Raw genomic sequence first — 72089 nt, forward strand, 5'->3', positions numbered from 1 at the left:
TATGTCATTTTTGGTGGAAAGCGTGAATGTACCTGAAGTGGAGGTCAACCCTATAATGTAACCATTTGGAGGGAGCATCATTAAAGCCATTTACTATGACTTTCACTGCATTGCTTCTTCGGTAATGACAGAGGTCCTCCTATTGAGAGCAAGTGAAAAGAGTTGTGTGTATCCTTCTGGTGCACCTGTACTATACAGAACGTTACATTATGGGAAATCAAGAAAGGACAGATAGCTTTGCTGTTCTATGACACATCAGGGTATCCATTAGCAGCAGGGAGAGCACAAGAGAAAAAGACAGGGAGAATGGGAGAGTGAAATAGAGATCGGGCCTTCTGTTTTGACAGCCATGAACCAGAATATTGCTCCATTGTTTGTTTCTCAGAGCAGAGGAGTCATGGATGTGGTTTGAGTGACAGTGAGTCCGATGTACGCTGACATGCGGAGCTGCTTCACATTTCCTCTAATTGCTCCGCATTGCCCGAGCTTGGCACACATGTAGAGCATGGTAAGAGGCGCCTCTTTTTAGGTCGAAACAGAGGGTGCTGTGATTTGGCATACAAAGAGAAAAGGAGGCACGGGGGGATGAAGAAGAGCAGGAGGAGGAGGAGGAGGAGGAGGAGCAGGAGGGCTTGAAGAGGAGGCATTCTATTATTCTGATAGACTACTCTGAAGGACAGAGAGGTGATGGCCTTGCTTGTACAACTCTGTGGCATAATAATGTCCTGCATTAAATCTCTGGCCAGTTGAAGCATAGATGTAGTGCCACCACAGCAGATATACGACACCAGGTACATTCTGCCAGTCAGGTGTCAATGAAGCAAGCTATAGGTTTTTGTGGAAATGTAGAAACAAAGAAGTGGGATGTGAGGGGAACAATACATAGCGTCAGTTTTTGATTCATGGTGTGCTGAAAAGCACTGAGATTGGAGGAAATCCTTGCAAGGGGAGGGGAAAAAAGCCTCTATCCTTGCTGATGCTATTTTAATTAAATAGTTGCTAGGTTACATCGTGCAGAACGACAGGGGTGGGTGGTGTGGCACAAGCGCCCGGGTGAGGGGAATGGCGTGTGTGTGTGTGAGAGGACATGTCCCCGAACAATGAAAGCACATCCCTTTTTTTTTCCACACCCCAATCTATAATAAGGATTTCAAATGTGAGACATATTGACATGAAATACAGTGAGAGCGATTTTACACTCTCTAAAACTCTCTCCCCCCCCCTCGCTCTCTCTCCTCATATTTGTCTGTCTTTTTCATTTTTCTCTCACAGATCAGAGTGAGGGGGGAAGCCCCCTTTCATCTCGGTGACAGTGCTTTTCACCTCCGCTGGTGACTTACTGAGGACTAGTGCTCCCGTTGCACCCTGGGATGCCAGGCGGTGGAGAATGCCACGGGCCTGTGTGCCCTGGCAACCACTCCTGTTTCAAACCCCCCCACTCCTACACACACACACACACACACACACACACCTCCTCCAGTCTCCTTCAGCTCTCCACTCCCAGCCTCCATCCAGGACTCTGACCACACAGAATCCCAGACAGGGCACTGATGGATGGGGTTGGAGACAGCAAAGACTCCCTTGATGTTGGAAATAAATCTGACAGGCCCTACTGGATAAGGCCGAGCATAATCTTTCTCATTGACTTCAGGCTGAAGGGTGTGTGTGTGTGTGTGTGTGTGTGTGTGTGTGTGTATGGGTTTGTCCTTTTTTTCCACACCCTTTTCTTTATTTTCAACACCCTCCCTCGTCTCCACCTCGACCCTTCTTCCCACCTCCTCTCCTTCTCCTCTTATGCCAGCAGAGATAATGCCATAATTTACAGCTATGCATTGTCGAAGGTGAATGATAGTTGCTTTTCTTGCCTAATATGCATTCGCCACTACCAGATAATAGTCTTTTTGTAGGGAGAATAAAAGAAATACCTTCAAAAGGAATTGAGCATTTTCATGTTATACTCTCCCCATAATGTGCTAAAAGTGAAATACAATTCTCAGTCTTTCATTAGAAACAAAATTGATAATGATGAAAGTGTGCTACATTTTTCTATAGCTGCTCCTTTTTTATATTCTTGAGTGAAATATTGGAGGGTGAAAAAAAGTTTTCAGTTTTCCCCTCCATAGTCTCCTGAGTATATATGGAGCTGGCTTAAAAAAAAAGGTGGGAAAACACACACACATATGCAGACACACATATCATTTTGTGCACGTCTTTTGCAAAAACATCCACTCTTGATGCATATACAGCATAAATATGTATTCCATGTCTCAGTCACAAACAGCTATTTCTTTTTTTGTACCCCCACTTCTATGTCTCCCCAGGCAGACAGAGACTGGAGCAACAGTATGGTTGTGTTTCTGCACCAAGAGAAGCTGGGGGCCCTGTAGTGTCCAGGGGCCGGTTTCCCCTCGGGACTCCTCTAAATGACTCCAGTGACCTGTTGCCTTCCTTGGTGGTTGGCAGCAGGTCACGGCGAGAGGTGAAGGGGTCGTTTGAAGCAATGTGGTGTCAATATGTGACCTTCAGACAAACAGGATCAAACGGTAAATTAACTCTCTGAACGAGGTCACGTTTTGAATCTGGGTTGAAGGATTGACAAGATTACTGATTTTATAGAAAGTACAATTATTCATAGATATTTAGTTTTTTTAATTTGGCTTCCTAGCAGTTGCATGTTTTGGTTTTCGTCTTATATCTCATATAATATACAAATTTCTGCTAAATTTAGTTTTGAAGGTATATATACTTCCAAGAAAATACAATTTTGAATAAATACTAGAGCTGTCAAAGTTAACGCGATAATTATTGTTTTACCGCCACTAATTTCTTTAACGCATTAACACAACTTGCAATTCTTTACCTCATAGCGGGCTCAGTTTTAAAGATAGAGTGAAGATACTGGCATCATATGAAACTAGAAAACCTAAGAAACCCATTGGTGCCAACCATGTCATACTAGCTTGATGCTCCAAACTTACACTAAATTTTGGCGAAGAAAAACTGGCATGGCCATTTTCAAAGGTGTTCCTTGACCTCTGACCTCAAGATATGTGAATGAAAATGGGTTCTATGGGTAACCACGAGTCTCTCCTTTACAGACATGCCCACTTTATGATAATCACGTGCAGTTTGGGGCAAGTCATAGTCAAGTCAGCACACTGACACACTGACAGCTGTTGTTGTCTGTTTGGTTTGAGGTTGCCATGTTATGATTTGAGCATATTGTTTTATGCTAAATGCAGTACCTGTGAGGGTTTCTGGACAATATCTGTCATTGTTTTGTGTTGTTAATTGATTTCCAATAATAAATATATACATACATTTGCATAAAGCAAGCATATTTATCCACTCCCATGTTGATAAGATTATTAAATACTTGACAAATCTCCCTTTAAGGTACATTTTGAACAGATAAAAAATGTAATAATTAATTTACAATTAACTGTGGACTATAACTATCATTTGATTAATTGCGTTTAAATATTTTAATCGATTAACAGCCCTGGTATATACATAGTATGATGAAGGCCTTTTTCTCTTTACCAAGTCAATTCCAGTGGACTGAGGATCACAGTGTAAACAATTTATGTGAACAAACAAACCCAATATATGGTCAGATAGGATATTATTGTTGGAATGTCCCTTTAATATCATATAATAGAGTCTCAAAATATTTTAAACACGTATATTTTTTCTTCTGTCTTCCAAAAGAAGTATCACTACATATCAATATCATCACAACCTATCTGTAAGGAAAGTATTCACAATCAGGCAGACACCAATCGTGGTATTTAAGGTACAAGCGCTGGTGCATGTTAAATGACATAAATTGCTCCCTTTATCCAGGGTAATGTTACAAATTTGCCGCCTTCATTCCAATCAGTTTTACATTTCCTGTAAACAACGCAGTTACATTGTCTTAATTAGGAGCATATACAGCAATGTGGGGCTGAAGTGCTCCGTGAATGCAATGTGCATCATCAGTCTAATAAAATATAATACGGAAAATTAAGTCCGTTGGACTCGAGGCACGCAGAACAACAGGATCCCTGAAGCAAAAAACTGATGCACGTTTCAGTTGCGAGAGTGTGTGTGTGTGTGTTTATATAGGTGCATTTGCTCGAGCGTAGAACCACAAAAGAAGCAATTATAGAAAGATGTTTCTTACTATATTAATTCTTTCTTTTGGAATAGAAATGACAAAAGCCCCGCAAAGAAATACGAGATGTAGGCTGCAGCTCCTTTGTCCCCCAGTTCGAGCACCACATTCACCAAAGTGCATCAAAGTGTCAGCAATTCAAACATGAAAAATGGATGAGCACAATGGTGCATTTCTCACAATTTTTTTCTAATAAACTGTCAATCAGAGCTGCTCCATGAATGACACTAATATCACATGATGCAGCATTCCATATCAAAGATCTCATCGATGCTCGTTCCCCCTTTGGCTCAATCTGAGGCCTGTCCTCACCTCTTATTATCACCATCATCATTCGGACATGAAAGGAAAGAAACAAGTGCTGCACCATTGCCAAGGAGAAACCTTGATCTTTGGAGCATTTGCATTCGCCACCTAGTTCCACGGGATGTATGAACGCGTTACCAAGGTGCTCTCTGATTGGATGGCACTGAAAAAGCTGGCATTCTGCTAATGCTCAAAGCAAAAGCAGGCTGTCCCCCCCCCCCCCCCCCCCCCCCCCCCCCCCCCCCCCCCCCCCCCCCCCCATCCCCCTCCATACACTGTCACACTAAGCTGGTGGCACTAGGGGGCAGTCCACTCTGTTGGTTGTTATTGTGAAGGAGGCATCTACAGTAGGATTTTCATCAAGAGAAATAGGACACGGCAAGAGTTTAAAAATATATAAATATATAATTAATTTATTCATTCATGTTGATTCCTTGAAGAAATCTATTAGGCTTCTGTGAGCTTAATGTCCTGCTTTTTTTTTTTTTTTTACCATGAAAGACATTAAGCTTGTGGTACTGCTTTGGCTAATTAATTTGGAACGTACCATTAATTTGCTGAACAGTTAAGCACAGTTTTTCTAGTAAATCACGGATTACGTATAAAAAGACACAGAACATGAAATTCACTTGTCTTGGCGGGTGAATATTCCTCTCTAGAGGAGAGTATAAAGCTAAAGTTAAACACATATTAATGATACAATACGAGGCAAATTGCTACTAACGTATCTAGTAGCTCCCTATATATAAAAAAAAAAAAGGCTGATCCAAAACTGTTAGTGGAAAGGCCAGTGTTTCTGGATGCACCTTTTTATTACTGTATGATAAGCTGCATCAAAATACATTTCACTTTAATTCACAATAATATTAAAAAAAGGGGCCAAGATGTATTAGGAATAATAAAACTCAATATAATATATATTAAATATAAAACAAGGGAGGAAATGTCACTGTTGGTTTACATTAAGCGTCAAAATAGAAGCAATTCATTTTAGTGCTTAAATACACACACACACTTACTTTAGAAGTGTGTATAGTATATCAGAGGGCTGCTGATGAAGCATGGAAACCCCCAAAGGAACAATGTTCATCTGGAGATGAATTAATGTAAGAGCAGTGGTGATTACCACGAGGGCAGTCAGCCATTTCATATTTCTAGCACGAGGCAGTGGACCTCAAATTTTAACCATTTAAATGTACTTTACTTGGCGAGAATCTCTGTTTCTTTTCCCCCTGCTTTGCACTGATAACTGGCGCACGTTTAACTCAATTAGGTCGTAATACACAGACAGCTTTATAGATGAACAATATTTCCCATATGTGTGGATGTGAATGATGAATGAGTCAGAAGCAGTGTGCATGTGTCAGTGGGATAACAAAGTAAAAAAATAAAATTGGTCCTCCACAATGCTACGTCATCTTAAATGTCGCCTGGGTTTCTGTGTATTTTGTTGCATGGATGATACACTTGACCCTGTGTCTAATGTGATTCAAATAAAATCCCAACTTGTATTTTCTACAGTATAATTCTGTATTGTTCATTACTAAATAAAACCTTCTCACTGCCATGTCTCAATACAATTTCAAACACAGCTTGAAAACATTGTGAATTGTTCCTGTATGCAATTTTCAAAATAAAATGTTTTTTAAATTTTTAAATGTGTCATCGCATCTCTCTCCTTTTTAAATGTTTTATGCAGCTTTGTGCAAAATAAACTTTATAATTATGATTTTTTTTCCCCCAGAAATGTCAGTTTTCCAAAATCCCACTTGCTTATTAAAGATGTTTGAATGTTTTGTGCTAACTTCTCAGCTGTTGTCATGGTAATGAAAAGATGATAATTGCATGTATTACATTTAAAGTGATTGCTAAATGCTAATCTCAGTCGACCAATCTGTAAATCGGCACTCAATACAGCAGGGGACTTTCTGTTTTTCTTAATCTTTGTCATAATTTGGAGGTATCATTGTAAAGAAAGTAAAAAAAACAAAACATGTGAGAGGAGTTCAAGCAATGTAAAGTGTTCTCTTTTAGGCCATTCACGATACAAGGTCAGGTCAGTCATGAAGTATGGCTGCAGTTTCTCACAATCGACGTGAGGGTGGGATCACCTCTGTGTCACACAGAAAGCACACTATTATAGCGTCACCCCTCCAGAAGTTTCTCAGTTCTTCTGGCTGTGTTTGGGATGGTGGAAGGGTGGGGGTCTGTGCTCCCTTGCCTGAAGCGGAGCTCCAACGCCACTCTATGGAGAAGGGACCTTGGTGAATGGGCCCCACTCAAGAGGAATAAAGGAACCTCTCCACTGGTTTGTTTTGGAAGCTGTCTTATTGATCTGTCTACCTATGAATGAATGCATTGGCCCAGTTTTCCCGCTCGCGTGGACAATGGCACTCGAGGCCTGTGTTAACTTGCCCGACGTTATTCCCAGAGAATGGCGTGCATTAGGAGGAGTTTGGGAGCGTTTGTCGTTTCATCCCTCTATCTACTCTAACCTTTCCCACAAGAATAGAGAAGCCAAACTAAGGAAAAGCAAATCTATGGCCACTGAATGCCTAAATCAATGCCAGTTTGCACAAGGACATATTTCATAAATAGACTGATGCCCAAACACAATTATTGGGAACCATTATTCAAACACTATTAACAAAGACACAATTTTTTAAAATCTTGCCCGAGACCTTGAAAAACCCCCAAAAAACGAGCCACTGTAAATGCAGAGAGGACCTTATGTGCTCGTAGACTCCCGAGTACAGAATAAAGCACTAACATGCCAGTTTGAGAATGGCATATCATTTCCTTCATGCACATTCAAGCATGAATTCAAGGCCATACCACAAAAAGCAGCTCTGCAGTAAAAGCCCAAACAGATATATAAAACCACACCACTTTATTCAAGTTATTGAACAGCTCTCTACATTCTGACTGTTAAAAAAAAGAAAGAAAGAAAAATCACATTTTCTTCATTCCCGATTATTTGCCGTCTTTTTTTTTTTTAAATCACAGGAGCTAGAACAAGTGAACATTTGCAAAACACATGCCAAATAATTATGTTCTCAACCACCTTTTAAGGACTTCTACTCCTGTTGGCATGATTTATAGGAAATGAGAGAATGAGAGAGACAACAAGAGAGAAACTACTTTACAACGAGTCTTTGGTGAAGCATCATTTCTGAAGTTGTTAGTAATTCTCTTGAATCGGCCAGAGGATCATCAAACTTCAATGCGAATACTGACTTGCTGTCATTTTGGTAATTTATACAATTCATCAAAGTGAATATGGATATATTAAATATCCAAACCGGGTTTCTCTGCAGCATTTAATGACTGACCGATAAAATCATCCGAGATTTCTACTTCTTAGGACTGTAAGCTGACCCAATTATGAGCTGCTCTTTCTACGAAAAAAAAAACGCTTATACTGTACATCCTTGCTTTGAATTTACCAGTATTTCACAACTATTACAAATACAGCTTTGTAAATGAACCAATCTCCGCGTTGTGATCCTGCTAAGGCCATCTATGAAGCCAGTAGAGCATAAAGATAAAATAAAAAAAAAAAGGACATAGTGAAGAACATAATTTATTTAAAACAAAATCTAAAGCAGAAATAAATACATGAAAGAACAATGTGTGTAATTTACTTTGTGAACTCAACAATGATGAATAATAAACACTTTCAGTGGTAACAAACAGAAGAAACACTGCCTCATCAGGCCACTGAATTCTGAAAGTATCCCTGCTACGGACCAGACCAGACCGTTAAAAAAAAATGGTTAATCTGTAACTGATTTGTCAAACACGTTTTCAAAACTGATTTAAGCCATCATGCACTCCCAATAACAAAATAAAATGTTTGCTGTTAAAATTAGAAATGTTTTACAGGCCTCGGCATGTGTAATAAATACAAAAACAAAGATAAATCAATCAACAAAAATAGTCATTAGGACAAATTAGATTTAGTTTGAAAGGTAGATTTAACAGTTTGTAGTAGACAATTAAAGAGTTCAGGAAGTGCAGGAGGGTGGGGGGGGTGGTGGGGAATAAATCAACTCACCATACAAATCATCTTCATGAAAACAATCTAGAAATTAGGCAGGATTGATACATTCATTATGTGCATATTCCCCATCATTTAAAACAGACAAAACGGAAGCTAAGACTTTCGACATCAGGAGCTAAAATGTGATATGGTGCTGCTGGATTTTGTAAAATTCTGTACAAAACTCATAGAGCTGCAATTCATAAATTACACCTCTATGATGAAATCATGACAAAATGAAAACACCAGAGAACCACAAGACTGTGTAATCTGTGATTAATCTGGCGTCACGTACCCTACATTCCTGAATGGACTGGACAATCATATTGGCCTTTTTTGACTGCTTGTGCGCACATTTACCCACCGAAGAATTACAGTAGGCAAACACTGTAAATACCGTTACGTCTTGTTGTGAACCAGGGCTTGCGATTTCCCTCTTTATTAAGATGGATCTACAGAAAACACAGAAGGCCGCAGAGTTGTAGTCCAGTTATAGTTTCAAAACACTAGCAGACACCAAAATCTATAGCCATTGGGGACAGGGGGACACACTCACTTGGCACCATTTTTAAAAATCAAAACTTTTACAAATTCACACTTTGATCCATTAGAAAAAGAACAAAAACAAATAAACGATTGTTCTCAAATAAGTTTAAAAGCAAATGGAGGGGTTCAAAGTAAAAAAAAAAAAAAAAAGGAAAGCAGAACATGAAGGCGGTAGCTTATCAACAGTAGTTGACATCACTCTCCTCTTGATCACAATGCCCTTTCAGCTGACCTACAGCAGAGATCCTAGACATGCAGACAGACACAGAGACACATATCTCGACTGAGCCCCTCAGTGCTGTCCTCCCTTTAAATCATCTCTGCTGCTCCAAAAAAGAGCTTACAATTCTCTCCTAGCTTCTAAAATGGCTCAGTTAAAACCAGGGAGGTTACGACTCAGATTAAACATTTAAATACATCAGCTTCAAGTCAATGAGATGTCTCCCCACGAGTTTAACATCTCCTCTTCCCCTCCTCTGCAGGTACAGCTCTTCATCGGTTGTCCACTCTCTGACCCTGTTTAGCTGACAGCCATTCTGGGAATATCACACAGGCTGCCCCTCCCTCCTCCTCTTCCTCCTCCTCCTCCTCCTCCTCCTCCTCCTCTTGGTCCTTGCTGCAATATTTTAAGACTATTTCAGACACTTTTGTGGTCCGTGGCAACGGAATTTAGACATTTGAGTAAAACAGACTATTTTGTTTCAACACACATATTTTTAAACTTTTGATCAAAAGACAAAACACGGGACACAAGTATGGCAGTTATCAATCTCCCCAAAACTTACAAAAATATAAAAAAATATGGTGATTTTAGGCTAATATGAAGTCACACATTAGCCTCCATGAACATCTCCAGATTCAATGATATTCTGTGACCTAAATGTAGCTTATTTACAATGTCTCACTGTGGGAAATCAGCCCCTTCGTGGGCTGTGATTCACACTGGAATATACATGGTTGCATGACTTAATGTTACAGTAAGTACCAACCAATACAACTTTAACCTAACAGCATGTACCCAGTCATGCCGAGTAACTCCAGAGGTGTTTCCTGAATAAGTCTGTGATGTAATGTATTGCCAATACTAGTTGAAAGAAGCCTTAGTGACCACTGGATAAAGAAGGGATTCCAATATAACAGTCTGAAATCGGACTCCTGCTGACACGCGTGAAGCTGTAAGAGGCTGCATTTAGAGTAAAAGACATCATGATTCTGAAGATGTTGATGAATTAAACTCATTACATGAGATCAATTGAAAATTATAACAACATGAATAAAACTCTGGAGCTGAAGAGAACTGCCACACCACATTTCAACACGTAAAATTAATTAGAATCAGCATCTGAGATACATTATTTTACCTCATATTATTAAAATTTCACACAGCAAACTGGACCGATTTATCATTACTATGCCAATACACCACTGACACATATTAATATTCTTCTAACTCACACTTTTAGTCTGTCTGTTATTAAGGTTAAAAAATCTTGCTCTCCAAATAATAATAAAAAACAAAAAGGTAGTGGTCGTTGAAGTAAAAACAATGACAAGAGTTCACAGAGTCATCTGTGGAGGAAGCACTGGAAGTTTGAACCAGGAGCTCTGATGATATGGTCAGTCATTGTTGTGAGGTGGTCAGAGAGGAGGGAGGAGTTGTGGAGCAGAGTCATCAACAGGCCTCTGTTGCCTCAACTCGGTCCTTTCTGATCGGGCCCGACACACGGGAGCCCTGTGGGGGGGGGTCTGGCTGCCACTGCTGGGTTGGGGATGCTATGCTGCCATGAGATACTGGTGGTAGAAGAGGCCAAAGAGGGAGGTGGAGAAGAGGCAGGCAGCAATCCACCAAGTAAAGAAGGAGAAGAGGCCCCGGAAGAGCAAGGGGCTGAAGACAGTCCGCAGGCCTCCCAGGGCCACCGACAGCTGGGCTACTGATGCCCGGGCTCCCGTTTCTACCACTGAAGCTGGTGTTGGGGCTGCTATAGGTGCCGCCCCCATCACAGAGTCAGAGTTCATTTCATAGATGCAAGGCAGGTCTTCTTCAGGATAAACCCACCAGGAGTGTCCACCTGTAATAAATAAGACAAAGGATGAAAAAGCGCTTGAATTTATGGGAAGGCAAAGAGTTATTTGTAAACTGGAAAATCCTCGAGCATGTGCATGACTCACCTAAGGTTTTTAGCAGCAAAGTTGTATGCAGCAGCATCACCAGTGGTGCCACATACTGTAGTGCGATTACACACAAGTAGTAAAAAACACGTGCAACCTGGAAGAGGAAGAAGAAGAATTCTATTATGATGGGATTTTACATAAACTGTGCATCGTGCAAGACTTGAGAGGTTTAACACCGAACACATAGCTGCTTTTTGTTTCTCCTCAAACATCATCTAAGGCCAATATCAGTTTGAATAATGTTGTATCTTAAGGCATTTTTAAAATGACAGAAACTTTTCCAGGCATTTGCTTTCACAATCAGTCTGTTATAGACCATAACTCTTTCACTAAATCTAGAAATTAAATTCAACTAAAAACAGACTCCTGACAGCCTACCTGTATTTTCAACGCCATATATTCTAATTTGGACATTAAGTAAGGGATAATGCTCGATGACGTCCATTATCAGAAATCAATGGATGAAGTGGAGGCCAGAACTGTCCTCTGTGCAAAAAGTCCATTAATTCCTGATTATGGACACTTTGAAGGGCATTATCCCGCTTATACCATGGTCACTTTTTGGTCACTAATTAATTTATATTTTCATGCATTTTGTGAAAAACTCTAGATTTTGATCGCAATCTACTCACTCCATTTCCCTGATAACCCTGAGGGTTTGCAAATACCTGGAAAAAATCCCTACCATCCCATAAGGTTCTTATGCAATGGAAACATTCACTGCTCAAGTAAATAGGACGGAGCTTAGTTACGACTTGGCAACAGGAGATATTTCTAGTCCGCTCAGCTCATAGAAGCCTTTGGCTCAGCTGTGAGCCAGAAAGCTAACGTTACGCTAGCGAGATTCAACGTCAATAACATTACGTACGGTTGATTAACAGTAAATATAAATTGACAGTATGTTTAACAACGAGACAAGCTAGCTATCCAGCCATGTCATTGTCCAAAAATCAATAAAGAGTTTCACGAACACCTGATCTATGTGTACTGTCAGAATCGAATATTCACCCAGACCATGGTATAAATGTGATAATATCTGACTCTGTGCACATAATGATCAAGAATATGAGTTGTAAGATAGGATAGGTTGGTCTGCACCAGACTAAACTGTCAGTACTTTGTTTTGGGGAGGGCTTTTAAAGGAAATGATAGGAGGAGCCGATGTGTTTGGCCACAACACACTCACTGATACTGTATCCAAAATTTCCAAATGCACCACAGGTGGGCTGCATGCCTCCTGCATAATGCATGTCCTGTGGACGGACGACTGAGTTTTGTGCTCTGTTCCTTAATTCACAAGACAAGGCACCTAAATGCGTCTATATTTGCTTTTAATAAAGGGAAATTGGCTTACTCCTAAATTTCTCCACCTCTGCAAAACCAGCAAGGTGGCTTCCATCTAAGCGGTTACTATGGATCATAACACTGCTCTGCTTCTTAATCCCTTCCAACAGTATGTCATGTGTTAAATGGGATATCATTTTGTATTTCTAAATTGATGCAGGATTGCAGAGGGGCATAATAAAGGACTATTATATCTATTATCTTATTCACCATCTTCTGCAGGTCAACGGTACTTATCCGTCCCGCCTCCTTCTTCATCTGGTCCACACCCTTCTGGGCCAGGTTGAGGTAGGCTTGCAAATGATGTCTCATCATAGCCAGCCGGAGCATACACATCAGTATGATGGCCCATAACCGCAATGTATCATACGTATCCTCAGTCATCCTGGTATTAATAGAAAGACAAGAGAAGACACATGATGAAGGGATGACAGCTTTTTTTTGCCCTGCAAACTCAACACATCATGTATCTGCTCCATCATATGGATGTTAGGCAGAGACAATGAGAAGGAAAGATGGTAAAAGCAAAAGGACTCGTAAACAACTCAGAGGAGAAAGTAAAAGGAGGGTGAAATTGAGAGTTGAAAAGGTGAAAAGGGGGGTATATTGTAACATGAAATCGGCCTTTATCACATTTGACCTTGATGTTATCAACATTAGCAGCAGAAAAAAAAAGTTGACACATGACAGAATTCAAACTCGCAACAAATGAAAGAGGTTATCTTAGAATGACTAGCCAGCTAACAAATGACAGCAGCTAGAGATACAATAAAGAGTTTTCCCCGAGGTACGACTACATTTGTTTACAGTCTAATTTGAACCCAAGTAGACAATGTGTGTATTGTCACTTCATCTACAAGCTGAATACATCCCTTATCTCATTGAACCGTTGTAAATTCCATTTTCGTAACCGCTGTTGCATTGTTTACATCCATTTTCCAGCACAAAAGCCACCAATTACTTTTATTTTCACAGCTCACCAATGTTGTCCCATCCCTCTTGTTTGAATGGCAGGTAATTAGCTTGCTAGATATCAAGGGAGTCCAACTGGCTTGCCTACCAAGTACAGATCAATCAACAGGCACACCTTCAGCAAGTGTGCAAGAAATGTTTAGGCAATCTCATACATGAGCTACAAAGCATTTTAACCACTGAGCTCATTATCCATGCTCAATTATTACAACTATAACTAAATAATATGATTGTAAACTTTGGAATACAAGTTTACAAATACAGTGGAAACCACTTATAGTGATCACGTCTGTCCGGGTCAAATTGATCCCTATAAGTGGATGATTATTATAACAAAATCTTTGTTGTGCATAATTTCTTATGCAGATTACAATCTAATTACCATTTGAATATTTATTACATGAAAGTGATGATTGGACCGCGTCACTATTTACTGGCTCGCTGCCAATTCTTCTGCCTTTTCCCTCATCGGGGCTCCTCGTTCTCTCACCCGGTATAGCGGCATGGAGGGAAATGGGCACCGTTGTGCATGTGTGCAGCAGAGCCGGTTGAGGATCGGCAAAGTTTCACTATGGGGGCATTATGTGACCAGGCATTATCAATCCACTTGATGAGGGCAGCTTTAACCACAGGTGTTTCTCTGTGCACATTCGTTTTTTATTCAGAGAAAATGACTTTCCCATTATGATATCAATGTGCACGCAGCACAGGTTTCCAGCCGGAAAGCAGATGATCCAAGAGGTAAAGTATCACGGGAATAAAGTAAAAACAAAAATTCAATTAACATTAGTCTAACATATTTTAAAATGTTTTTTCATTTGTTGTCATGTATGAAAAGACCCAAAATGAACACTGTAAGCGGATTATCTGATAACTATAAGCTTATTATTTACACTTCGTTTGTATAGGAATGATTCTTTCCCAAGCTTTTTGATCCATATAAGCAGTTAATCACTATAACCATGATCACTATAAGCGGTTTCCACTGTAGTTAGTTACAAATAACTCAACAACAAAAAGGTTTAATCTCTTCTTAATAAATTATTTTGCTTTTGAGCTCACCGACTTTAGCTACGTGTATACACAAGAATTTGTCTAGTCATATTATATTCATAAGTAGGAGAAAACAATTGTTGTGAGTACAAGTGACGTGCCAGAACGGCGACAGAACTTGCAGTGTCGTGTACATCCGGATCAGACATTTAAAAGGATTGTTGAAACCAGATTAATTACTTACAAAGGCACACTCTCCTTTTCCAGAGTGGGGTTCATTATGTAGTCCTTGGTAAGGGGCTTCACCCACAGCAGGACCATGATAAGAGGGGACAGGAAGTTGATATGCAGCAGAGTCCTATAGAAAAGGGGAGGTGAAGGAGAAGATGCCCAGGTAAACCAATAATAATGCTACAAGCTGAAATACATCCGACAACTTGTCTTCCATTACAGCAAGCATCCCAGAAGACCTCTGATAATTACACTTGCTGAGAATCATCATCAATGACTCCCATGTATTTGAGGAAAAACATAACTAGCTAACTGAAATCTTCGCTTTCTAATCTCAATTTGAAGTTGTCATAATGAGAAATGAAGTCCATGATATCAACGCAACTTTCCATGAGAAGGGGTGAGAAGATAACCAAGGCACAGATTTTGAAGGGCTTGGAGATAATCCTTGCTAGTGACAGCGTCTGAGGATGTAAGCTTGTGACAGTTAAGAGGGAGGAATGGAAGAGGAGAACATTTTGGAGAGTCTGCTATGCCAAAGTGGATTATCTAGATGCAACATGCTCCCTGCTCCTGCACCCCCTATATCATGGTCATAGACATGCCACCCAGTGAGTTCTGAAATAGAAATCTGCCCCAACGGAGGAAGTCTTCATCTGACTCGCAGGGTGCTCTCTCGTATCTGACACACTCCGAATAGTAGGAGACAAGTGCAACTGCACTATATTTGGTACTCCGAGATAGGACAGTTTGGTGCTTGAGCACAGTTTGTGGCCAATTTGAGCACATTGTGTATTGATTAAATTTAGAAACCAAAGACACAGCAGGCTATCCTAAAGCTTTTTCTATTATGATCAGAGACGTGTGTTTTCCAATGAACAATTCATTCATTTACATGAGAAATGAAAGTTATATGCTTTCACCTAGAAGACCACTGGAAATGAGTGAAGATAAACATTTGGACCGCACACTGAAGGCTGAGTCTTGAAATAGGGCGACTAAAGTAAACAATAAAGCACATTACAAATTTTTCCTGATCAGGTAGTTCTTAAAAGGTGCTCTATACGACATCAAGAGCATTAATATAGCATCAAACAGCTATTTGCAATATAAAGATATACTGTAGTAATGTCTACCTGAGCAGAGATGAAGTCGCTCTCCCTCTGTGTGTGTTGTAATTCAAGCTTCTCCGTGCTTTGTTGACAGCCAGACCGGCCGCGCATGCCTTTTAGTGCATGCAAGCGTGCCCCACTGGCTAGCTCACGGCCACCGCTCTGCACTGCGCTCATGTGGCGGTTACGGCTGATAACGCCGTCCCGATCAACAGCGCCGTTGTGCAAGAGTAGCGCAAGATTAACACTGATAGCTCTGTCAGCACTGTAGCTGTTGTTAGCGCTGTTAACATCATTAGCTACAGGCCACTGGTTCAGACGTCACCATGTTGAGAGCCATGCGGAGGCAATAGAAATGCTCCCAATCTCACATTTAGCACCTTTAAAAAGGTCACATTTCAACAAAGATTCTGCCGTTTACATCCTTATTATTAAGGATAAGGAAGACATCAAATGTATTCAATGAAAAAAATACATGAGTGAAGACAATTACTGTAGTGGACTCACTGTGTAAATTTGCCTGTGGTCAGATTGAGTGCATCTAGGTGCATCTGGGCCAATCGTAGACCAGGGAAAGTTAGAAATGCTCCAATCAGGGAGCAAAGCAGGGCCAGGATCAGCTTGAAGGTGAGTTTAGATATGGGACCCCTGTAAAAGAGAAAACATAGGTGAGATACCACTGTAGTTTCATGAGTCATAAAGAATTCATGAAGGCAAAAATGATACTATGAGAATACTGATTTTGTACTTACTGGGAGTCTAAGCCCTGATGCTCCAGAAACTGTAGAGCACTGTCAGAGAAGTTTGCAAAACCTAAAAAAAAAAATGAAGAAATGTTTGAGAGAGACTCGCTCACTGGGTGCCAAAAGCAACAACATTTGGATGTTACCAGCAGGGTATTTTGTGAGAAAAAGCATAGTGGAGCACCCACCTGTCTCCAGACCAAACTCCAGGTAGTTTTCAGTGACAATGAGAATGGCCATGGCTTTGACAAAAAAGAAGAAAGCAAAAGTGATGCAGAGTGAACGCTCCCCTCCTTCCTCCAGCTTGAAGTAGTGGGCCGTTAGAGAGAAAAGGGTCTTACTGTGTGGACAGAGTCAAGGAAAAACATCTCCAGATGCCCACTGGCATACAAAGCAAATCCCATGCAGATAGATTTTCAATACCTTTTTACAGGTTCAAGGGGAAACAGAAATATGTCTCCGCAATCAACCAATACAAAACATTTAGAACACAGTAGCACTCAGCTACTCACCGCACAAAATGTGTTTCATCTTTACACAAACACACAGTTTGTGCATTCTTACGGGCCCTGTGCAAACTGTCAACCCCGTAATGCCACACAAACCCTGCTCCCCGGCAGGTGTGGGTACAGAATGTGAGGGTACTTTGGCACCAATGCGCGCCACTGAGGATGTAATAGTATTTTTCTCTGCCCCCGTCAACCTTGATCAGAAAGCTGTAAGGACAAAGCACGTTTCTAAAGCAAACTCTAGATTGCCACGGAGATGAAAGTCTCAGTTTCTGCAACATTTCAGGTGACAGGATGCCAATTTTTCACTCCTTTTTATTCCATCTTAAGAATGGTATTCAATCTAGTGGAGTCTTATTTTTCTCCCCCCCTTCCCCTTCTTTTCAGTACAGTGAAGAGAAGACAGCTGTATAAACACTCACAAGACAAGTTCAAGCCAGCATGAGGTTGAAAAGAGGTGTTTGAGCCATCGTGTGGTGGGCTACAATTAATATACCACAGAGCCTGTCAACATTGGCCAAAGGTGAGTATACCGAGTCACATTTATACATTTCGAGGAAACAAGGTACCATTAGATGCAGATAGGTGAGGAGAGTGCTGCTCCAGGGTTACCAGTGAAGGTTAAGGCGGTAGAGATGACAAGAGTCTTAAACATATCATCAGAGCTGAAACAGGAAAAACTGAAATCAAGTGTCCCCCCATTAACACTTATATTGAGCCAACATATTCCCTCATCTTCATAGTGCCATTTCATCTGTTCCCCAGTCTGTCCTTTTCCTCCCCCCACCCAAGCATATCAGTCTGTTGGGCTGTGAAAATTGGGCCTCCAATCTCCGACGTAGGCAGGAAATGACACACCATCTGACCGCGGTGAGCCGGGCCCGACCGGGAGCACTGGAAAGATTGATCCCTGTGGTTGGTGGCAAGGCTAATGCATATCATTTAACCATCATTCAGCGTAGCAAAATAGCAGGTAGCTGCGGAGGATAAAGGTGATTGCAGTCAAGCCAGTAGGAGCTCGAGCAGTCACTTTATAGTCTCCTTCTGCCACTGCTGCATCCACGCAATCAAGCCGGAATGATTTGCTCTCTTATAGACAAAGAGATGTTAACCTATGACATATATATATATATACATAGGACGGTGGTGAAGAGTGCAAAGTGAAAATAATGATAATGTGAGAGTGCAGAGGAGAGTCCATAGAAAAATATATTTGTTCTGCTGAAACCTCAAATGTGGCCAAACCAAGCTACATAATGTACAGCAGAAACATGTTACCAATTTAAAGAAGAGTTTACACCAAAACTGTGATGAGATTTAACAACAACTTTATCAGTCGTTGTTAAATCTCATCACATCAAAAAAAGGCTAACCAAGATGTAAAGAGTAACTGATGAAAGGATACAGAACAAATGCGAGTACTAGCAGGCTCCAGACCACGCTGATGTTCATCTCTCCCGAGGGCTGAGCCACACTGTAGTAGAGTTCTGTTATCAGATAGACCACAGTTGCCGCTACTGTGAAATCCACCAGCCACTGGAACTCTGGGAAGTAGTGCAATGCTGTGGGGGGCACAGAGAGTATCATTTAATCTAAATATTCAATAACAAAATATACAAAATATGCAAACATTAAGAGTGTATGTGATTGAAAAGTTACAACCAAAATGTGTTTGTTAGACATTTGTCCTCAGATTTGTACCTAATGTGTCGACTTCTGCGATGTATTTTGTCTCCAGCTGTAAATCTATGTCCTTGGGAACCGTTAGCGGCTTATTGTCTATGTGACCGTTGTACTTCCTAGGGCAAAGAGGAAAGAAGCAAAACAACAACTAGGGTCAGGAGAACACAAACAAGCAATTCCAAAATGCAAGAATTTGATCAATTTCAATGTTATTTTATCCTATAAAGAAATACAAACTGTAAAATACATAATGATGCTGAAAAAATATTCTTTTATTGGGGTGTGTTCTAGTAGATGTTTTTGTTTAGGTTTTTATCTCATCCTACTTTTCATACAATTGAAAAGAGGGAGCCGTTCCACATATTTCTGTACTCAATGCAGCTCTGGCATCCAATGTTAATAGTTGGCAGAGGTTACTTTTATTACTATTAATACTACTGGACTCTTCCATGATCAAGGGGGGCAATACATAGGCAGCAGCGCTAAATCGCTAACAGCAGGCGAATGGAGAGCTGTTCTTTAGGCTTGAAGAGCTGTCTGGTGGGCCTCCTCAGTTCTGGTCTTTTGTTTGTTCAGCCCTGTGTGTGCGCTGAATTCACAGGACAATACCACTGTAAGACTCTAGGGCCAAACATGCCCCGGACAGATTTCATCTGTGAGGCACCTGACAGGAAAAAAAAGGGGCTCAGCTTCACCCCTGACTGAGGGAGTCAGGCGGTTAACAAAGGGAACGGAGCTGCATGGCACGAGCTGGCAAAAGGACAGTGGTCCATCTTTTTCTTCCAAGGGATTACTGAACATGTGGTGCTAGAGAGCCTTGACCTGCCTCACACAGGGTCAGAGAAAGGACTGCGCTACCAAACCGCCTTAAGTTAGAAGCTGGACACTGCGAGGAACAGCGAGGATTAACTTTCAGTGGCGACTGCAATTTAAAATTCACATTTAAAAAAGGAGGGTACAAAGGAAATGGCACTTAATTCACGTGTTCAACATATGGTTCAACTTCCACCTGCAGCCCTAAAAAAAAAATCTAATAGTTTTTTTTTGGAATTGCAAAGTAGTCTTGATGGAAACTCATCTTCCAGAATCAAAGCTTGACATCTGACCACTTTGAAGACATAATACTCTTTGGAAAACTTTGATTTCAGAGAAGATGCAATCCCTTTAAAGTGTCATCCCCTAAAATAGCCTAATAGTAATGGCTCCAAAAAACAGAACCAACTTTTCCCTCACATCCACTAGACAGGGCCACTTCTAAGCCCAGCTGCTCTGAGCCTCAATGCAGAGGCATAAAGGAACAAAACAACAAAAACAGACTTCTGTCTCCTTACTTCAAACAGGCCTTAAATGAGCCACATAAACACATCAGCTTCATCTGTTTGCCGACATGCCTGTGGTCTCCATCCATCTCCAATGTCTGCTTCTCATCTTTTCTTTTCCTCTCTGATGAAAGGGGTGCCTTTCGTACCTCCTCTTGCCACTGCATTTCTCCAACCCCCCAAACAATAGCCCTTCTTCATGCCGCCCCCCCCCCTTCCTACCTACCTGTCTTTCTTCTTCTGTCCTTTTTGTTTCCCAGCTAAGCTCCTCAACTCATCTTCCGTAGGGTGCTGATACCACCGCAGACTGTGAACAAAGAAAAAGGAGAGAGATGTGGAATCAGGCTCAGACATGGACAGAGAAGGAAAGCGTGAAAAGAGGACACAATAAAGCAGATATTTAGGAGGAAAAAAAAATAGTTAAGCTAGATTTGTCCTACTATGCAATTATTAGAACATACAATGTACAATGTCTGAAGTAAGGAAATAGTAGATACAAGTGATTTCAACTTAAACAAGAGACATATTATATAATCACTTGGGGAATTCACTTACTTAAATTGCCTTTACATCACACGTTAAAGCAATAATATAAAAAACGTCACTGAAAAATGCCTTTGAAAGCAGTGATATTAAGTCTTTATTCTATGAACATGACCCAAAGACTAAATTTGTAACAGCTTTATGATTAACTCCAACAACACACACACACACAGAGACATTTCTCAGAGCTTTACTTTATATCAGCGACTCTAATACACATCTCAACAGCACTTGTGAGAAGCTTTACAACAGCAAGGTTATGTGGCTTGAAATAGAAGCTAATTTAACAGCATCCATTTGAACATTTCAGGCACAGAGACTTCCTTAACTTTGTTTAGAAACCCTCTTGTCAGAGCATATTGAGAGGCACTCTGCATGGTAGAGGGGGATAGAAGGAGCACAGCTTGTTTTTTCCCCTTGTACATTTATTTATTATGGAAAATTAATTACAAAATATTCTGGAGGGACACTCTGGGCCGTCTGCTTAGGGCAAAAGTTTTTCAAAAAAATATATTTCAACAGTGCCCTGAAAAAGAAAAAGTTAATTAATTATTAAACGTGTTCCCAGAAGTTGTTTACTGAAAAGCATATGTGGCACTAATTAGAGGAAACGAGGCGGGCACTTTTATTTTTATGCACCATCCTCTCGGGGTCATCCCAAATATTTTGATGCCCTTTGGTCTTTCCAGTGTGATTTAATGATTCTTTTTCTTCTTCTATCCAAACCCCCTTTTTCAAACTCTGCCATCTGAGTAATTTTGATCCCCATTGTTCTGGATTCTTTCTGAAATAAACTTCTCACACGGCAAGGAAACTGAAGAAATGAAACTGTAGCATTTAGAGAAACTATGGGAAACAGCATGTACAGGATTTTGCCTTACCTGCCACTGCACAGTAGCCATCTTGCGAAGGAATAATGAGGTATGATTTTCTGAATTACACTGGCCATTACCATGGTAACCACCAGTTGCACACCGATCACACCCTGTGGAAATAGGATGGGGGTTTAAAATCCCATTTAAATAGTAATTATACATGCCATAAAGCAGTTACACATATGAAGTACAGTTTTATATAGACATAAAGGCTGAGGCATATATTCCATCTGTACCTCATAAAGTGTCTCAAATGCGATTTGAAGTCTATAGCAATCTCAGATCGAAAGACATCTCTGATATACAATCTAGCAACATAAACAAACTGTACATATATTTGTGATATTATAAAACAAGCTTCCCTCTAGTGTTTCTGAGGACAATTTGTTGGCAGTACAATGAGTGAATTTGACCTTAATTGTAGATTAACTTGGTTATACTGGTGGTGTTTTCACCATGAAATTTGGCATTTGATTTTCCCCAGAAAAAGGATATTGTAATACTTTCAGTGACCATAACCCCCTAATCTTTCCTATAGCTTGATCAGCCTAAAATTTCCCATTGTAAACCAAATCGATTTATGCATTGCCATGAAATGTGCTAAGCGTGTTCATAATCCCAAGATGATAAATGCTTTTGACTGGCAAGACTGCAATCCTCAATGTGTGGTGTTTGATTAAGAACGCAGCCGATAACAAAGCATAAGCTACATGGTCAACCCTTCTACATGAAACACCTTTGTAAATAATGGAGGAGGGAAAGTTGTTGAAAGATTTGGCTCCACAACCTTGATCGAGATCCAGAGCTCAAAACACAGAATGACCTTCATTTCACTATAAACAGAAAGGGAGTGCACTCTGTAGAAGCCAGGAGTTACACACATATTCAGTCAAACCAAAAACATGAATTCAACCATGCTAGTTTCCACAAAGCACTTCTTCTTTTCCTATTTTACTTGAAGCCATTGTGTGTAATATGGCAATTTCCATCTTAAAAGGGAATTGTAGAACCAAAACAGACACTGTGGCAATCTTTTAGGCTACCAACATACGATGGCTATATCACCATCCTGACATCCATACATAAGTGCCTTAACATGATTCACACCTTGATTCATGGGAATCATGTGATTGACTGACTACCAAATGTCCCTTACAACTCTCATGTGACATCACGGTATGTCCAAGTGCCTGGAACTCCACACCAATTTGCAGAACTGAAGACATATCTTGCATGATTAGTCAAACAAGTCTTTGCAGCTAGGGTTTGATGTGATGACCTAGTATTGGTTGACATGACGATCTACACCTTGAGGTGATTGAGATTTGGCAACCAGAACAAAACATTTTTATACCGTTTTATCTCAAAGCAGTTGTCCCTTTAATATCCATGGTTGTATTAGGACATTGCGGGCAATGTCAACGATTAAGACTGTTTCATGGCACTACTGGATTTACAGTATTTTGCCAGGTATTTAATTTAGGCTCCTGGATTAGCCAAACAATAACATTTGTTTTTTTTATCTATGAAGTGTTCCACTACATGCCATAATAGGTATTATTAAAATAATTTTACTTCTAGAGTGATATAGATTCAATATATGGCCGCATTTACCTTGATACAAACGTATTTCTTTATTATAAAGGAATTTAATTCTAACTAACCAACTACTGTAATTTGAGTAAATGTAGTGGTATAAATACAATGTTCACTAAATTACACTCTGTCTGCGACATCTGTCACACAATGTCAGCTTTCAATGTGCCCAGGAGAATGAACAGCCAGCACTCCTGTGGTAGGTACCCAAAGATTTAGCAACATGAGGGGCTCAATATCAACCCAGCATACTTAGATCAATATTCACTTAGGCTTAAGAGGCCAGAATAATTCCATCATGCTACGCTTTTATCCTTTCACTCTAGGTAAGGGCTGCAACGGGTTGGCCTATTTTTTTTTTGGTAATCAGTAGGAATCATTGATATCTGTGCCTGCACACACGCAAAGAGAACCAATTAGCTAACTAATCCCCCAATCAAATATTATCCAACAACAGTCTTATATCTGTACTGGTACCTAAGAATGTACCAGTGAATCCAAACATGCAAACGCATCATATAAATATAAAGCAATAAATCTTGTAGCCTTCTTTGTTTTCAACATGATGTTTACACGTCAACAGCAGGCTAAACACAACTCCCTGCCCTAACTCAAGTCTACACAACAGAGCCTACATTCACCCTAAAAGGGCAATTCAGAGTTATAATTTCACTTTGCTTAATGTGCGCTTTGGTGGCAATTTGAGAAATAATTGGTCCATTAAGAAATAAGTTTTTCATAGAATGAGTTTTCCAATCTTTTAAAAAAGTAAAATACAGACTGCTGACATACAGATTCTGCAAATACGTCCTCTGGGTCAGACAGTCATCTAGCGGGTGCTTGGCCTATCCTTGATAGCATGAACCCTTTTCCTTTTAGTTATTGGTAGTGTTTATAGTGTCTATTTTTTTTTTTTACTGAGCCACACAATATTCTCTCCTTCCAGCAAGGAACACTGATTAAAACAATGCCCCAGCTCACAATTCTCTGGTTTTTGCTAATCTTTCACTTTAATTGATTTTTGCACTGTCGAGTTCCCTTTTTTTTTGTTAGTAGAGCCTTCAGCATCTTTACTTAAGCTTTCAGCTCATTCTTATAATTGCCTAATCCAAAAACGGACTAAACATGTAGTCTGAATTTCTACAATAACACTCCCTTTATTTGAATATTTTAGAATAAATTGGGTTTTGGGCTTCACTGCAATTAACATGCTAACCTAACCTCACACACATCCTGCTTCTAGCGTAAGGCTGGACAATCATTATAATGAGCGACTCTGCGCATTAATACTAGTAAATGTATTTCTGAGTGATGGTTAAACCTATGGTCAGACTGCTGTAGGTGTAGGAGGAGGAATTGAATGAAACCAAGACAGGACAAGTGATGAGGGGCCAGACCTGTACACTACTAGACCTAGATTTTGGATTGGTCATGGGATCCCCAGTGTCACCCAGCATGGGGTAAGCTCCAAATGCGAAAAGTCAATACTTCTTCTAGAGTCACAGAGTGGAGAGTGGGTGCCAATAATTTGACAATTACACTGGCTAAGATGTGATGCGTGACCATACACAACCTCTCTGACACAAGACATTCACCATGTGAGTAATGGTCATGATATATAGGTCAAAAGCAAACAGCCTTAGTTTGGTGGATGCTGACCATTCTCTGTGGGGGCCCTGTAAGGAACTCAGGCCTGGGGGAAATTGAGCCAGCATGGACTCTCTTATCTTTCCCAGTCCGCTTGACCCCCTCCACACAACGACCAAATGAAATCTGTTGGGGGTAGAGAGTGGGGGCTGCAGTGATAAGAGCTCAAACTACATCACTACTATTTTGCCCATGAAACTAACTTTGAAGCAGTGAAACCCCTCATTGACCAATGTTTCCCCAATGTCATTCATCTCGACTACTCTTGGGTGTGTTTAATCCTTCTCTGTAAATTGTTCAACTATTGAGTGTTGGAAATCTAGAACTACACTTTCTAATGGCACGTTTCCACCAAGCAGTCCAGTTCAGTTTGTTACACATTAGAACGGTTATTTTTTGCATTTCCATTAACAAAAGTTGTGGATGGTAGCAACAGCACCACTCCATTTTTGGTACCTCCTCGGTCAAGGTTCCAAGTGAGCTGAGCTGATACTACAAGGTGGAGTTAAACAATGCAGACCACTGATTGGTCAAAGAGAATCGTCACTAGCGCGACATCCTGCACAAACCCGTGATTTTTAAATAGCCAAGCAACCAGCAATAGCGACGGCAATTTTTAATTTACTCTACCCAGATTTTTTTAAAATGGCAGCTCACACAACTACACTGTACACTACGCTGTACAATTGACAAAGTGCAGACATTCCACGGTTTGGTTGCTGTTGAAATGATTCAGCCAGTGTCCTGTTTCAAACTATGTCACAGCAGTTTCGCGCGCCGTCGCTAAGCTGATCAGCTAAGAATCCTGCCTACATTGAGTGAGCACTATCTGCAGTGGAAACACAGCTAGAGAAAAGGACCTGGTACCAAAAGTGAGTCGAACCGAGCCGTACCAAACAGTGGAAATGTGGCTTTACAGAAATATTGCCACTGTGGTTAGATATAAGACACACTGTATTTCGGAATGGGTCTAATTAATATTGTAGTAAAAGAATAATGACATCCTGGATGTTTGTCATTTCTATGATGTACTGTAACTTCAGTTTTTTTTCGTCCCCCCCCCTCCACTAGTATTACAGTATACCCTGGTGGTGCTATAATAAACTGGAAATGTTCAGACCTTATCTGATTGTTCTACCTGCATGATTTGAAGAATGAATGACTCTACCTGCCTGACAACTATTGTCCTGTGACTGTCCAAGCTGATGTAAAAGAGGTTAGCATTCAGCAGATTGTGGACATTCTGATTTGATTCTATGATATGAATAATAATACAAATCAACACACCTAAATAGTCATGACACAATTCCAAACAACATAAAAAAAATGCATCTATGACGATTGTGTTGGAGCTCCCCCAAATTGTTAAGTTGCACCCCGTCCCATCTTACTGTTGATTTTGTCAGATTTAGAGCTGGTTGTGTTGAGATTCAAGACACCAACTGTGTTTTTGAGGGACATTTGGGGATTATTGGGTGCTATAACAAATGCACACCATCATGAATGCATTCATAACTGCCAATTCTTTGACTAGTATTGTAATTACAAAGATAAGGACAAACGTGCATCCATCAGTTCCCCTCAGTGAGTTCACGATGCAAACATTTCCCTGACAGGTATTATAAAAACCTTTGACATGAAATTAAAAAATCTCTTCTGGTAGCCAAATCTCAATCACCTCAAGGTGTAGATCGTCATGTCAGCCAATACTAGGTCATCACATCAAACCGTAGCTGCAAAGACTTGTTTGACTAATCATGCAAGATGTGTCTTCAGCTCTGCAAATTGGTGTGGAGTTCCAGGCACTTGGACATACCATGATGTCACATGAGAGTTGTAAGGGACATTTGGTAGTCAGTCAATCACATGATTCCCATGAATCAAGGTGTGAATCATGTTAAGTCACTTAGGAATGGATGTCAGGATGGTGATATAGCCATAGTATGTTGGTAGCCTAAAAGATTTCCACAGTGTCTGTTTTGGTTCTACAACTCCCTTTAAGTTGGAAATTGCCATATTACACATAATGGCTTCAAGTAAAACAGGAGAAGAAGAAGTGCTTTGAGGAAACTAGCATGGTTGAATTCATGTTTTTGGTTTGACTGAAGGTGTGTGTAACTCCTGGCTTCTACAGAGTGCACTCCCTTTCTGTTTATAGTGAAATGAAGGTCATTCTGTGTTTGAGCTCTGGATCTCGATCAAGGTTGTGGAGCCAAATCTTTCAACAACTTTCCCTCCTCCATTATTTACAAAGGTGTTTCATGTAGAAGGGTTGACCATCTAGCTTATGCTTTGTTATCGGCTGTGTTCTTAATCAAACACCACACATAAAACGATTGCAGTCTTGCCAATCAAAAGCATTTATCATCTTGGAACTATGAACACGCGTAGCACATTTCATGGCACTGCATAAATCGATTTGGTTTACAATGGGAACATTTTAGGCTGATGGTTGAGCTATAGGAAAAGTCAGGGGCCATGGTCACTGAAAGTTTTACCATGATGCCATTTACATGATTCACGTGAATCAAGGTGTTAATCATGTTAAGGCACTTAGGAATGGATCACCAGACAGTCAGCAGTCAGCGGGTCGATTTAAGCTAAATCAATTCCCCTCAGTGAGTTCACGATGCAAACATTTCCCTGACAGGTATTATAAAAACCCTTGACATGAAATAAGATTAAACTATCAGAGCGCGCCTGTGTGAAATTACAAATAAGTTACACCAAAATGAGCTTCACACTACCTCTGAGGGCATCCTGAGGTCAAACTGTGCAGGTGAGTTAGGTGAACACACCTTCTTGACTCCTCCCAAAGGTACCCTGCTATACCAGCTGAATGCTAACACCATGCTAACACCATGCTTGTTGGTTATGATTCATACCTTCAACTAATCTAACGTTACCATGGCAACTCTAGCTAATGTCAGTAATCCCAAACACTGTATCTTTAATTCAGATCTCAATTAGCTGTGGCTGAAGCCCAGCTATTCTACCTGGAGTCCACTTAAAATCACTTTGAACTGTTTTAGGCTACATTTCAGTACACAATCACATTACAATCTTTACCAACAATGACCAAATAGTAATACTAATCACAGAGTATAGAGGTTACACCATAGCATATTAAGTCAAAATACAAAAACAGAACAAGCAACAACTTCTTTCACCCATGTATCCAACATTAAACCTTTTATGATTTGATGTTGGAGATGTTTTTTTCAATAATATGTGGGTGAACATCACTTAAAACAGTAATCATGATGTAGTATTAACATCACCAGACAGTCAGAGGTGTATTTAAGCTAACACTAGCTTCAGAGCTACACAGACTAGCCGGCTACAAGCACCTGCTCTGGGCTAACAAGCTAAGCCACCATCGTTACACTACATTGGCTGCAAACTAGCATCGGTCAGAACTAGATGTGAAACCGATGCAACTACTCATCTATCAATGCAGTGCAACACAATCAGGCTGCTGTGTGTCTGTCATACTCACCATGGTGATGCAGTGCAGCTGCAGAAACACACTCTACTCCGACGACAACACTGAGCACCCAGAGTCGGAAATCAAGCGGCGAGGAGCACATAAGCCCTTCTTAGCGATGGTTATGCACAAACTGGAGGTGTGTTTCTCATTCAGATTGTCAGAGATCCTTTGCAGAGATGGGTTACATCGTCAAAAACAACAATCAATGAATTCAACCTCCCAAAAGCGCCAGCAAGTATTTTTGCAACTGCAGTAGAGGTCACGCTAAAACTCTGGGTAAAGAAGCTGTCTTCACATGTGCCTGTGCACAAAGAGTAAAATACGAGGATTTACATAGTCGCACTCTCACACATTAAAATCGATTTGTACTTATAAAACATACTGACACGTACACGTGTGCTTTGTAGTTATAAATTTGTTGAAAAAAATTACATAGATGTTTTGATTTTGTACAGGATTATACAAGACCACTATAAAGTATGCATGAGGAGCGCCGAAACCGGAAGAGAGCTAAGGAGATAGCAGCACACATGACAGATCAGCACCTGAATGAGATGTCTGGCAAAGGCAAGGCAGCTGTATCTGTATAGCACATTTCAGCAACAGTGCTTTACAGAAACATTCAAGGACATTAAGACATAATTAAAAAAAGTTATAAAAACATTAAATATTAGAAAAATAAAAATAAAAGCTATGATAGAATATAACACACAAGAATAAAAGCTCTAGTGCAGTATAAGATCATTATCTGGTTTAATAAAAGGCAGCAGCAAACAGGAACGTTTTAAGCTTTGATTTAAAGGTCCCACAATATGCTCATTTTCAGGTTCATACTTGTATTTTGTGTTTCTACTAGAACATGTTTACATGCTGTAATGTTCAAAAAAACCTTTATTTTCCTCGTACTGTCTGCCTGTATAAGCCTGTATTTACAGCTCTGTCTGAAACGCTCCGTTTTAGCGCATTTTGACGGAATTGCAACAGAATTGCGTTGCTAGACAACAGCTTGGGTCTATGTGTACTTCCTGTCAGCTGATGTCATTCATATACACTGCAACAGGAAATAAACTGGGACACATTTAGAATTTTTACGTTTAAAATTGTGTCAAGGGTCTAAATATTGTATATTTGTGACATCACGAATGGGCAGAAATCCTGACAGCTTGTTTCAAAATGAATACGGGCTGTGTGTATTTCCCTGTGGATTGAGTGTTTCGATACTTTCACAGTATTTATATCGGACTTAAGCCTGCTTTATAATAAAAAAACATGAAAATCTCACTTTTTTATAATATGGGACCTTTAAAAGAACTCAGAGTTGGAGTTGGTCCTGCAGTTTTCTGGGAGCTTGTTCCAAATATTTGGTGCATAAAAACTGAAAGCTGCTTCTTCTGCATGTTTAGTTCTGACTCTGGGGACACTAAGCAGACCTGATCCTGATGACCTGAGAGGTCTGCATGGTTCATAACATAGCAGAAGATCAGAAATGTATTACTACGCAGCTACTGACACAGTGAGGACTTCGCCGAGTAACGTTAGGCAAATAACAGTCTCCCAGTTTCTGCTTCTGTTGATCTGCCACTTGGCATGTGACCATTATTGACACACAGTACACCTGAACTGAATGGACTGTAATGCTGTGCAATATGCTGCCTTCCACTGTGTAATTGTCTGAAATATATTAATTATTTATTTTTTTAAATATGTTTATGAGAGCTACAAGTTCTTTTAACATGGTCATGGAGCATATGTACTGTATATTTGTATTTTGGGGGTATCGTTCCTATGCAGAGGGTAGTTCAGTTTATTTATTGACTACACTGAGGCCGTTTATTTGAATAATTTATTTATTTATTGTGTTGAGCTGAATTGTGCTACTTATTTTGTACTGTAATTACCTTGTGCCTTTTCTACCTTTTTTCTTTTCTTAAAGCTGACTCGGGGTAAACTGCTCAGAATTCCAATGTACTGAGGTGCAAATGGCAAATGAAATTCTTGAATCTTGAGTTATTGACAGCATCTTTGTGGCTGTATCGATTGGTAAATTAATCAAGCACAGTAGGCTGTCTCTACCCTTTTAATCAAGGTGACTGGAGGCAGGACCCTCAGAGTATTTGCTACTGTGACATTAATTAAAGTAGCCTGATATAAAGGCATTAACCTTAAGGCAAATCTACAGATAATAAAAAAACAGGCTACAGCAATGTAGGCTTAACTAACTAAGTGAACCTTTCAGAAAGATTCAAATGTATTCACAGTATACTTCATATGGAGTATGTTACTATTAAGTAAACATTTGAGTACTTTTTCCACCATTTCAAATGACATTTTGTCTGTTTCATAATGCACTGAGGTCGTAAATGAGTGGAGATCCCAATAAAATATCCCTGAGTGAGAAATTATCTGTAAAGTTCACCAACAATTTACTGTCATTGGCACTTACAGTACTTATAGTGAGTCTCCTGATGCATTCAGTAAAAGGGGACTTTTCACTTTTTTCTTTTAGCATTGGATGTGAGTTCTTCACATATTTAGAAAAATGAGACACATCAAGTGTCAAAACTGAAACTTAATTACAGTAATCAAAGAAGTGTAAGAATAACAGTGTGCATTCCGTTTAGAGCATGATTCAGACACAATCAAATGCTGAACACTCAAACACAGAGTACCCATATGCGCATTTGTATTTGCAACTGTAGACACAGAGTGGCATGTACATCAACATGTGGGTAGAAAAGGGCTGGGCTGCATTTGCACATGCGCATACGTTTGGCTAAGCCCTCCTCTCTTATTGCAGCGATACTCACCCCACCCCCTTGATGCATCGTACCAGCCCCTCGTGGCATGTAGACACGCACACACACTGCAGGAGTGTGTTTCCACGCTGTCTCAATCTACTCTCTTGCACATTTCCCCTGTAAGAAAAAAAAAATAATAATTCAGCCCTGATGCCAAGGAGGTATCTTTCTTAAGATTGTTGTTTACTAATGATGATGTCAGCAATGAATGCAATTAAGTTAAAGTGATGCAGTAATTCACGAGATTTTTTTTTTTACATCAAGACATGAAATCTCTACGATTCTGAAAACAGGATGTCGTTTCCCAAAAGTGGCTCTAGAGAGACACTGACAATGCTTTATTTCAGTATCTGGGTTATTCCATACATTCGCACTGATTTCCTTTTCATTTATAATTGAAGGGAGTCTCGTACTGTACATTCTCCTCGTTGTATTCCGTATCACACTCAGCACTATTACTGCTGCTGTTTGAACTCTATTCTCTCTGGAGCTTGTGTGTTTTTTTTCTCCTTTTCTTATTCAGTGTTGTCTGTTCTTTTTAGTCAGGCTTGTTATTTTTAGATGAAACATAATAGCCAGGATCTTCAGTGTACTGTGAGAGTTTCACACCCCTTCCTAGTGTTTAATCCATATGACATCTCCTCCGTGCCTACTGGTTCCTTTGAGTTTCAACTCACAAGCCTTCCAATATAAATAAAGATGATGAGAATATTACAGTAAAAAAAATCTCAGCCTAGTCAATCAAATAGACTCATTGTTCGATGTCACGATTCATTTTTAATGGCAGCGCTTTTTTGTGCGCGAGTGCTGGTGAGCATTATACATCGTTTCCTTCTTTTATTAATCAAACAACAGTTTGAAATGTGTGTCACTGATCTCAGCAGTATACCTCGAAGCAGAGGAGGAAAGTGGAACAAAAATCCATGTCAACTCGTCACCAGTAAGACTGAAAATGGCTCAGAATGTAATTCTCTTTGGTGCAGCGCCTCCTTCTCCATTCTCTGTAATCTACAAGAATGCAAATTACAATGCAAATGCAAATACTACTGAATAATTTATGTGTAGCGTAGAAGAGTTCCTTTACAGAAACCGGGGAGCTTTTTGCTTAAATAGAGTAATGTGGCATTCGGAGCACACATTTGGTTAACCGCAGAAATATACCATAGAAATTCACTGTGTAAAATTCAGCTAAACTATTTAGTGACTGTTTTGAAGGTATCAGGATTACATATCTAGGATGCATAATCTCTATTTATGAATTATATTATCTCAATTGTAGTACTCTACTGTGTGTTCACTATATTGTTGAATGCTGGACAAAGACAAGCTCTGTATACATGAAACAACAGACATGTCTTTGTCTTACTGGTTAAACATTACATTTGTACATCCTTGATTCGTCTTTGGCGTTGAGTAATTTGGCCCACTCATCTGACGAAACGGCAATAGCAAATTTGACTTGAAGTGAGGTTATATCCAACGGTAGTCTAATTATTTTTCATTTATTCCTGTGTTCACTGCAGCTGATAGTTAAATACCTCAAACATACTGTATGTAAATGTCAATACAAACCACTGTTGACATTAGATTCCATTTTCAGATACTACATTGCCTTTGTATCCAACACCCTTAACAGGGCCTTTCAAGGTCCCCGTTCAATACATCAATCTAATTTCTCTAAATCAAATTGAAGCACATGCAGAACGTCTTTTGTATTTGGTGTGGAGGCTGGGAAAAAAAATGGCACCTATTACAATTAATGACGTTCATATACACTTGAACACATACATTTTGGCTTATTTAAGAAAAAAAAAAAAGCTTCAGTTTCTATCCTAACGTGCGGCGCGTTCAGGCTTCTCCCTCGGCGGTTTTTTCCATCAAGGATTGTAATTAAGCAACAGCATTCATGAGTGGGCATGCTCATTTAGCCTGCGTCTGGGCTTAGACAGCTTTAGAAGGATGAAAGAACAAATCCTGGTGGAACAAGGCAATGTATGCTATAGCTAAAGTGAAAACATCGCAGACAGAATAACAACTAATCCAAAACTTAAATGCATCTTTCTTTTTTTTTTTTAGTAACATTCTGCAACATATCAGTATTTTGTCATGAAGTGTATATGTCATGATGTGCTTTAAGCTACTTTGCAAATACTTTACATTGTAATATACTTACATGGGACTGAAAAATGTTTTTGTGAACATATATTCTGAATTATTCTAATATATTTGCTTGTGTATAAATAGTAGAAAAGCACCAAGATCCTTTTATTTCAGGAGTCTCTTTTATATGCATACTTTCATACCTAAAAGCCTTATTGTGATTACTGGGGTTAAAAATGTAAATTTGGGTGCATGGAAGTTGGACAGGTGAAACAGTTGCTTTGGATGCATACTAATAATCATAACAATAATAAACAACATTGCTGACATTAGTGCTTTTTTATAAAAACAAAAAACGTATTAGGTTTAAAAAAAATACTGAATGTTACACTACAATTTTACATAATGACGCCGTTCTATTCTCATTTGAATATAAAATGGTCACGGAAATGCAATTAATTTGATGCTTGGTGATGCTGACTCGGTAATAAAATCTCAATATTAAATCATAATTATGGTCTGGGGTTTTCTTTTTGTAAACCGTGAAATTAATCTGCTCATCTGTTTGGGCCTCTCCTTAATTGTTTCAGGATTTTGATATTTCACACTCATAGTATCCTAAGCTACCTAGGCCTGATTTAACAATAAAAATATATAAATTTCACTTTTGCTACGTATGACAGTGGAATACACTGACAGAGTTGATTTTAAAATGTACCAAAATTTGCAATAACTATCTTTTTTTTAATTGAAATGGGTTCTGTGGTTGCCCATTAGGTCAGATTAACTATGTACACCACAGTTTTGTTTTCTTCCTCTATGTCTCACACATAGAAAGTCAACAAACGTAACAATGCAACATAAGGCACAGTGGCATATACTTGGCATCTCATTAGCTTACCGTTACCAGCAGAGTTACCCCCTGTCTGAAATCCACAAAATCTATTAATTGTCTGAGTGTAAGGTTGGGTGTCGTCATGGCTCGTTTTACTGTATATTTCATTTCCTGTTCTCAAACTCTATTGTCTGTTGCAAACGCAGGAAAACACTGCAGAGCGCCATTGCAGCACCAGAAAATATTAATGCAGATTTTTTTCCCCCCCTATTCAATTGAAGACTGATTTATATCAGAATTAGGCTACAGTGAATGTGTGTGTGTGTGTGTGAGTGTGTGTGTGTGTGTGCATGTAGCAACAGACACACTGAGAAATAAAGGCAGAGCTAGAGGGAGAGAGAGAGAAGCTCATTATAATCAGGCAATTATGCTGGCAGAATTAGAAGCGTCCTTATTTTCTCTTGTGGCAGCCTGAGTGTGGAGACGGTTTTTTAAGTGACTGCAGACTAATCCACGGATATGACTGACTATCCTGTGCTAATACGGAGCATCTGTAGTCGTGTATGACAACAAGATTTGGAGGTGAAAGCCTGTGATTTTGGCTTTTTTGGAAAACCGGTGACTCAAGCGAGGCTCCCCAGGTTCTGGGCTCTAATTTGCATTGATGAGGATTTTTTTTTTCTTTCTCTCCTGGTTGAGGTTTTGGCTCAGCGGTAGTGAGTGAGAGACGAGGGCAGTTATACACGCCTACAACTCAGGACCATGGCTGTACACAATCAGTGCCTTCCAAACAGTGGTATATAATTATATTGCATGTTTTTTTGAGACATTTTATTCAATTTCATGTGGTATGGTATGTGCATTGCTGCTGCTGTTGATGTTGTTAATGTCAGTGACAAAGGGTGTGTGTGTGTAAGAGAGGGTGTGTGTGAGTGCGTCATATGCTTTATCCTTAAAACTGGAATACATTTTCATTATAAATTAGAATGAATTAAAGACAAACACAATTTTGAATACAACATTTTTTTATTTCAGCTAAGAAATATTGTACAAATATTGTGATATGACTGATTTTTATCAAATGATTAACTGTGTAAAAAAAATACAATAAAAGTCTCACTCCTACGTACATCTGTTTGTGGAAATTCTTAAATCCAAATAAATGTACTCGTCATTATTGAGTCAAGATTTGACACATATGTGATTGTGCACCAACGGCATGTTCACGCTAAAGACTTTGACCTTAGGTCAAGGGGGTTTGACCTGCATTTGACTCTTGACCTCTACTACATGTCTTATCAACTGGCCTGTTAATATGTATTGATCATCCCTCCCTAGAGACAGAAACATATTGTTTTCAGTCTTTTTTTTTTATAAAATAGTTGTTTTTTGCTCATTTTAAACAGGCACTTGCAAAGATATTGAAATAAGATTTTCCCCCATTCCTTTATAATTTAAAAAGTCCTGGCATTACAACAAAATAAACACTGACATTTTTTGCAGCATTTTGTGCTTGAAATGACAAAATATTACAGATATAAAGACATCTTGAATGTCCGTCTTGAGGACACGGACCAAACACCCCACATCTCCCACCCATTTTCCACTTTGCAAAAGAATGTTGAATTGTGCATGGAATTTGGCAATAGGGATTGTCTACGTGTGTGTTGGGAAGAGGGGGGGGTGTTAAGATGAAGTGGAATGACGACTCCCTGAAAGTTCTCAGGGAAGTGCTTGTGTCTGGCCGTGGAGCAGGCAGCTGATTTGGGATAGGGTGTTAGCATAACAAAGGGCCTGAGCCTGTGAACTTGGGGCACCTTTCGACCCTGGCGCTGTGGGAATGAATAGTCTCTGGGCCTCCCCATAGAGCACCCCCATGGCTAGCCTGATCGTGGCTAAATTGTTAATCAGGGTAATTTAATATAGTTTTCAATATGCCTCATCTCTCATCGGGAAAGCATTCACCGCCTTCTCGCCTTCCCGCCCAAAAAAAAAGGCCCCCCTATTCAACCAGGCGAGACGGGCAGCTGCAGGTCTTATAGCCTTCTCAATTGAAATGTTCAAACATCAACAACACGAAGGCCTCAGCGCTGTGTTTTGTGCATGTGTGTTTGTATCTGTGTGCACTGGTCTGGTTCTTCCAAACTTAAAAGACGATTCATGCGTGTGTAAATCTGGACACACGCACATACAGAAATGCACAGAGTTTGTGAACGCCAGTGTGGGTGACGGAGAAGAAAAAAAAGAGAGATAACTGTAATGCGCAATTTAACTGAACTGTTCCCGCCGCCTTCTGAAACAACTGCGGGGCCTCACCACCTTCGCTTTTCACAAAGTGCAATGCCACATATTTACTTTGACCTGTGCTCAGAAAATGAGGCAGTGTCTTTAAGCTTCGACATGACAGACAATCTCCGGCATTTTTCCCTCTCTAACCTGGATCAGAGTGAGGTCACCGCGAGCAGTAACTCTCGATCTCAGGACAGGTGACGTCAGCGCTCCCGGTGGAAGCGTCCAGGAGCTGAGGTGAGTCATCGGACTCCGGGCCCTAGTTTTAGGCAGTGCGAGTTTAGAGACACCCGTCCACCCACACACACACACACACTCTCGCACATGCACGCACACAGGGCCTGCTGGGTCCTGACTCTACTGTCTATAAATACATACTGTAATCGAGAATGACTCAGACACTTGAATGGCTCTCTGTGGGGAGGCAGAAGATGGAGTGGGGAGGACAAGGAGTCTGCAGGAACAATGAAAGAAAGCTAGCAGGACCCGGTGTTGCCGTTATCTCTGTGTACATTTTAGCTCCAAGGCGAGCGAAGCTCCGCGCTGGCATGGTGGCAGAAAATGGAAGACAAAGAACAGGAAGTAGGGTTTCACGTACCGTCTTGGAATACTGGATGACACTTTTGTGGCACTTACAGATAAATGACAGAAAAAAAACAAATGTTGCATATGAAGCAAATTTTTTTTCAAAATTTTCTGTTAGTGATGATCATTTTTGCTCACAACCTTGTCTTTTAAAACTCGTTGTTCCTGGTCAGATAATCAGTATTGGCATGCAACAACACATATTGGTGGCAGAGTGCACACATGTATGTGCAAACACTGGCTAATTAGCATAACACCTCGCCATGAGCCGGCCCGTGTGCTAAAACAGACTATGAGGAGTCTCAGGCCAGCAGACCATGTTCCCTTGTGGGCCATTGAATAGAAGTGGCCGGCTCTTGTGTACTCTGTCTAAGGCTGTATGTTAATTTACGCTGTGTGACTGGATGATAATAATTCATGCCTAAATCACCAGACTGCACCCCCTCGAACCCCAAAAAATCCAGACATGTGTCTATGGGAACCAAAGGACCCCTAAGTCAACATAACACCAGACATATTCACGTCACCCACGCCGAGACAAATCAGTTAACCAAAGTAAAAAGAAGCATTAATTTAACCAAAGATAGCTTTATTCTTTAATATCAACACTTATTGTCGCAAATGTCTCCAAATTATTTGTACACTAAATAAGCAGCATTTACTACGTGGTTTTATTTTGTTCATTAATTTATGTAAATAAATAATATTCTCAAACTATCCTTTGGCCATCCCAAAATACATCCTCCCATTTTTTTCCCTGCTCTGAAAGTCACTTTCTGCGACGTACATGCCTGTAGTCCCAAGTTTAGAAGTTTAGATGTCACAGTGTTTGTTGTGCGGCTAGTACGACAGGAAATAGAATTTATCAACATGGAAACAAAGGTATTATAGGCCCCCAGGGGGACAGGGTCTAAACGGGGTCAGGACTGTGGGGCCTTGTCTAGACGGCCTGCTTTTGTGGTTGCAGGGTTTCAGCCTCTATCTCACCCTTTCAATAGGAGAACTTGACCCGTGTCTAGCTGCCGTGGGACTCGGAGACAAGGAGAGATGGATTGACGAGACAGTGGGACAGCAGTGAAGGAAGTTTTTGGCAATTAAGTAGTGGAGAGTCTGACTTTTTAAATATTTTAGGGTGATAAAACTATGTGAAAATATATATATTTTGACTTTTGAACCCTCATTGTTTCACCACAAAACGGACCTGGCTGACTTCAGGTCATCCTTTCAAGGCTTAACTTCTAAATTTTTCCAATTCCTCTGAGTGGGTGCATCAATCCAAACAATACTTAACACTGGAAATATATTTTCATAAGGAGTTAAAACCAACCAATGACAATACTAATACGCAGAAACACCAAAAAACACCCCCCATTACTGGAAACGCCAAATTCATATCAATCCCTCCTACTCTCTTAGCTCCCGTCTCGGTGTATGTGGAGGGTGCAGGGTGCTGCTGCGGGGCATGGTATAATTGAAAGGCTGAAGAAGAACACTGCTTGTTTAAACCAACCAGCAGGCAGCGAGGGCATGATGGGAAAACAAAGCCGGAGCCCCAGGAGTGGGTGACACGACATCACTAATGGCGGAGCAGAGAGGAACACTGCCTCTGTTTTGTTACCCTTAGTCCTTGTGACAACCAGCAGGTTGAAGATACTACACAGTAAGGCTGCAATTCACAAATTCAAATCTGAAGTTTGCACAGCTATATTGTGTGGGCTCACCAGGATCTAACAGAGCTCTCCTGGGTGCTGGTTTCCAGAGTTATTTTCTTTTTTGTTGCTGAAATATGTTGTCAATCATCAGTGTAATTTAACAAAATTAATTTGTATTTTGCAGCCATGATGGCTTCATAAGTGTTGGTGTAAATTGAATTCCATATTTTCACCTTCAATATAGTTTTCAGCCTGCCACAAATACATGATATACGGACAGAAGGAGCACTTATGGATTCATTTGTTACCGCACGTATACCAGAACCTCTTTATTTCCTCACTGCCTTCCATGTACAGTACCTATATACTGTAAATAGCTGTGGACAATAAGTGATGGGTGAGTGAACAGATTGTAGAGTGCGAATAAGCTATTCTATTTAAACAATATTGAAAATCTGCAATGTTCCCTGAGACCTTTCCATTTCACATCTCTGTTGTTTTTTTTTTCCTTCCTATGGATGAGAGTTTGACACGGGCTATATCTCAGCAGTATGAAGCTACAGCAGCTGTGAATTCCCTCAAAGCAAATCACCAGGCATGTCTGTCTCTTATTGACCCACATCAGGAATCCCCACCCACCACCTGCAAGACGGCGGCTCATTTTAGCCAGCAATAAATATCAATATTACATATCAATAAACCCATCAGAGAGGTGGGGAGAAATAGCAGGGAGGAAAAGGGGTTAGATTGAAAGGCGGGGTGGATGGATGTGGGGAATGAGAGAGAGGGCAGAGGAGAACGGGGACAGAGAGAGAGAAAGAGTAAGAAGAAAGAGAGGAGAAGAAAGTGATGGCTGCTCGTCTGTTTCGGCCCTGTGGTCTCGTGCCTCCTGGGATAGCCGAACACTCTGTCAAGATTCTACACTTCAGAATCAATCACTCTCGGCCCGAGCACAAAGAGAAAGATGCACACATTCGCACGCATGTGCATGCTCGCACACGCAAACAAAATGTACATTCGCACAACGTGTTTTACAGAGAAATGTCTTCTGTCCAGCTTCGACAAGGCAGCCTGTGCATGTCACGGCAGTGTGTGATAGCAGGCCGTTGTGAAGAGAGGATGTCAGATCACCAACTTTCTCATCCAGAGATCATCTACAGTACGTGATTCCCAACCAGGGGTACGGGTACCTCAGGGGGTATTACTGCAGTTGCTAGGGGGGTTCATGGAAAGATTATGGAGTAGCAATCAAACTAATTAGAAAAAAATTTAATTACAATAAAAAAAACAAGATCCAAATATTGAGTCAGCTGTAACGTTTGAACACTATGCGTTACAATTGAGGGTGCATGAAAACTATAGTTAGTGAACGATGGATAAATAGTTGAAATTGCTATATAACTCCAAATGGTAGTGGTACAAATGCAAATTTGACCTAACTGACCCAACTGCCCTGATGTTGACCTTTCAGTTGTATCAAAAAAATATTGTTACAACATCCACCTTTATATAGTTAATAGTGTTGTGTAACATTCAGTTTTAAATCAATTCAAATGACCACTCTTTGTTGGAACTTGACGATGAAGGAGTGTTTGAGTTCATCTGACAGGACTGTGGACAAGGTCAGACTGGAAGAAATTTGGCACTGGCATTTTTTGTCTTGATTGGTGTTGTGTCAAATACTGTTTCTCCGTCGATATGCGTTTCCCACCTACCTAAACCTGAACCTTATCCCTAACCCTAACCATCAAGGGGGGCGCTGTCATTTTAACAGGAGGGAAACACTAATCGACGTGGGAACAGACTTCAACATAACACTGGTCCCACTCGCCTTCATGATCTATAACTGTAATTTATTTTATGAGATTATTGTTTATTTTGTAGCCGTTTTCATTTAAACAAAAAAGGAAAATCTTCTTAATTCTGTCCTCATCTCCCATTAGACAATGATAGTAAATTAAAGTGTAATATAGTGATGAACTGATACCGGATCGGATATCGGGCTGACTGACTCAAATAGCTGGATCGGGTATCGGTGACAATGGGGCCGATCTATTCAATTCTATGTTTATACACTATATACATTATTCACTGGAATTTTAATTCCTCTTTAAGTTTTGACAAATTTGTAGCTGAATTAAAAAGGATTATACTTGAATTGTAATTTCTGTTAAAGTTTAAGATTTTTTTTACCAAGTTCCTGGTGTACGATTTATTATCTTAATAATAAATAACAATTAAGTAAATTTATGTCTATGTAATTATTTGTTACATTTTGTTTTACAAAAGTTAAGAAAGCAATGTATAAGTCAAGTCTGATGTTGTCTTACACATAAAATAATGAACCCATCACTTCCACACAGTGAGGCATACTGCACAGCTCATTAACTAAACACTGGTATCAGATCGGTACTCGGTACCCAGGTATCGATATCAGTATCAGGACTGAAAAAGTTGGATCGGTGTATCCCCTTGTACAATATTAGTAAATAATAAAGGTAAGTTTGAGGAAAATATGGCAGCTTGTGTTGTAGTCGGTCTTCATCCCTGTCGATTAGAATAACACGGAAAATGGTATTTGTTGCCAGCAGTAGTACACTGACCTGCAGCCAACGGCACAATAATTAAATTCACCTGCTGTACCTAAACAGGATTTACAGCACACACAATTAAAGTGGTTGAAGATGGATGGACAATTAACGCCAACAGCATACTAAGACAAACATGCACCTGCATCTCAACATGATCTACAGTACCATTTATAGGAACACAGTTGTGTTAAGGGTTGGTTTATATCTACTTTTTAACTCCAGATGAATATGTGGGTTGTAAATAAACTTGGGATGCTGTTCATATATTTAATTTGGGATGTAAATAAATCTGGGATAGTTTATATATTATATTATCATTCTATGATATATGAGTTAATAGAGGAGAAGTGAGAAAGGTGTAGAGATATATAAGTTTTACTTCTACCTACTCCTTTTCAGACACTATTACTCTTGTTTTGTATCTGTTTTTATTTATTTTTATTTTCAAAAAAATAGAAATGAATAACTGTTTTTTGTTAACATTTTCATTTTTATATATCATTGTTGTAGGTCTATGGTACGACAGTACGACGGAGTATTAGGGCCACATTGAGGGAAAAAATAAAACTGAGTTTTTGAGAAAAAAGTCATAATATTACGAGAATAAAGTCACAAGTTTACGGGAAAAAAAGTCACAGTATTATGAGAATAAAGTCAATATTATAAAGTAGTAATTTTAAGAGTTATTTTCTTTTTTTCTCGTAAAGTTATGACTTTATTCTCGTAATATTACGACTTTATTCTCGTAAAGTTATGGCTTGATTCTCGTAATATGACTTTTTTTCTCGTAAAGTTATTGCTTTATTCTTGTAATATTACGACTTTTTTTCTCGTAAAGTTATGGCTTGATTCTCGTAATATTACCACTTTTTTCTCGTAAAATTATGACTTTATTCTGGAAATCTCCGATTTTTTTCCCTTAATATGTCCCTAATACTCCATAGTACATTTACACTTTGGGCCCTCACTGCATTAGACTTATATACTATATACTTGAACTGTGTTGCCTTCATCACAATGCTCAAATGTTTTGCAGCTCCAGACAGATTTTTTTTTATTATTTTGATTAAAATGGCTCTTTTGATAGTAAAGGTTGCTGACCCCTGCACTAGAAATACATTCACCTGTATTTCAACAACACAGGATTTACAGCTGTAGGTACAATCAGTTAAAGCCAATTAACAAAATACAATGCTCTGAAACACAATTAAGAAATCAATTAAAGCCATTGGTAACTTACAGCATTGGCAGCAGCCTACTGCTGCTGCTAATCACCCACCTGCTGGGAAGTCCTCATGGAGGTCCTCTGCAGTGGCCTCTTCTTGCCAGCTTGTCTGTCCTCCTTCCTCTTTCCTCCTCTTCATTTGGTGTCGACAGACTCTCTTATCACTGCTACAGCTAGCCAGCATGATTGTGCGTGGCTCTGGCATCATCCACGTTAATTTTGATTAGTAATAAATTTGATATCTTTAAACATTTTGCAGTATCAGCATCGGGAATGTTGTTCTTTTTCTCTCTGCTAACCTTTTTAAGTTCCACCTTTTTTGGCCCTTTCATTATCCATTCTATTTGTCTTTTCTCATTCAACTCCACTCTTTCTGTCTTGATTTCATTTAATATTTCCCAGCTTGACCTCTCAAATCTTCTTCTTCTGCGTTGGTGTTTTAATACTGGTTTGCAAACAACTTTATGGCGCATTACCGCCACCAGCTGGTCTGGAGTGTGGACCAGGATTCTAACTACTCACTAATACTAAAGAAAATATGCCTTTTTTTCACAGTAGTCTTTTTTTTTTATTCCATGCATGAACCAAACTTACAATACAAATAAACAAATATCTAATAATAATAATAATAATATTAATAATCTCTATTTGTATAGCACCTTTCTAAACATAGTTTCAAAGTGCTTGCACAGATACAATGAAATACAGACAAAATAAAAACAACAATAAAAGAACAAAATATAAAGACCAAATAATGAGAAAACTAAAACCTGTAACCAGTGGTATCAAAACAATAAGTTACTACACATAAGCTAAAAGAGGACAATATAAGGTGTTTATCACTTTAACTCAGGGGTCTGCAACCTGTGGCTCTGGAGCCTCATGATGCTCTTCAGCTCCTCTCCAGTGGCTCCCTGTGGATTTATAAAAAAAATTAGTGGAAATGAATAACTTTTTTTTGTTTACATTTTCATTTTTATTTATTATTGTTGTAGGTCTATGGTACGACAGAGTATTAGGGCCACATTGAGGGAAAAAGATAAATCTGAGATTTCAAGAATAAAGTCGTAATATTACGAGAATAAAGTCATAGGTTTGCGAGAAAAAAAAAAACGTAGTATTATGAGAATAATATTATAAAGTAGTAATTTTCCGTGTTATTTAATTTTTTTCACGGTAAGTTATGACTTTATTCTTGTAATATTACGACTTTTTTTTCTCGTAAAGTGATGGCTTTATTCTCATCATAATACGACTTTTTTTCTCGTAAAGTTATGACTTTATTCTTGTTATATTCCGACGTTTTTTCTCATAAAGTTCTGACTTTATTCTCGTAATATTACGACTTTTTCCGCGTAAAGTTCTGACTTTATTCTTGTAATATTACGACGTTTTTTCTTTTAAAGTTATGACTTTATTCTCGTAATATTACGACTTTTTCCGCGTAAAGTTCTGACTTTAATCTGTAAATCTCTGATTTTTTTTCTCTCAATGTGGCCCTAATACTCCGTAGTACATTTGCACTTGGGCCCTCACTGCATTAGACTTATATACTACATAATTAGACTATAAACTGTGTTACCTTCATCACAATGCTCAAATGTTTTGCAGCTCAAGACAGATTTTTTTTTTTTTTTTTTTGTCTAAAATGGCTCTTTTGATAGTAAAGGTTGCCGACCCCTGGTCTGGAGTGTGGACCAGGATTCTAACTACTCACTAATACTAAAGAAAATATGCCTTCTTTTTTTTTATTCCATGCATGAACCAAACTTACAATACAAATAAAGAAATATCTAATAGGCTGTGCCAGATTTGAGTCTTCATTACGGTATGTGTAAGACAACGAGAATGATAAATAATTGGAAATTTGAATTGACACCAACTGGTGCAGACAGAAAAAACATCAGGTTATGTATATTATTCTAATACTGAAGAAAAAGGAAAAAAAATGTTTTTTTCACAGATTGCTGTTGGCGGCATTGAGGCCCACCAGGTGCCTGGCTGTGGAGGTACATCAGACAAAAAAAGGTGGATAACCGCTGATCTGCAGAAAAGATTGATGTATCTGAAAGTCGATCAAACACAGTTAACTTGTGACATTGTTTTCATTTGAAAACAGTTGAGTAAAGCCCCTTTAACCCCCAACAACCTTGAATAATCCAAATCAAACGCCAGTTTCCAGCACCAGATTTCAGTTGTGATCTTAAACAAGCTGCGTTTTAAAATCTGCACACATCCCTGTATTGCATTTTATAGCTCTGTAACACTACGCAGCCGGCAGCCTCTTTGGTTTCCAGATCTTCTTTAACCAGAGAGTTAAACACACACCAAAGGTAGTTTCAGTAAGACCTCATTTTTCTCACTGTGAAGTTTCCAGACTTAGAGTTCTGTATCTTGTCGTCTGTTGGGATCATGTGGCGGATAGTACTTGTGAATCTTCTCCCAAACAAAATAAGATAACAAAGTCCTGCTATCTGTAGATAAAAGTGAAATACTGTGCCGTCTCGTGGAAAAAAAAAGAGAGGGAGACAAAGAAAGGAGGAGAAAAGTTCTATCACATAATGGAGTTTAGAAGTTTTATTCTTTACTTTTCCTCGCCAGCAGCTTCCAAGGTCATGTTCCCGGGCCAAAAAACACCTTAATGTAAAAAATAATTTTTTTTTTTTTCAAAGCTCTGCATCAATAGTAGAATTCATGCATTTATTTTTTACTGCCTTCAGGAGATCAATCCTGAGTAAGTGTCATCTGAGATCTTTGTGGTTCCCAAATGCTCTTGGCTCAATTCAATTGTACTGAAAGATGTAGACAGCTGCATTATGATTCCAGGAAGACCTGTTTAAAGCAGGATCCATGTCTTCACGTGTTTGAATCTGTCTCTATTGGATTTCACTGCACATTCATCCACCAGCCAGTGTGATACAATATGATCTGTGGTGAACATTATTGATGAAGTGTTCATCAAGATACAGAATCATGTTGCGTGTATGTACAGTATATGCAACACCCTCTGAATGGTTTCCCAGCCCGGGATCTAAATGAGAAATGTATTCCCATGCTAGAACCCAGCACGCTCATTAAAACATATTAGTATTCTCGTCATGTCAGGAGAAAACAGAAACAGGCTTGCAACTTATTTTGGGCCCTGCGCTCTAAGAATTAAACAAACCATGATCTTAACAATTTCTAGCTGCTTAGGAAACCCAAAGTAGTTGAATTAATTATATTAATTAATCATAATGTTGGCCTAAAACTCTACAAATAGCTTGTAATGTGTGGATATTTGTTTAATCAGAGAAAACCCACAGAAAACAGGCATGTGACCTATATTGTGTCCTGATTCAAGCTACAGTCCTTCTGTTAACCAACAGATGGAAATATTTTTAGTCCGCCGTTCCTGTGGATATACAGTGTAAGAAGCATTTAAGCATTTTTGAGAAAAAACATGTTTATTCAAAGCAGCTTTATGGTGTAGATCACATTTAGAGAGAAGTAATAATCAGACCAATGCATTCTGTTTTTGAAAAATTGAATCCATACTAAATAAAACTACATGCACACAAGATGGTTGACGTTTGACCTTTGACCTGTTTTAGGACTTCAGACCCACTTAGTGACACAAGATACTGTATGCACTGTATACAAAACAATAATTATATGGACAACTGTTTCTCCATAAACGTCAGGCTCCACTGGGATGAACCACGAATCAAAATCTACTCTGTGCTATATACACACACACATGATTTTGTGGGAAATGGTGGATAGTTTTACATATTTAGGCCTCCAAAAGGATTCAAATGATCACTCTTTGGTTAAACTGCTCACCACATACAACCTGTTTCAAGTAAAAAATGTTGGAAAAAACAGCTCTACTATTACATAGCGGCTTGATAAGCTGTATGATCACCTTCATCTTATGGTTTAGCATTTCCGTAGCTAGAAATTGCCCATTATATGTTTGAGACAGGCCACACCCGCAAACTGTGGTAGAGCTGCAACGATTAATCGATTAGTTCTCAACTATTAAATTAATAACCAAGTATTTTGATAATCGAATAATCGGTTTGAGTATTTTTTTAAGAAAAAAAGTCAAAATTCTCTGATTCCAGCTTCTTAAATGTGAATATTTTCTGGTTTCTCTACTCCTCTATGACAGTAAACTGAATATATTTGAGTTATGGATAAAACAAGACATTTGAGGACGTCATCTTGAGCTGTGGGAAACACTGATCGACATTTTTCATCATTTTCCTATAGATGAAACAACTAATCGATTAATCGAGAAAATAATCGACAGATTGATCGACGATGAAAATAATCATTAGCTGCAGCCCTAAACTGTGGTACAACAACCAATGTAGAGGAACTTCAGTATTCAAGTGCAAACATTTGCCCTTTGACACTTCATGACTGTCCAAAATTACATGATCATGATAAGATTTAATGAGATGGAAATGACAAAATGCTAATACAACTTTAATCAGATTTGTCTGGAATTTGAGACTTAAGGAAAAGTAAATTAAGATGGTGCAGCTGTGTGACGCCATATGCTTGTCAGGGGGTTCAGTTTAATGCTGCACTTTGTAGGTGTGGCCTCTGTGTCACTGCCACTTTTATCCATCTGGATAGAAGTAGCCATTGGAGAACATGAACACAACATCAACCAGTAACCCGTGTCAGTTTATTTCATTATATGGCTAATTGTCACAGCATATTTTTGAAGCATTTTCTGCCAGCAGCAGGAATGTCTGGATATCTTGCACAAGATTTCATGTTGCATCCTTCAAGTTCATGCCGAGACATGTTGGAGCTATTTTAACACTCCTGAGACACTTTTTTTTGTTGATGTTTCCTTTATTTCGCTAGTTACCTGTAGATGTGACACGGCTGGCTCCAGGGCATCCTTTGTCTCATCACAAAAGCCACTAGCGGTTGATACAAACATCAGTGGACACTCCTGGAATACACACCATCTCACCTGTCACACTGTAACAATCACATCGACAACTTGGTGCAAACATGGGGTGTAAAAAAAGTACACAGCCATCAGCTTGGATTCCTGTCCCATACGACCACTGACACGTGTGTGTTTGTGTTCGTGTGAGTCTACAGTATATGTGTGTGTGTCTGTCTGTCTGTGAGGGGATAGGTGGAGGCCATCTTTCATCTCTTGCTGTGATCAGATATTCTACATGATATGATATGATGATACAGGCCCAATTAAGGGATGGGGTTGTGTGAAAAATGTGATGACAGGGCAAGCGGAAGAGTAGACTGTGATCTGACATCTGAGAGGGAGAGAAAGACAAGGGAGAGAGAAAAAGGTAGCAAGAGAATGGGTAAGGGTGGGGGAAGTGGAGAGGGGGAGGGGGGAAACGGGACTGAAAGACGGTTGTAGGAAAGAAGGGAAGAGTGATGCTGGTAAAGGAAATGAAGATGGCGTAAGCGTGAGAAAAATAGCGAGAATGAATGTTAAGTAGGGAGGGACGGAGAGAATTAATATGATTAGGAAGGAGAAGGGAAAATGGAGAGGCTCATAAAGATGGAGAGTATAAAAAGGGAGAAAAATGAGGCTTCTTTCCCATAAGAAACAATTTGTCAAAGATGTTATGGATCCTACTTTTGATCCGTCTTGTTGTAGTGTGAATGGAATTTTAGGGCAACTTTGACAGGGATACAAAAGTCAGATTTCTTTCAAAAACATAAACCTGACATGCAGCACGGAGAGTAAAAGGCAACACAAGTAAGAAAGAAGCATAGGATTATTCTAGTATTTAATTGTTGTTCCAGATTTTGCACGTACAGGTACGTTTGATTTGACAGACATACAGTAGTACACCAAAAACAGCACAGCCGATTTTAAACAGGGAGGCTTCTTGGTACCGTCTGAACCTGTTTCCCCACATTTCGTTAGTCTGTCAGGATAAACTACAACTGTGTCAGGTGTAGGATTTTGATCGGGACGCGTGGCGCTTTGATCACCCTGCCAGCTTTTATCAGCACGCGTGCTCTTTTCATAACCAAATAGGACCCAATTATGTCAAGCACATTGTTCTTTACCTGGAGTGCCAAAGCACTACACAGAGAGGAGGAAATAACTCGCACTAAAACATCACTTAAAGGGAAAAAAATGCTTTTATTTAGCTGTCAAAAATATACTTGTTAGACTCAATCAATTACATGAAATGAATACAAGTTTCAATGTGAAGAATATTTTCATCTTATTTTCTAGTCTCACATATAAAAATAAAATATATATATATATAAATAAATTGGTTTATTAGTGCAAGTTCACAGTATTTGTCAGTTTGGCCAAATAATCTTTTATAACCAGTTGACAGATATAAAGAGCACACTGCAGGTCCAGGTGTTGAAGAGTAATGTGAAGCTTGTGAGATTTATGGACATCTTTAAGCTCCCATCTTGATGGTATTCAGGCTCCTCTCTAGTCGATCAGGAGGTATACCTTAAAAAAGAGAAATATGAAAATGATTAAAACACCTCAAAGATATTCCAGAAATCTCAGTTGACCATTTATCTTATATTAGATATCATTAAATCAAAGCACCAAAGCGTGAACTCATGTGTATCACAACACTTTCAACAGCAAGTTTACAGATTTTTCATTCCCAGCCAGAGGGGATCTTACAGCAACCTGTTGGTTATAGTTTATCCTCAACAAACACATAACCTCTGTGTGTGCAGTTGAAGCATGAGGGACAGCACTTGTTGTAGAGTTTCATCACATCCCAAAGCAAGATCCTTGAATGAAAGGAGCTCAGTGAGCTGCGAGTTCCCGGTGTACTTGACGGTGACAAAGGCCTCGACAATAGCCGCTGACATTAGTCCCCCTCATATCACGCTGCACTTTCCTCCCATTGTCCTGACTGCACTTCTCACATGTATTGTCTTACGTGATATCCTTAGAACCCGATAAGACGCCCCGGTGAAGGTTTTTGTAGCTGAGGACACAGGCCTGGGAGTGTCTCAGGGTTACAGCTGCTTATTATTCTCCCATAGAAGAGACTGGGAGACTGTAGGGTCTGGGGAACGCCTTATCGGATCCCCTTTACACCCGGCCTAACCTGGGTTACCTGCACCTCCAGCCCTTCCTCCATTACCCTTTGCCATACCTGACACTCCCTTCCTCCAGAAAGACATTATGGTATTACATTTCCCCGAAACTATAGAGCTTGTTGACAAGCATGAAAGGTATTCTGGGGCCCAACATGAATGTATGGGCCGTATAGAACAGCTGGGGTCATTTGAGACTGCGAGGATGTGTGACTGGCTCGGTTAAATCTTCAGTGTGTGGTGGCGTTGTCTGCATCAGACAACAAAGAGCGACACGTCACTTTAGGATCCCATGTCTTCAACGGAGGTGTTCCTAAAGGTTTATTCTAAATGATTTATCTTGTCAGATGCTTGAAATCTCTTGAAAGTTGCTATAAGTCAGCAAAGTACAAAAGTACTGTTTTGGCCACGCTGTCTCCTTCAACAAATTTCTCTGATGTTTGGCTGACAGTAAAAAACAGTTCGGGGTTGGCAGGGGGTCCCTGGGCCATCAACACCCAAACTCAGCCCAACTGTAAAAGATGAAGGGAGGTGGATTCAGACAAGTCAAGCACACCACCCTGCCTGCACCTCAAGGGCACACACTGCCTTCCTGGCCTGCCTGTCAGCTGATCTTCGTCAAAGCTACATGTGCCTCTCTCCGCATCCTCCTCATCTTCTCTGCTGACACTGCAGTTTAATGCCTATATAGAAGGATGATGTCCGCAGTGTGTGTGTGTGTATGTGCATGGGTCCAGGACTTTGCTGATGGTTCTCAGTACCTCTGATATTTGGGTTGCATCAAAACAAAACATTAAAGGTCTTATTGATAATATTTTTATGCAGACAAATATAATATAATATATATTATACATCCACATACAGTAGCTTTTAGGAAGGTTCCCAATGAAAGTATTGTTTTTCCTGAAAAACAATGATCATGATTGTGAATTATTATGTCCAAAAGGAATGTTTTGTTTATCTCTGTGGAAGATATCTGACGTTTGGTTCCCACGTCTAAGGCTTGACGGTAACTGCCTGGCAACGACTTGTTGTGAAGTAAATGCAATGGAACGGGTGAGAGAGAATGCAGCATCGAGTGGCTGAATGTTATCATTGTTATCAATAGCGCCTTTAACAATCACCAGCAGGTAGATGAGTGCTTGGTGTTTATAAGGTGAACTGAAAACAGCTGCAACAATGCTGCACAAACAACACTATACATGATAAACAACAGTTGTAAAAGTGGGTACTTTCACAAAATTAATCACGATATAGAATCATTATTTTTGCTCTCAGACCCTTTGTTGCCTTTACATGTTTCCTAAACATGCCCACCTAGCTCCTCACCTAGAAATGTGGACATGTAAAAAGCCTGAAATGTAACACACTCATTCTGTCTTACATACAGTATTTAAGGAAGATACAAAGGCTTGTTAGTATAAACAAAATGCCTTATGCAAGCCATCTTCTCAAACCAGGATAATGGGTGAGAAGTAAAAGTAAAGTCATCTTTTACAAACTTGGGCATATTTTTTTAAATCAGTTGTGATAACATTTCATACGTTAACTGTAGAGATAGACATTTTGAGACAGCTCTAGATACTGTGCGTTCCAATACCCATACTACCATACTATTTAAAATGCCAGAAAAAGATCTAGTATGTCCCAATATATAGTATGTCAAATGCAGTATGCCAAAAATTACCAGGATGTCCTACTACATCCGTTGCATTTTGCAGTATGCAAGCCAACATGCTTTTCTGGCTATTCTGACCCACAATCCTCTGTGCAGCGGATATATGAGCAAGAGGGTCAAAGCTCAAGGCGCGATGTTATGACGAAGTAGTATGCATTCAACAGTGTGTACTTTGTAGGGACAGCTGCAGTATGCACTAAAAGTAAAAAGAAAATGTATATGATTTGGAACGTAGCCATAGAGACAGTAGATCCACGGGGCATTGCAACATGTCTGTTTTAAGTTTATCTTGCTTTTCTCTCCTTAATTGCCAGATTGACCCAGTTTAACTGAATCAAACTGGGCGTTATTGGTGGTGGTGGTAAAAATTGTGTGATCATCCATTTTTTTGCATTGCTCCACACACTCTGTGTCTAGCAATGTCATTATCCTGGGGCCTTTGCAATGAAACTGGTGAAGATTTATGCTAATGTCTTAGCCACAAGGAACAATAGCCAAAACATGGAATATGAAACACAAGATGTAAAAAAAAAAGATAATCCTTAAAAGGGATATATCATGCTCATTTCCAGGTTCATACTTGTATTTTGGGTTTCTCCTAGAACATGTTTACATGCTTTAATGTTCAAAAACATATTTTCCGCATACTGTCTGTCTGACCTGTATTTACCATCTGTCTGAAACGCTCTGTTTTAGCGCCTGTCTCTTTAAGCTCCCTCCTGAAAAAGCCCAGTCTGCTCCGATTGGCTTGCGTGAAAAATGTTGTGCACTTTTGCAAAGGTAGTTCTCAAGTTGTGGGCGATATATTCTTATGAGCTTCCATGTGACATAGGTAGTCTAATTGGCTTGTTGAATCATGTGTTTTCTGATCTAAGCAGCCCACAAAAAACTGACTAGGTTGTCTTATTTCACATTTTGTGGGTTGATAAGCACTCCAGATACCCAAATGTATGAGTTTTCATGATATGTCCCCTTTAAAGTGTAATGATTTTCAACACATGTTGTAATACACTAAGCAACATATCTAGAATTCAAAAAATAAATATGTATAGTCATTCTAATTTTGGGGATTCTTCAATGCCAGTAGACCAAGATTTTCCCATACCAGATCCACAAACATGGATAGCTGTCATGCTCTCCATCACAATGCGCATTTATGCGGAAAAATACAGGATTTTTTTGGGAGTGGTCTTCCCTCATCCACAAAAAAGGATTTTGTGTCAAAGGGTCCCTTGGGAAATCGACAAAAGCAGAAAGTAGTGCCTGGTGTTGCCCCAAGTCTGATAACAGGGTGGAGGAGTTGTATGCCTTGCTCTCCTTCTGCTAACTACTCCCAGTAGACTGCAGTCAGATGCCTCCACTCTCCAGGAGGAGGCAACTGATGCTGCTGCTGATCTGCAGAGGATACGACTCGACTGAAGCCTATCAGAGCTGGAAGAGACTACTGATACAGACTCAGTGCAGGAGTAACATGATGCATACAGGTAAACGTGCTTGCACTATGTGTATGACTACTTCATTTACATTCTATAATCTAGGACCGGGCTGGGTCTGGCTGCTATACATACAGATGCCAACAAACAGAGTGGGGGCAATAAATAGACACACATGGACACAAATGCACACCAAAAAGATATGACTGACACCAGACTGGTCTCATACACTGTTCGTGGCTATACATACGAAAAGTAATGCACTGTAATTCGTGTATATCCCACAAAATCAATTCATGTATAATTATCATAATCATGAACCAGGAGATATAAATAGCGGCAAATGCCGCGTAGGGAGGAGGTCGGGGTGGTTTGTTGGGTCAAAAAACACCAGACTTTCGCCCAGGAGACCGGCGTCCATGTCCCGTGTGAAACCAGAAGTCAGCGTTGAATTATTTGTCTCGTAAGTTATGAACTTAAGTAACGCCACTTCCCGTATTTTAACCCAAACCGCAATCTTTTCCTAAACCTAACTAAGTAGCTTTCTTGCCTAAACCAAAGGAAGTTGTTTCCTGTGAAGATGGAAGTTTATTTTGAAAAGACTGCATGCATGTAACGAGTGTACATTGTCAGGTGTTGCTGGACATCATTTTGTAGGAAAACAAACTAAAAAGGAGCATTAACGTTTTCGTAAGATATCATACAAACCGTTGCATGAGAAGACGTCGCTGACACACACAAACACATCTCTCCACCATCCTATTCCATCCCTCTCCATCTTATATCTCTGTCCATGCTTTTGAACCTTAGGGAGACATATTCTTTTTCATCTGTCAGTATGGATGGAAACAGACATGTTCAAAACACACAACAATGGCCTCGCCAGCACCAAGGAGGCTCTATGTTTTGTATGCTTGAAGCACTGCATTATCTCCTAAGTGTCTAGCAACCCCAGTATAGTAAATAATGGATGCTCCTCTTCCTTCTGAAAAAAACCTTTTTCACTTCGGGGACCAGTCATGGTTTACCTGTATAAATGCCCTTTCTGTGTCTTTGGAGAAATGGATCGCACTAAAGGATGTGGGTCAGGCGATTTCATTAGCACAGCATTTCTCTCAGTGTCTCCTTCAATCAGCCGTTTGACAGAAGCAATGTCACTCAGAAATGCAGACACTTTCATAAAGAATTCACTGAGAAAAAAAAAGAGGATGCAGCGACTGCTGATCCATAGCAGGGAATTCGTAAAATATAGCCCATATAACAAGATGGCAGAAACCGTAATGCTTGAAAGGAGAGAGCGCAGTCACCTCTGAGATCAGCTGAATATCCTTGACGTCTTTAGCCTGGAGACTCCAGCCATTATGCCATTTGTTTCTGGGTCATGATCTACAAGGTCTCCATCCAACCTAGAAACACAGGATAGGAGTAATGTTTAGTGCATTAGATATGAAACAAGCACACATACATGCAAGGTATACATATAATTTTAGAGACGCTGCATGGAATCAGATGATGAGTCCTATATGACTTATTGGGTATATATTTATTTTTGACCTACTTGCTTCTCTCTACTTTGTGCAGTTAACTCTAAACACTAAACAGGATTGGTCAGGACTACTGGGTCCCACTACGTAACTCTCTTTGGTCTCCCTCCCCCCTTCATTCCGACGTTACATCGAAAGAGTTTCAGCTATTGTGAATTATTTACTTGATTCACCATTCGGCCCTTTAACCCCTCAGCAAATGCGCAGGCAGTCAGGGTTAAAAATACCCTCCCACAGGATCCAAGTTTGACTCTACATGCATGTGTATGTGAGCGTGTGTGTGGGCAGGGATGTGGGTTTTAAAAAAAAATAAAACAGTATATAACCCATGACACATACACCACCTTACATTCTCTCTTTTACAGACACACACTCACACACACAGGAAGTCATCAGAGCATCATTATGTGGTATAGTGAGAATCCAGGCCGTCCCAGATGGGATTATTATAACACAGCTGGATCTGTGCAAGAGCTACGAGTGTGACTGCGTGAGCCTGTGTGTGTGCGTGTGTGAGTGTGTGTGCATGTTTGTTAGAGAGTAAGTGACCTGTGCTTCATGACCTGAGTGAATGTGAGGGTGCCCCTCTCTGTGTCTGTGAAAATATAAAATATATAGTACAAGCATAAAACTGTGCCACGCTTAATCATTAGCAAGAAGGTGCTTTCCATGACAACTGTGTCAGACTGTATAGAGACTGGCTTACATTCACTTATAGTATGTATACAGTGGAGATAGTCACATTGAGCCTCTGAGTCGAAGGCTGAGATAAAAGATGTCTGTCTAACAGCAGACAGCTTTGCCTGTCTGACTGAGTGAATATTAATGTCACCAAGATATGTGGGCCTTAATGGATCTGCATACACACCAACACCAACTCTACATGGCCATGTTGTTGCCGTGGTATGTCGCTGGCATGCAGCAGTGTTGTCATGGATACCCCAGACACATCCGCCATCCCATAAGCGGGGGGATGCTGAGCGCTTCAGAGGGGCTGGCGCCGAGGATCCCCCCCCCCACCCTCATCCCTCAACCCCCAAAACCCTCAACCCCCATTCTCTATCCCCTTCCCCCAAAACTGAATCCCCGTCCCTTATTCTCCCCGAAAACCGGCTCAGCCTAAAAAAAAAAAAAATCTCTCTGCTTGTCAGCTGGGGAGGCCTGGAAACACACAGCTGCTATCTTGTCCCAGTGTCGGGGCCTTCAGTGCTCTTAACTGGAGTGGGTTGTAATGTAACTGGAATGGAGGGAACAATGAGATATAGACAGAGAATATGTTAGTACCAGTTTAAATCTGGTCTGACAAAACTTAAAAATAGATGTTGAACAGGGGAAATGAATGGCGTCTGTGTGCATGTGTGTGTGTTAGCCCTCAGGGCTATGGTTAAGCCTGTAGTTTATCCTTATCCTTTTCATTAGCCATTATCAATAATTCAACATTGCACTTGCTTTAATGGTTTAATGTGGGCAAACCCTCACACATCCACACTGACACACACTCTACTTAATAGCACTCACTCTCTTGGCCTGCGCCCAATGCCACTGAGGTGAATATAGACGTGTAAACGTGCACATAACACAGTCAGTGCACCTAAAGCTTTCAAAGGTAAATACCTATATCAATCAGGAAAAAAAGCCCCACCAGGCAGTCATACGATCTCTTGATTTAGAGAAGAAATCATTTATTATTTCCCTACAAAAGTCTGTTTTACTGTATATCAAAGATATATTTGCAATAAAAAGGCACATCAAATCCTCTACTCTGAGATGAGGAAATGAAAGGGTTAATCTTTTATGACGCGTCCCCTCCCATCCGCGCTCTCTTTTTGCCCTCCCTTTCATATTCTCCAGCATGGCAGCGCTCAACGTCTGCACATATGCTGAAAAAAAAGAATCCTCTTTGATTGGAAGGCTAATTTGAAGTGTCAATTATTCTTATGCAAATGAAGGTACAGTTTCTCACGTCTGAAATGGGTTGAGGGGGCACAGATGGGTGCGTGTGTGTGTGTGTGTGTGTGTGTGTGTGTGCCCACACAAATCTCCCTCCAAAAAACATACAGCGCCATTCCACCCCCCTTCCAACTCTTCATCTATACCTCTTAGGGAAGAAAGCTGACGTACAAAGACAGCCAGCATAATGGGACGAGGGTATTTGCATGCGCATTGTCCACACTGAACGCCAAACAGATCATAAATTGAGAACACAATGGGTCAAAACAGTAACAAAAGGCGTAGAAGTGCAAGTAAGCGCCCCAAAACGTTCGACAATACGGCGGCGTGGTAATACGTTGTAATGTAAATAATGAGATGATGTTGGGTAAACAGGAACACAACAAGAGGCTTGGAAAAGTATTGTGGTCGAACAAAACAATTTACTACAGCTTTTTGCCATTTACACTTTCCAGTAAGATTCTGTTGCCGTACCAGAGGTGCAAGAGAGAAATATAATCCCAGTGGCTGTACAGAGAGAGAGGTACAAGAAGATCCTGTTTAAAGAAAAAAGGAGAGAGAGCGAGGGAGAAATCAAGAGCGACAGAGTGTGTCTAAAAGCATACGTTCGTGTCTTAAGTACAGTATGTGAATGAGTGCACGCTCCTCTTTATGGTAATTAAAGCTTCGGACTCGAACCTGAATCTGGATGAGAGATTTAGACTGACAAAGAGAGACAAAGTGAGGATGAAAAAAAGGAGAAAAAGAAGCAGACAGACAGAGGACTCTACAAATAGAGTCTGTTGTCTGAACCTCTCAGCTGATGTGGTGGTTCAAGAACAAAAAAAAAAGAAGGCTTTTCAGGCCCAAAACAGGATCAAACAACCTGCTGTGGAGTCCGGTTACACCGTAACAATGGCTTACATTCACTCTCAGCCTCAACACACAAGCTTTTACCTCAAAGGGTGTAGAGGGAGAGAGTAAGTCTGGTTTGGAGGGCGGGTGCGTGCGGGTATGGACTGGAGAGGGGGGGCAGTATAGCGATATCTTAGACGATAATGGTGTTCAACAGATTAGATGGTATCAGCCTACCATGTTTGTTTTCAACTGTCGGCTTCTGCAGCTCTACCGAGATCTATGGCCAACCCCGCAGGCACTCTCAGTCTCAGAGAAAACTTTTAGATATTGCCGGAGAACGTGAAGTACTCTGATAGGTGGCGTTTAAAACTCTTAGATAAAGACAACTGAGCCCGCTGAGAAGAGATCATCGCCTATGAAGTGAAATACGGAGACGTCTTTGTCAAAATCAGTTATTGTCCGACTGATCGCATTGAACATTTGATGGACTTTTAATTGACTGCTGAATGAATGGGTCGGCTTCTCTACACTTCCCTTCATTAGCTCAGGATTTTAAACTCATATTGACGGCTTCCTAAAGATATCATATAGCCGTCCCCCTGTAAGCTTCTCTGTCCACAGCAGACAATCTGATTAATTACAGACACACAATAGACAGCTACTTTCTGCTAACCTCCCAAGACCCTGCCTCTCAAGCAATTTGTATTTGTTTTACATTGGTTCAGTAGTTCTGGGGGGGAATTAGTATGCAGTCAGGGATGGGAGAGCTTGTCAAGATCAGGGGGAAATCTCTACCCACCCACCGGGTGGATCTACATTCATGAACAAGGTTGACAAGAAAGCTGACTAGTGTAAAGACAAGGAGCAAATAAAATGGCGGAGAACGCCATGAATATTCTTTTTCATATGAGTGCACTGAGAACACCTTCAACAGACAGGCCCTTTCTCTATCTGTCTGTCTGTCTCGCATGTCTGTTCATCTGTCACTCTCTCTTTTTCCTTCCTCACACCCTCCAGCCCCTCTTCTCTTTTCCCAAAACTGTGTGTCATGCATGTCAAAATGCTGCAAAGGCCCGGTCCTTTTTGAGGGTGTTCTGCTGGACCATAGAGCGAATAAACATCCATGTCAGGAGAAAGCGATCTGGGGCCCTTCTCTCTCTGAGCCCGCGCTCTCCTGGGAAACACACCGCTCATACAATGGATAGAGGAGGCCTTTTGTTGAGTCTCTGGGAGCTGCAGGGCTAGCTCTGGATCAAACAGGGTGTGTGTGTGTGTACATTTCTGCATTTTGCACACGCTCACACACACAAGAGCAAACCACACTGACACGCGAGAGTGAACACACATACACCTTCGCCCACACACACACACACACACGGAACCACAGACTTTCCTCATCTCCCTAAACTCAGTGTGACTAAGTAAACTTTTTCGCCCTTTTGCAGTAGTTACTGAGGGCAGGAAGATGAATTTGAAATAGCCAGCAGGAGAAGAGAGGAGAGACAAAGAGGAGAATGGTGACGTGAATCAGTGTTGGACTGATTTAGACTGGTTTAGTGTCAGTCTAAAAGGGGCTTTCTGTTGTACTATATACAAATCACAGTTCAAAGCCTGTGACTGGGCTCCCTCCTGGGGTCCGAGGCAGGGAGATCCTGCAAGGAGAGGTGTCTAATACTTGTGGGTAGCCTGTGTGTGTGGCACAGTTATTTATTACATAGGCTTTTCTCAAATATATGATCTAAAATTGGCATGATATATTGGGGGAGGGGGCTGCAAGGAACAGTAACACATGAGGAGAAATTGCAATTGTACTCAGGTCTACAAAAAAAGTAAAAAAGGCAGCAGTCGAGTGAGTGCACACTAGATGCACATTAGTAGCTATAGTTATGTCGCCGTTGTGTTTATCATGGCTGAATAGTGTGAACAAATGTGTTGGCAATACAGACACTAGAGTACAAAACTGCTACAGTTCATCCCCTCTACCCAGAATGCATTTTAATAAATTTCCATTCGAGTCACTGCCTTGCTCCTGGCCGTCTGCCCCTCGTGTAGGATCTGTGGGAATTCTCCTCGCTGAAATGAACTCACACCGTCTGACCCTATTCATCCCCAAGACTGCACTTTCTCTGGGACTCCCCCTTTTCCAGTCCCCCGGTTTCCCACAGACCCCCTCTCTCCTCTCTCCCTCTCTCTCTCTCTTTGCATCCTCCCTACCTTCCCACTGCCCCCCCCCCCCACCCCCCCAATCCTCTCCCAAGTCTCTGCCTTGCTTTCAACTCCAATTTTGGGCACAATGAAGTTGTTCTGGCTGACAGTTTGGCCAGTAGAATAAGTGTTGTTTGAGCCTGCTGTGTGGCCCTGTAGTGGGCCCATTCTCCCCCTCGCCGGCTCAGTTACCGAGAGCCTTGTTGGTGAGACACGGAAGCCATCCGTCCCCACGCTCCCACCCTGACCCAAACAATTAGCCTCAAACCGCACTCAGCGCCTCCTCTTTTACATACTTTACTATCCCATCCTCCACATCCTCTCAGCAAATAAAACAGCACTTTTGAAAGTGTAACTTCTTTCTTTCATATTCCTGTCTATGTTATGAGTTCTTCAAGATGTGGTTCTCTTCCATATTGCATCTGCTATGGTTGCAGTCGCTGCTACACCACAGCCAGGTTGGCCTGATTTACTCAGTTACTCTATGTCTTGTAGGACGTGTCAGAAAGGATTCTGTATTGGGGTCAGCTGGAAAGACAAAGCCTGCAGCCCTCTCTCCTCTGTCGCTTTCAGTAAGCATCAACCAGCCTCTCTCTCCACCTCCCATCTGCCCCCCACTCTTTACTCCCTGTGTTTCTTTTCCAGCTCCCTGTTTCTCTGTTCCAATGAGTTATCAAACAAGTATAAAAATTCACACTATAAATATCCTTCTTGTGTGTGTATCCCCTCTGACACATACACACACACACACACAAAAGCACACACACAGAAGCCAGGACATGAGAAAGTGGCTGGGAGAGGCCCTGATGGGGGGGGACCATATGTCCAGGCGTTGTATATCAGTCGGCTCGCCCTCAGCACTCTGCCAGACCACCATAACTTAGTTTGTCTTCAGCACAAAGTTTGGTCCAAGCTTGGCTGGGTTCATTAGGAAGCTATTCTCTGGAGCCAATGAAGCTCAACAGACCTCCAACAAAGGAGCTAATCACACCCGCTGCCGCGCTCTCTCTCCATCACCTTCGCTCCGTCTTTAAAAACTCCGCCATTTCCACAAATTCTCACTCCGTAACTAAATAGAAACCAAATATAAATAATCAGTTGGTCAAATAATGGCAACCGAAATGTAGACAATACAGCACAATATGTAGACTGTAGAGCATGAAGAATAAACAATCACAGCAGAATAGCTAAATGATGACAGAAAATAGCAATTGTCCAGTAGTCGTACCTTTCATTCTTTTGTGTCTATGGTACGGAAACAAAACAGGATAATTGTGTCTCCTTATTGAAGATTCACACCTGTGACTGTTGTGAGCGGACCCACGGAGTGTCATGTTCTCACCTGACAGACACTTTGCCGTCTCGGATGCGAGTGTTAGTGAGATGCGGTGTGTGTAGAATGCACGCCTGCCAACAATGTGTTTTTGCGTGTGCATTTGAGTGCATGTGTGTATGTGCAAAAGGATGGGATGCACTGACAATGGAGAGCCCCGGGCTGCTGAATACTTGAAATGACCTTGAACCTCAGCATTCTCCATTCCCATGGCTGCAGGGACGGTGAGCATGTCTGTATGTTTGTGAGTGTGTGTGTGTTTGAGAAGAGGAATAATGAGGCTTTGCACTTCGCGTGTATGCACATAATAGCTCTTCCAAAAAAATGTCTGTATCACAGTCAGGGTCAAAATAAACCCAAAGAATCTATAGTGTATAATGTAGGTGAGAAATGTATGTAAAAGTTTGTGTTGCTCTCTAAAAAACATGGACATTTTAGACATCTTGAGATGTTCAGGTTGTCCTCATTAGGATAGGCCTTATGTGTTTGTACTATCTTGTCACATCAGAGCGAGCTATCCGTTTTCACGTGTGCCCCGCTACCTCCCTGACTGCAGTGACTGTATTTGCTCACCCTGCATCCAGCAGAGAAAGAGGCTTGCTCCATACCATGTCCCCTACTGTGCACACAGGCTACAGGCAAGCACTAACGTGGCTGATCTGGACATGGCTTAAACACACAGACACTGTACACACAGGATGGTCCCAAAGTACACAAATACACACACAAACAGACACACATTCGCGTGCACGCCGATGAAGAGGACTTGGTGGGTTAAGAATGGCGGTAGGGGGTAAGGATGGCGAAGGGAGACCCAGCGAGGGGTGGTAAAGGCCATGTCACCGGGCCCTGCTTGGACACAAATGTCAGCAGCATGACTACCTGTACATGGAGACCCAGCAGGGAGAGAGCACAGGAGATAATCAAGAAGAAACGGATAAAGAGGAGAGGAAGAGACATTACTGCCCAGAACAAACGGGGGTAAATAAGGTAGAGATGAAAGCTCAACAATATAAAGATCAGATTTTGAGACCAGGTATTATGGCGGAGCATTATGGCAGACTCCATGAAGAGGACCTGCTCCCTATGTAGATATGAAGGACTCATTCTAAGCTAACGAAAACACAACGATTCCTACTTTCAGGTGATTTTACACTAATGAAAACATAGTTATGAATAGTACATTCCATTTCTACACACTGTATCTTTAAGAAAAGTGTTTTACCTTAAACCCCAAATGTTTAATTTAAAGAAAGCTGAACTGAAAGATGTAACACAGTGCAGAACACAAGTCGTGTCTTTTTATCTTTCATGTTTTGTCTGGTTTCTAAATGATTTCAGCAAGGGAGAAGGAGTTGTCAAAACATGACAAAGGCATACTCTTTCCATGCAACTGCTATGAAACAAAGTGCTCAAATAAGTTAACAATAAAAATGACTAAATAAACCGCAACAAATAAGGCTTATTTTTCCAAAACCTCACCCTACAGTCAGATGCAATACAGTGTGCATCCCTCCCTCTCCTGCCCTATGTTACCATTCCTGCTCCCCATTCATTAGATGTTGAACATTTCAACTTTCAAAGTGGAGAGAGAACACAATGCCCTCTGCAGCCTTGAAACACTGAATACATTACAAGCATTTTGCTCTTGAATATTCCAACAGGTACAAACACAAAAGCACGCATACAGTATACACTGAGGGAAATGCAATGTATTTTTTCCTCTCTTTCTAAAGGTCAAAACACAAGCCTGCACCATCCTGTAGCACTTTGAAGACCAACAAAACACCTCTACGTACGCACTCAACGGTAAAAGAGATAAAATTCACTTTACAGCTCCTCAGGTAACAACAGAAAGTATGTACATTGGGATGCATCCTCTATTCAATCATGCATTAGTGAAGAAGCTATATTATAACATATAATGAAGGCATTTATGTTCTTAGGTTCTTATGAAGACAAAGGTCTTACATACAAGATTAGGGGCAAAGAAGATATCTCTTGCAGACGAAGAGAAACCATAGTGGTATGTATAGAATTCTTGTTTTCTATTCATACTGTAAATATTATATTAATTATTACCTAAACAGTGTTATTAAAGTAAACTAAAACTGAAACTAAAACAAAAATAAGCAAGAGAAAAATATTGTTATTAGACTGAAACTAAAAAATATCCTTAAGAAAATCTAACACTGAACTGAACTGGTTAAAAAGTAATACAAATAAAATTGAAATGAACGTAAATTAATTTCAGTTTTAAGCTATAATATCGCACTACCGAAAACAGGACAGGACAGCATGAATTTCCGTCAATCACAGAAATTGGGTGGGCTTAACTTAACATTATGGCCATTCCTACACAGTTCTCCAACCATGTATTTTGTATGTATATGTAGCTACATACTACTGAGACATTATACCTGGCCCTAACAACAACAAACTAAAACTAAATATATAAAAACTTGAACAAAACCTTTCTCAAAAAGTAAAACTAAATGAAAATATCAGTACTAAAATAAAATGAAAACCAATTGAAAGTTTAAAACTATTAGAACCATGACCTACACACAATGCATCCAAAAGATACACCACATTGTGCTCATAGTATTTGTCTTGTTGTCAAGGTAAATACATGCGTAAAAAACCTTCATCACTTTTCTGTTGACCTAAAATTCCACTTTTTTTCCCAACACCAAAAATGCAATCCTATCCATAACAAATCAACACAACCAAATGCAATCACTTGTCTAGAAACAAACAATCTTTTGGTCCTTGTGCATTTTGCTCCCACCTCGCGTCTGATCATGTGATTGGCATCTGAAGTTAACTGTTGAAGGAAGCTACTCATGGAAAATACACATTGATGTATGGGTTAAAGTTAGGACACTGAGTGGCACTGCAAAACTAGTAAATGATAGATTTTTTATTTACTGACAGCCATGCTGCTTTTCTTGTTAGCTTGCTTGAATTTCAAAATAAAGTGTCACCATGTGTATTGTGCACGTGCTTCATTATTGGAAATAAATACAGAATTGTTTTTTCAAGACTACAACATTGTTATATTGGTGATCAGATCACATGATACTCCTTTAAATAGAATAGCAAAAAGGGAAATGTGACTGAACACACACAGACACACAATCTCCAGATGGCCACCGAGTGTAAACGCCCTGGCAAACACAGCAACAACAGATTCCCTGAACCCAAACCTGAGGCCATCTTCCTCTCCACACACACTGTCTTTGGAAAAAAAAAGGAAAAGAAAAGACCTACATCCCGACATGAAGTAAAATTTTTCCTCTTTCCCCTTTTCCTTCATTTCCTTTTGTTTCCTCCATTTGCAACCTCGGCCTGGAATCACAGCAAAGTTGCTCAGTGAAAGCAGTGTGTTCTACTCATCACCGACACTTTTACAGATCCCCCCGCCAGACAGTGGTGATTTGTGCCTGTGTTAAGGCAGAACTACTCCTTGCCTCTTTCACAGTATAGATTGCTGCCATTATCTGGAGCTATTCCTCTAGCTGACACAAAAAAAGAAGAAGAAGAAGAAAACATGGGGGGGGAAAGGATGAAGGAATTTCACCCAACCGCTGCATGAATTGCTGATGGGACCTGAGTGACAATTTGGTATGCAATTGTCAGTGTCAGTCACAGAGACATTGTCATGTCTGATTCCCATCTTGTGGAGCCAAGCTTTAGTGTGTGTTGTCAGAGGACAGTTTTCCATTGAGGAAGTCCAATCAGCAACTTAAAGCTTTTATTGGTATAGCTGGCTCTAAATAGGGTTTGGGAATTAATTGTGGTTAATATATATGCTTTTACATACACACATTTTCCACTGAGCCAGGACCTTTGACTGGAGCGAGACCCGACTAATATTTCAACTAATGTGGAGTGAATGTGGCGGAAATGCAAATTCGATGCTGTCCCCCCTTTCACATTGAGGAATGAAATCAAATCTTTTGTGACCGCTGGGCATTGAGGGTGGGAAAATACGGCGAGGCGAGGGGGTTCCTCGGGCCACTCGTTTGGGCTGTGAATGAGCCGGTGCCCGAGCGCGGAAAGATGGTGTGCCAGTGGTGTGCTCTCTGCTAATTGATTGCCTCTACTAACAAGAGCATAATGTATTCTATTGTGATCATCCTTTGCCCATGTTCATTAAGCCAGGAAGCAGCGTGATCTTTTCTTTTTGTCTCGCTTCTCTCCCCTAGCTCTCCTCTCATCCACCCCCCCCTCCTCCCAATCCTCTTTTTCTTTCTCGCTCCTCTTCTCTCTGCCCCTCCCTCTCTCTCTCTCTCTCGCTCTCCCGCGCCGGATGGGAAAGGTGATGCAAAGGTGGTATGACAGGCAAAGCATCCCTCGCCATCCCAAATGCAAAAACGAAGAGGAACAAAGGACAGATGGAAGGAATAGAGTAGGTGGCTGGTATAGAGGTGATGCAGGAAGGAAGTATGGATGAAAGGATGAGAGAAAAAGACAAGGACGAGAGATATGATGGCTGAGAAGATAGAAGGGGAGGATGGTGGGAAACGAAGACACAATGCAAGTGTGAAAAAAAAAAACAAGATCAGAGAAGCAGCTCTCCCTCTATCCCTCTCTCTTTCTCCCCTCCCCATCCTCTGTTCCTGTCAGGTTCCCACTCGCTCCTGCTCTCCCCCCTCACACCTCTTCTTTTTACCCCTCCCCTCCTCTCCCCTCTTGCCCCTTTTACACCCACCTCCCTTCCCCGCTTCTGCTCCTCACCCCATCTCTGGCTCGCCTCTTAATAAGAGCTGGCGGGACAATAGTACCATTGTTGCCCGTGTTTGGGAACCCTGGACTGAAACAATCGCTGTTTACCCAAGCAGTGGCACAGCCCGGACCCTCTCCTTCATTACAGCCGGGCCAAGTCTGATTAAGTCTGTTCCGCAAGTGCTACAATAAGCCACTGAGCCAGCCACTACGACTCATCCACTCTCCTCCGTCTTCTCGCTCTCCCCTCCATCTCTTTCTCTCTGACACTTCCTCCCCTGTCTTTCTTCTACAGCCACAACTTTATTTGGATATCCTCACTCTGTGTACCGCTGTATGTCGCCTGATTTACATACTGTTCATTACCAGTGGCCATAGGAGGAGTAAAAATAAACACACAGAGAAAAAAAAGAAACAGAGCCGAGATGGTGGATAAATGGCAAAGTATTTCAAAAACCATTAGATCTGATCTATTTTCAAAATGACCTTCATAATCTAGGACAAAGCTAATTTCTTTATTAAAAATTCCCACTAGGTTTGAACATGCTGCAGGCAGTGGTAATATGACTGACTGCGAGAAATAAGAGAAAACTCTCTTTCCATAATGGTCTCAGATCATAAAAAAATTGGCATGGAAGGTAGCGTTATCAAGCTGATGCTTGTGGCGGAGACGCACTGAATCAGTGGATTGAAAGCCTTTTCACTCAACCACATCCCTCAGCTCTGTGGCTTGTAACAGAAGTATGCTACCAGCACTATGCAAAACAGCATCATGAATATGCGTAATTAGGTGGGACTGGTGTAATTTTTCTGGGTTATGGGATGTGACATTTGTGGGGCAGGAGCATACATCAGCGTAAGCACGACTGACAAATGCATAATCCCTTTCTCTGCAATAAGGCATTTTACACTTTGCAATACAAAATATACAGTTTGCCTTCATACACTTAACAGCCCGCCTGCAAAAAATGCACAAAGTCATTCAGATAAACATACACACACGGGCACGCATCTGAACACTCACGCATGCACGGTTAGACACATATGCAGTAAAGAAACTGGAAAAAGCAATGTGCATATGGCACTAAAAGAAATATCTGTGCGTCTGAACACAAATATAAACTCTGGATCACAGTCCAATTTTTTATAAGTACAAGCAACACAACAGAGAGACAGATAGCCAGAGTACATCTGTGTTTACTATAGTAAAAAAAGGAGAAAATAAAGGTTGCATTGTGTCTAAAAGCAGGAGACATGAGGATATCAGAGGGATACAATTATTCAATGATGATGGAGAAATAAAGAAAAAAGAAAAATAAAATATGGCCTAGCCTTGGAAGGCAGCGCACAAAGACTGCTATTGCCAAGCAACAAGGTTAAAAGAGGACTGATACGCATGGATGTTTAACATAATATGCTACTAGATATCAGTTGGTAATGAGCTTTAGACGTTGTTGTTGTTAGCGACCAGGAAATGCAGCACAGCTGATGAGAGAGTCCAAGCAAATGTCCTCTCTTATGTATACACTATATTGTTGAGAAAATACCTGAAAATCTAGGAGGATTTTCTGCTTTTCTTTTTACAACGACATTGAATTACCGAGCATCTATTATGCGGTATGTTTTTTTTTCTGCATTAGTATTCAATTTAGACGGACCTTCAAAAGAACTGAACATGTGAATGCGCAAATAAGGACAGACACATTGGGCATAGGTACACTGACAAAAGCATCTATTAATAATTGGATCATATTCTTACACAACCACTCACTCACACACACACATATGCATGCACACTTTCAACACACCTCTCTGGCTCTTCAGAGAGAGCCAATTTATAGATACTGTACTGAACCCCCCCCCCCCCCCCCCCCCCCCCATCACCACCTCCACCTCTCGTCTCTCTCTTTGCCTTGCCATGCCCCTTTCCCTTTCCCCATTCACCCATACAGACACACACACACTGGAACGCACAGCACCCTGCCACAATCCACCGCCCTGCCACACATACCGGAGGGGAGGACACATCCCTCATAGCACCCAGGAAATTAACTTGACATTTGATGCAGACAGAAAAAATATATTTCGGTGTGGGGGGGTGGGAGAAAAAAAAAAACAAAGTGTACTAAAGCAGAGATAGCATAAACCCATCCCTTGTTCACCCTTCCCCACCCCATCCCCCCTTAAGCCCAGGGATGCATTCGAAGGGGATTTCAGCGATCTGCAATGCAGACGCCACTGGGTGCCCACGGAAAAAAATGAGCTTCATCTTTTGCCTGTCCTTCTCGGTGTATTCTGTCTGTCCCTCTTTGTTTCCATCTTTTATGATGCCGCCGCTCCATTTTCATATCCACTTCCCCTCCCTTTGAGAGTGTGTCTTTCTATTTAGGAGGAAGTTGAAAAAAAAAAAAAAAAAACAGTATTGGAGGATCACTTGATGGAGTATGCGTTTGAAAATAAGGCACACCCTTTAAGCCACTCCTTGTGAATACAAATATTCATTAAGTTAGGACGAGGAGGTTTTTAAATTGTTGTTTCCATGCCATTTATTTCAATTTATCTTCTAGAATCCTGCCCCTGATTCATGCTTATATCCCTTTGCCGAGTTGTTGTATTTAAACAGCTTTGCAAATCTGGGTTAATCCCTCCAAAATTAACCACCATTTGAGGAAATAAACAATAAACATACGTCCACTGGTTGCAAATTTGCACAAAGCAATAACGGCAGTCGCTCCTGTTACTCAGATTACAGTGCACCTACGATTTCATGCGACCAGACCAGAATATAAATTGCGGTGTGATCTTGCATATGTTTGATAAGATTAACGATCGCATCAAAGGCCGCGTAGTAACCTCGGCAAGGAGCCCAAACACCACGAGCGAGAACAGGCCACAATTAATACATCATTATGCACTGCTACAGTTTATACCCGTGAACACACAACACACAGCAAGACCGCCGACCAGCTAGTGCCTGTCTCAATATCCCCTGCATTAGACATGCAGGAATGTTAACATCATTATGCACAATTGTGAATGTCTGTCTGTGCCCTCCCCCCCTTTTACTCCCCTACCATATTGTGTCTGCGGGTTGGTCCGTGTGTGTGTGTGTGTGTGTGTGTGTGTGTGTGTGTGGTGTCTGAAAGGGGCGGCATTATTTAAATATGATTTTTTTTTTGTATGCAAGTTGAAACAAATTACCGATTGTTGTGCGGCTATGAGAGCCTCTGAATGCGATATTGTTAAACCACGTCTACATTAATATCAGCATTTTGTCGAGGGAAGTCATGCTGTAGGAATTAATGTGACGGAAGAATACACGCTTTGCAAAATTATCACATTTTTGAATCTCATTACATAATTCTAGGATTTCTAAATTAGGATTAAATAAAATTCGGAATTAATTTGTGATGACACACTCATATTTTACACTACATACACACACTTTGAACACGCTGTAAAGCTGTGTTGTATTATGAATTATAAAAAAATATGATGTGTAATTTAGGAAGAAAGCAAATGGACTTTTAGCTTTTGAGTACACAAATAAATGTTTTTTGCACTTTCTGTGCTGATGCATCTGCGATATTGTCCTGATGTAGTATATAGGTAACCCTACTAGTGTTTTAAATATTCATGCTCAGAACCAAATCAAATATCCAGGGAAATAAATACAAGCATATTTTCGTGGCTAAAGGAAAATGGAGACTGACCCAGTTCATCATTACTTAATCCCCCCAGTTACTGAACACACTCATGAAAATGTCACATGTTTGATAAAGTTTTTACTGGACGGGCAAGGAGGCGACGAGGAGGGCTTTCATTAGCGCCGGTGTTACTAATATCTGCTCTGCATTTCTCTCAGGCACTACGGTTGAAATATTGCATCATCCCAACACACACACATGTACTGCAATGCTGTTTGCAGCCATTGTATCGCATTTGCATTCAATGTGTTTTGTTGCATCATGAAAAATAAAGAACAATTTCCAGCAGAACAGAAACAATACAAAGCTACATATTGTTTAGGCACTGGGAGTAAAACTGATTTATTTATAAGAATTGGAAACTCTACAAAGTCTTGTTTTATTGTGCAGAATTCAGATTCAAACCAATATATTTTTAGTTATCTGCCACAACTTAAAGGAAGATGGTCCGGCAAGTGTTGTATACAAAGTCCTTGGCATCCCTCTGCTTATACAAACTCCCCTCCTGCCACCTCGCTATTCCTTGCTGCCAGCGATTTGCATTCATTTGCATGATTTTTACGATGTGCATATCCTTTGTTCTGACTGTATGATGATGCAGAAGAAACCCTCCCTACGCAGCGCTATTACACAGCCCGCTGAAAGCTACTTGGATATTAAATGAAAAAAGAAAACTGTGGTTTTATCTGTTTTAATTATAAATTGATAAGATGAGATTTCCAGACTCATCCCGCGGTACACCGAGGATAATGTAGTGCATCAGAATGAGGGGAAAAAAGATGTTCTAGTTTTGTGGAATTTTTGAACAAGCATGGAAAGGACATATTGTGCTATCGCTAAGAGGCATGAGCATCTGCAATATATAGCACGGAGAAGGGATTGCATCCAAGCATGAAATATGGAATTACTTGTCAAATAGGAAAAAAAAGAAAATTATAGATGGAAAGTAAATCACTGAAAATACCTTTCACATATTTTACAATATTTTCATAAATAATGTACTATTTTCTCCCTTGTTGCCTCCCCAGTTTCAGTCATCATTTATAATTGTTTGCTACTGTATTACCTCATCCTAAAGAATTAAGCCTTTACATTTACTATGCTATCTTTACTGTGCAAAATTGTTCATTTTGACATTTGTGAATGGACCTACTGCAAAGCCTTCCTGTATTCTGGCGTCTTTTGTTCTCTGTTTTTTATCTGAGACAACATGCACACACACACTCACACACACACACGCTGACGCTTTAGCACCCCTTAATCATGCAGACACATGCAGACGACTTCATTAATCGCTGTGGGCTTGCACTGATGATACAGAAGCTGGCCTACAACACTGGAGGGTTTATATCCACGAATGCGGGCGCCACATTATAAATACGTACCCCCGCTGGCGCCCTAATAGTAAGCAGCTGTACTCCGAATATGCACGTCTGATAGATGATTATGAGTATGGCATAGGAAATGAGGCGGTGCAATGTAAACAAACTATACTGTATAGTAAACATTCAGTGTTTTCATGGGTGCTTATCTTAATATTCAGCAAATGGTACTAAGGCTAAATTTACAGTGTAAATGTTTTTGTATTGTCTGAGCTATAAAAAAAATATAAATCATGACCATAGAGATTTTAATATTGAGAAGGAGTCCATGTCCTTATTTTAGGTGGTAATATTTCCTGATATTGTCAGAGTACATCTGTGTGTGCAAAGATGAAAAGCTGCTCTGGTTTCCCGTTTCAGCTTCAAACCCATGACCCCGCTATATTCTGCAGACAGGTAATGGCTGATGGGGGGGTTAGATGTTACTCATGAAAAAGCCTACCTCTCTAACTAAATAATGCAACGTCAGATATAGGGGTCAAACTTTTAGCTGGGCTTTTAGCAAAAGGAGCGAGGTCTATACAAGGTGATAGTTTTGTATGTATAGAAAATGTTTGCAAAGATGCTCCACAGATGTTTATGTTTACTGTATCATATATAGCGAAACCCATTGAAACTGAATTCAAAAGTCAGCTTTTTAGCTGTGTTTAGGATATTTAAAGCTGTTGACCCACCTCTATTATGCAGTGACACAATTCTGAAGTCTCAGGTAACAACTTCCTCTTTCACAAAGGGCTAATGCTTTTCACTGTAGCCCTTTAACACCTTTTGGTCAACCTGATTAACACTATCCACAATGATCCTCCTGGCTACACTCTATTTGACCTAAAAAGCAGCATTCCTAAATGCTGTGCTGAAGTCATGCTGGAATACAGAAATATACCAATGTTGAAGTTATAAGATATTCCATTTGAAGCAGTGCTGCGGTGGCAAAAGCGTTAATTTTATACAAAAAGGTAATTTGTGGAAATGTGCTGCGGAATCCGCTATAAGGCTCCATCTCTCTGTGGTATAGCCTAGATGGCTACAGACTCGAGCACTGACTTTTCCTACCCAGTGACTTGCCCTGCCCTTCTAATTGGCCCTTCTGAGCAGTCCACCAAATGTGTGCGAGAGTATTGGGAGTAATTAGGACGAGTAACACCACCGCACACACTGAGGCCCATGGGCGCTGACATACCACCTCTTCTCTACAGCCACTTATTTTTTTTATCTAGCATCACCAAGAAATAAACTTTTGAACTCTGAGAACTCTCAACACAGAACATGTAGGATCACCAGGGTATTTTCATTTGGTTTCATTCTTTCATACTGTGTGGTATTGTCTTACAATCGAGAGCATGGCATTAAGTACCAAGAAGTGCTACTGTATATTTTCTGCTGACAGTGACAGATGTCAATCATTTCAGCTAGTTGTGCACAGTGTGTACACCTACTGCAATATCCCAACACGCTGCACCACCTCAACCTCTGTAGAGGTCACCTACATGTAGTGGTCAGAGAAATGGGGTCAAAGTTGAAACAAAGACAGCACAGACGGTAATCAGCTGCTGCAGCTACCCTAATATGATACATATTTCCTTGTTATGCTCATTAAAATGTTTGTCTCTCTTCAATAACATCAAATGTCACATGTAATAATGGCTGGAGGTCTAATTGATAGAGCGAAATGTCCTGCACGCATTGCAAACAATGCCAGGACGGAGGGCAATTACCGCTAACGCATGGATTTCAATGGCTAGAGGATGGCGAGATTGTTGAAATCACTTCCTGGTTGTAGCTACTGTTGGTGTGTGTGTTGTGTTGTTGCGGTGGTGTACAGTGAACAGTAACCTCTGTTTCCCCTGTGCTTTTTGTC

General features: G+C 40.5%; 1 protein-coding gene and 1 long non-coding RNA gene across 4 annotated transcripts in view; both read right to left on the reverse strand.

Moving 5' to 3' along the window:
• Window positions 1-8032: 8032 nt before the first annotated feature.
• Window positions 8033-42775, reverse strand: tmem161b (transmembrane protein 161B). Of its 2 annotated transcripts, XM_037778229.1 has the most exons (14): window positions 42412-42775; window positions 31090-31197; window positions 28292-28448; window positions 21556-21659; window positions 20358-20438; window positions 18831-18928; window positions 18535-18691; window positions 16809-16960; window positions 16630-16690; window positions 16385-16525; window positions 14779-14892; window positions 12780-12954; window positions 11223-11319; window positions 8033-11122 (listed from the first exon to the last, which is right to left on the reverse strand). In XM_037778229.1, exons 3-14 carry the CDS (start codon window positions 28292-28294, stop codon window positions 10827-10829), a joined length of 1479 nt encoding a protein of 492 aa, XP_037634157.1. In that variant the 5' UTR covers window positions 28295-28448; window positions 31090-31197; window positions 42412-42775; the 3' UTR covers window positions 8033-10826. The 2 variants fall into 2 exon arrangements, with proteins under 2 accessions (XP_037634157.1, XP_037634156.1); XM_037778228.1 differs by lacking the exons at window positions 31090-31197; window positions 42412-42775 and having other exon boundaries at window positions 28292-28582.
• A 5339-nt stretch (window positions 42776-48114) lies between these two features.
• LOC119493136 overlaps window positions 48115-72089 on the reverse strand; it is a 40830-nt gene continuing 16855 nt past the window's right edge. For both annotated transcript variants that reach the window (XR_005207915.1, XR_005207916.1), the window contains exons 3-4: window positions 53850-53948; window positions 48115-48823 (exon numbers count right to left, since the gene is read on the reverse strand). This is a non-coding gene — a long non-coding RNA (uncharacterized LOC119493136). The remainder of the gene's footprint in view (window positions 48824-53849; window positions 53949-72089) is intronic.

Source organism: Sebastes umbrosus, chromosome 8 (genome assembly GCF_015220745.1).
Source record: "Sebastes umbrosus isolate fSebUmb1 chromosome 8, fSebUmb1.pri, whole genome shotgun sequence".
In the NCBI taxonomy this organism is placed as follows: domain Eukaryota; kingdom Metazoa; phylum Chordata; class Actinopteri; order Perciformes; family Sebastidae; genus Sebastes; species Sebastes umbrosus.

Coding starts and splice junctions, on each gene's coding strand:
- tmem161b (XM_037778229.1), bottom strand. Junction 16,691..16,808: donor GGAGTTTGGTCTGGAGACAG/GTGGGTGCTCCA, acceptor TTTTTTTTTTAG/GTTTTGCAAACTTCTCTGAC. Junction 11,320..12,779: donor CCGTTGACCTGCAGAAGATG/GTGAATAAGATA, acceptor TTCCTCTTCCAG/GTTGCACGTGTTTTTTACTA.